This window comes from Anastrepha obliqua, chromosome 4 (assembly GCF_027943255.1).
Source record: "Anastrepha obliqua isolate idAnaObli1 chromosome 4, idAnaObli1_1.0, whole genome shotgun sequence".
Classification (NCBI taxonomy): domain Eukaryota; kingdom Metazoa; phylum Arthropoda; class Insecta; order Diptera; family Tephritidae; genus Anastrepha; species Anastrepha obliqua.
The window spans coordinates 52332450-52404538 of NC_072895.1; the positions used below are offsets into that span (position 1 = coordinate 52332450).

Sequence of the window (72089 nt, forward strand, 5' to 3'; positions counted from 1 at the left end):
ATCGGTTCTTGCTAAAAAGGGAATAGATGTGAGTATCAACACCATCGAACGTCGACCGAGTGAAGGAGGCAAATATATCTTGCCGTCCCACATCATCATAACCACTGCTCTCAGAAAAACACATTGAGAAATAACAAAACAAGAAAATGGCGTCGCGGTATTAGACTGGCCTTCCCAGTCCCCAGACGCCAACCCCATTGGCCAGTCCGTGATTTAAAGCAACTCGTGCGTCAGGTTCACAAAATCTGGTCCTCTTTGTCGACGAGCTACGTATAAAAGCTGGTTCAAAGCATGAAGAAGATGTTAGGCTATACTCGAAAACAATGAATACTACACGGCTTACTGTGTAGTTGCGACTCATAGTTTTGTACTTACTTTCATGTAAAAGAAATTTAAGTATATATATTTTATATTTCATGAATAATGCGGTTCCTTTTTTCTGACACTGGATTCTAACAAGGTTGGGATCGCAGAACGTGACTATGTAGTATAAGTAGGTATATAAATTCAAGGTGTCCGGTAGCAGAATTAGGTTTTAAATTTAAAGTTCTTCCCTAATCGCTGCGCGTATGAACGGGGAGGGGACCGTGTTAGCTTCGTTATTCGTGCGGGGTTACTTAGTCACGACGTCGCAGTGGGCGGGTGCGTTCGTAATCGAGGTATAATTTAAGGCCAATGATTCGTTCGCAACTGCTCGTTGTGGAATTTGTTCACATTACAATATTCGACGTTTACGTGATACCCCAAGTGCAGATTTGATTCGTTCATGGCTGCGAAGTTTCTGGGCAATAAGTTCGGTGGCAAACAGCCCACGGCCGAGTCCCACACGGACATCGAGAACAAATTAAAATATTGATCTTAGCGCTTCAAGTTTGCGCGATAATCCGCGTGAGTCCGTGCGCAAGAGAGTGGCTGCCCTGCGAGTTCCAAAAACTAGTGTGCGTAAAATTTTTAGGAAGGATCTTAGACTTCACTTCTTCAAAATTCAAATCGTGCAAGCGCTTAAATCTAACAAATAAAATCTGCGTAAAAATGTATCGGTACAATGAGCGAGCGATCGATTTTGTACGGCACCCACTATTTTTTGAAGTGATGAAGCCTATTTTGATTCAAACGGAAGTGTAAATAAGGAAAATTGCCACTATTCACAGTCGCAAAGTGTCCGTTTGGTAGGCATCACTAAGCAGAGGAATATTTAGACCATTTATAGTTTTTTTTTTTTGAAAATGGTCGAGGGCAAGCAATTTTTGTGAACAGTATCTCTTACCGGCGCACGCTGAACTATTATTTTCTGCCAGTAATGAACAAACATCCTTCCTTCAGGACACACATATGGTTTCAGCAAGTTGGTGTCATGCCACACCCGGCCAGAGAGACTATGGCAATACAGTGTGATTTCTTCCCTAACAAACTGATAAGCCGTCTCGGTGACATATCCTGGCCACACAGGTCGCCCAATCTCACCCCTAAGGACTTTTTCTGTTGGGATATCTCAAAAATAAAGTCTATGAAACAATCTCAGCGATCATCTGAGCAGTAAAAGAAAATATCGTTCACGATTAATAGCATGTCGATATCACTTCTCTAACGAGTTGCATGGAGGATAAATTCCGAGAGCGTATCCGACGTAACGGTCAACATTTAGAGAAATAATTTTAAAAAATGAAATCCAAGACTAGTGCGGATTTTTGATGGTTTTTGAAACAAACTTTTATCAATAGTAATTCTGCTACCAGACTCACTGTATTTATGTGTATGAACCTACTCAAGTAAAGTATGGGCAAAATAGAAGCTCACTCTAATCAGTACACTTGGTCGTGAGTGTATACATGGTCCCCCTTATGCCTGAAACGTGAATCTGAAATGAAAAATGAAAATGTTGGGAAATCAAGTTTGAAAATTTATTGCTCTGGGAAAATTAGAAGGTTTAGTTTCTGATACAAAAAGTAATTTGTGACGCCCATGTATGTATGGTATTCTGGGTTTTTAGTTTAACATAGAGCATCCAAAGGTTAATTAAGTCAACCCAGTATTTCAAAATTGTGGAATTAGCACGTTCATGCTTCTGGCATAAGGAGGACAATATTACATCAAATATTAATGCGAATATCCTGCTTTCGATCCTACTTTTTTTCAAAAGCTGTAAGTCTTTCAGAGCGCTTTTTGTAAGTTTCTCCTTTTCCGGGAAAACACCAAGAACCAAATTGTTGGGCCTAACTCTTTGAAGATGGCACGCGCACTCTATACTCTACTGTGCCGTTACAAACAAATGCCAGTATATGCTTAAATGCCTATACTGTTGTATATTGAATGCCTCAGGCTTTGCCAGCGCAAGGCACTTAAAGGTTTATGCTAGTCCATTTTATTTGCCAGTAGAGCTATGGTTTTTCTTTGTTGCATTTATTGTTCTCAGAAACCAACTTACACACATTCACAGGTTTGCATATACGTAGGTGTGTGTGTAGAAACGCACTCGCCTGGCATTAACACCGCCATGAAAGTCAATCGAATCGTCGGACATTAAGTAAAAGAAGCTTGGCTTTAAAACAGCAATCATTGCGGGTGTGATAGGCGAGAATAGTATTGTATATAAATGCATCTGTATGTTCCGGTAAGTGTGCTTAAGTGCGTGACAGGGTAATAAAAAATAACAATAATCTTTAGGAAAATAACACAAAATCGTGTGGGCATTTGGTATGCAACAAGAAGGACGAAGAAATCGTAAATTACAATAGAAACCTTCTGGGGCTAAAATTAACCAACTTAGCTTTATGTATGCTTATATATGTATACATCTGTGTATGTGTGTATGTCATTAAGCGTCTGCAATGAAAGAGAAACAACAAACGAAAACAAGAATAGAAAGATAATCACCATAATGTGGAAAAGTAATCAAATTGTGTAGAAAAAATGGAAAAACAAATCATATTGTGATAGCCTCGCGATAAGATTCATTGTCGCATGTCGCACAAATAAACAAAGGACATTTGTAATCGAACAACTACAACAATATGAAGCGATACGCGTATCATTCATACATACAACCCGTCGTAAAAAAATACGCATTAGCATTAAAAAAAATTTGTAGATCGTAAAATTTATAATGGCGTTTAACTTTTTTTGATCCTATTATCATTCTTTATTATTTTCTAATTTTTTTTTTTATTTATTAAAAGTAAGCTGAAAATCCCTTGCTAACAAACGGAAATGGGCTGATGAATTGAAAAATTTTCTAGCAAATTACAATATTTATTTAAAAAATAATGATGCTGTAAAAACCTATGGCACTGGAAGCGCGGAATTAACCACCATAAAATAATGTATTGGAAGGAACAAAAGATTGAAGGTATCCTGTCGTTGCCGTAAAAACGGATGCAAGTTATGTTTATGTAAATTTTTTTTTTTTTTTAATTTTTATGTAAATTGAGAGATTTTTTCGAAAATTCCTGTTATTCCCACTAGTGTACGAAAAACTTGTCGTATTTTATATTATAACAAATCTCGAATGAAATATTGTCGCTTCGAATATAACTCGTATAGGCAAAAGGGTACTCAAGAGTCAACCCTGGCAGACATTGAACAGAAATAACGCGTAAGTCTTTTTCTGCAATTTATATGAGTTTTTCACATCTTTGGCAGGCGAGAGATAAAATATCCTGTTACTGAATTTCTGTATCTTACTGATATTAATTTTAATTTGCATCAAAATAAAACCTATTTATAACAATAAAATGCTTTACTAAAGTGGACAAAAAGTTCTATTATAAGGTTTATATGGTTCATAATTTTAATTAATTTTTTCGGGTCAACAGCTGGCACAGCACTCATACAACATTAAGTCCATTGTACTGCACTCGGATTCCCTTTTATTTTCTTTAAATCTACTCGACTTCCGAAGAAATCTGAGTAGATCTTGTGGTGTCATACAGCCGTGGTCGCTTCTTAACACATCAGGGCCAAAGACCTCAAGCCTGATTCAAGCCTTACCCTTTGATTGGATGTAGGTTGGCGCACTGCCCCAGGCTGTCGAAGAAAGGAGCTCCCAGAGACCTTAGTCGTCTAGCTACCAAACCCGGGCATTTACAGAGAAAATGCTCTACAGTCTCCTTCTCTGAAAGGTCCCCACAGCTTCTGCAATGGGGGTTAAATGATAACCCTAGCTTTTCCGCGTGTGTGCCGATCGTCCAGTGACCGGTAAAAACACAGCTACGAGTTTGGAAATTGAATGGCGAGGAGTCCAAAGAACTTTCTGAGTGCTTCGTATATCGTATGGAGGCCAAAAGGTTTTCGAAATAGCACATGAGGAAATAGAGCTCCATCTTTTCTGCGCTTTCCTGAGAAATAATTTGTGCAGGTACCCTTTAACAACTGTCAAGGCGATGCCGATGACAAGGTAGGAGGTCTCTGAGGCCAATTCAGTCCCCTTCCTGGCAAGCTCATCAGCAATTTCATTTCCCTCTATGTTCCTATGTCCTGGAACCCAGATCAGAGAAATGTTACCTGTACACCCAAGAGAAATCTCAGATAAACATTAACAGAATTTTAATAATAGTTGTAATAGGAAACTTTTAACGTTGTTTGCCATTATGAAAAGAATTTCTTTTCTTGGAGCTGAAAATATTCAGCTGGCTTCTTTAGTTAGTGCTTTGAATGGTAATAAAATACAGCTCATTCAAAAATTTAATACTCAACACACTGATAATAGGTCAATGCAAGCAAAACTTAGCTATAAAAAACTAATATATCAATGTATCATTAGACATTTTTTTTAATTCATTTCATTTTTTAAATTAAAAAATCTGTTGTAAAATTAAAAATTAACTAACTTGAAACCAAAAATTGTGTTATCTTTTCGAACCGCAAAACTTATTATACAAGCTATGTATATTAGTATATGCCAGAAAAACGTTTCAATAGAGGTTACAAATTCACAAAAATGTCATTGTAAGCGTCGCCGCAATATTCACCTTTCCACAAATAATATTATATGGAATGTACATTTTTTTTTTATTGAAACATATATATTTAATAATTATTCATTTACATTTTATATCATTACACCTAGTCTTTAGAACTAACAAGTAATATTTTTTAACGATAAATTTAGAAATTCTACTATATGTTGTTAACCACTAAATCCTGTGGTTTTTTCCTTTTTAGAAGTCTTGTGTATAGCTCTTTATCATTTAAAATAGAAGCTTCGGAGTTGAGGTGATTTAGCAGCCGAGTGGCATGTTTCGCTGCCATGATGGTTATTGCGTCAGACACAGTTAATTAAGGTCCCTGTGTAGGTCGATATTTCTCACATACCAGGATGCATGAACAATATTTCTTAAAATTTTATTTTGTATGCCTTGAGCTACATCGATATGATTTTTGATTGCACACCCCCAAAGTTGGATGCCATATGTCCAAACCGGCTTTAACATTTGGTTATAAATAAGCAGTTTGTTGCTCGTTGAAAGTTTGGAATGTTTTCCAATAAGCCATTTAATTTTTTGGTATTTTATATTTAACTCTTTTGCTTTTATTTTTATGTGTTCTTTCCATTTCAGCTTTGTGTCAAGTGTCATTCCCAAATATTTTGCAGTGTTTGCATATGGTACTAATTTGCCGGAAATTTCTAAAGGTGTATAGTTAACGTTTTTATTTGTAAAATTTATATGTGTTGATTTGCTTTCATGGAGTTTAATTCTCCATTTGTTGGTCCACTCAACAATTGCATTTACCGACAATTGCAGATTCGCGGTTGATTCTGTTTCATCTTCACTAGTTGCTAAAATACAGGTATCATCTGCAAATGTAGCTAGTGTGCAGTTTGCTGGTATGGGTACATCCGCTGTATACAACAAGTACCTACAAAGTTGGGGTACTCCGGCACAAATTTTTTCATTGAAGAATATTCTTGACCAATTTTAACTCTGTACTAACGATTATTAATATATGACTCCATCGTCTTGGTAAATTGTGGTGGAAGCAAGGTCTTTAACTTGTAAATTAATCCTTCGTGCCAAACTTTATCAAACGCCTGTGCGACATCTAAGAATATGGCTGCGCAGACTTTCTTCTTCTCTAGCGCTTCTTCTATAACATATGCAATCGGATGAACTTGATCTGTAGTTGAGTGATTTACTCGAAAACTAAACTGATGTGAGGGGATAAGTTCCTTTAATAATATAATATGTTTTAGTCTTGTCGAAAACAATTTTTCAAAAAGCTTTCCCATTATGGGTAACAATGAAATAGGTCCGTACGAGCTTAATTCATTAGTATCTTTACCGGGCTTAGGAATCATTATTATCTCTGATACTTTCCATTGTGAAGGGAAGTACTTTAGTTTTAAGCAAGCGTTCATTACACGTAGCAATTTTCTTTTGGTGAGCGGTTTTTTAAAACTTCAGATGTGATGGGATCAAAGCCAGGCGATTTCTTAAGCCTTAATTTTTTTTATTTCATTAAGCAATTCTCCGGTTGTAATCGGTTGGATCCTGCACAGTTGAAAGATCATTAAAAGTGTTAGTACGTTCAATTGGCTGAAGAATTTTTTCTAAGTGCAAGGCAAACGCCCCTGTCTTCTCAAAATCATTTTTTCCCCCAAATACTATTACACAATCTTATAGGTGGATTGTGGCAGATAGGTTGTTTCATATGAGCTGTCATTTTCCATAGGGAGTAATCCGTTGTTTTGTCTCGCATTAATCTCATAATTTTATCATTTTATTTTGTATTCTTGAACTCTATAATATTGTTGGTAAGAAGTTTTGTAAGAAAATTGAGCTCAGTTTTGTATTCAGGAAACCGTAATATTCGCCACTTTTCCCTTATTTTTCTTTTCTCGGGTAAGATTTTTAAAATCTCAGCTGGATACGATTCGCGGCAGTATTTCTCTTGAATTACTGGTGTGCTCATCCAAGTAGCATTTTGAATTTGCGTCGAAAAGTCTTCAGGTTCATTATCAATGTCTTCAGAACTCTGTATTATGCTTTTTACGTCTATTTTTTCATCGATAATATTTTTGAAGTAATCCCAGTCAGTAAGTTTGTTTAGTAGGGAGATATTGTGTGTAATTTTTTTTAATTCCCCTCCAATGGTGACAAAAATGGGTCAATGGTCTGAGTTTAGTTCGACTCCATCTTCAATAAACATTAGGTTTCTCGGAATATGTTTTGTAAAAACGAAATCGATTAAATCGGGTGTTTTAGACGGGTCTGTTGGCCAATATGTTGGATTACCCGTAGAGATAATATCACAGCCTAGTTGTTGGGAGGCATTCAATAACTCGCGGCATTTACTAGTTGTTAAACGGGAGCCCCAGTTTACATGTTTTGTGTTCACAAATCTTCCTTTATGTTTATTTAAAAAAAAAATTGTATTGATCACATTTAATATTTTGTCTTGGTGGACTATATATGGATGTAATGGACAAACTCGTATCGTTTAGCTTAATGTTGACTGGAATTCAGCAGTACTAATCTTTTCTTCCTCATAATGTTCTAAAGATTTTTTTACCAAAATGGCACTGCCTCCTCTAGCATTATTTAGAGGAAGAGTAGAACAATATATAAAATAATTTCTGAAATTGATGAACATTTGCTTTATTAGGTGAGTTTCTGATATAAGACAAATGTCGATTTCTCTGTTTTCAAGAATAAGTTCAAGTTCCTCCTTTTTCTTCATAATTCCATTTGCATTCCAGACCATAACTTTGACGGTCGTTTTCATGTTTTTGATTTTTTGGTGTCTTGCTTTTGTTCAAGCTTTTCAATTCTTGCTCCTTTAACTTCGACAGAATTTGTTCAAGAGCATTGGATTTACTTGGTATGCTGTTGTTATTCTTTTCAGATACGACTTCTGCGAAGCTTCTATCTGGTACAACAGTAGCATTTACATTAAGAACTGTTTTTCTTGTGTTGTGTTCATTTCTATTTTCGGTGCTTTTATTACGCAGTTTTTGAAGATGTTTTGCAACTTCGCATCCTCGATAACTGGCTGGATGTTACACAGTTACAACACTTAGGCGGTATGTTCATAATTTTATACTTAAATAAATATAGTTCAACGACAATGAGACCAGTTTTGATTATTATTGTTTTTTTTTTTTTGATTTTTTAAATTTGTTGTAAAAATGTGGTGCACTCAAACACTAGTACCATATAATTCCAGAATCAAGACCGCAAGCTTCAAACAAGATTTATAAAAATTAAACAAAATATGGTGATTCCATTATATTTTCTACAAATTTTATCGCCGCTATACTAATGTTGAATTTCCTCTTATTTTCACTTCGTTATGAGTTTTCAATTCAAATTTTTTTGTGGAAAGCACAACATACATTTTTTTCTTTAAAGTACTTTAAAAAATACAGAACTATGGTCCTAACTGAATTTGCCTACAGAATATTAATAGCCTGTATATAAATTTTATATTATTTTGTCGTACAGAGTTTCAGAAATACAAAATTATGACCCAAAGGTAATTAAGCCGTTTAGAAATTTAAACTTTTTACCCAAAAGAATACTGCAATGCAGAATTTTTGGCCGTTCCCATTTTAGGGTTAGATGATCGTTTTTTTGTTCCAAAAATGCCTGTTATAATTAACAGGGGATGAAACTTTCTCTACCGGCTCTTAGTCCAATGCTTACTGCCAATAAATATGTTTCTTTCTTTACTTTGTAAAGAAATGTTTCTCAATGTAACAATAACAATGCTCTTATTTTTATTATCTTTGTATCTACGCAAAGTAAAGTATTAAATTTAAAACTTTTGTAAAACTAATTTTTCACTTTAAAACCATACCTCCGAGCATTTACATTCTCTTCTTGGACTGGCATAGCAGCTATCTCTCATTTTATTGCACGCAATTATTTGTTTTTGCTTTGTAGCTGTAGTCATAAATAAATTTACCACAGGTCCTGCAATTAAAGTTGTCGGAGTAATACCAAAGCACGTCCAAATACTTCATTCATACAAATAATAAATATACGAGTATTGTAATATCATCTTCCGTTTTGTTTCCCATTTTCTGGTTCATGCCACCACCCTTTATTTGTTGCATGAAAATAATCCCAATAAATTTTACGAAAATCTTTTTTATGGTATTTTTGTTTGTGTTTTTGCTTCCTGCCAAATTTTACTGGTTTCTACTGCTTGGTCATATTGATAAAAACGGGCAGCAATTGTGTAATTGTGTGAGTGGTACCTTTTTTGCTCAATTCTAGTGGCGCCGTTTATATTTGTCGTTCGCACTGTTATGCTGGCCTTTGTGTAGGTAAGTTGTCTTCATTTGCCGGATGTGCAGCTCCCGAATTTGATTTAACGGCAATAAAACCACCTGCGAGCAGCAATCAAAGTCTCGGTAGTGTGAGTGCAACAGACAACAATACAACACCCACTTGTTATGTTAGAGCTGGAGGCTGACTGTTGGATGTGCAGGTTCATGGCACGAAAGGTGGGCATGTCTACGTGCCAAAACAACAATGTTAATAGCCATTGCACTGCGTTGCGGACAGACGTGTGCACTTAATGTGAAAATTTATATATTTGTTTGCCACATTTTAGCTGACAGCGAAAGTGTTTTTATCAAGAGACGGGCGAAAGATTGTGGTGCGGGTGAAAGTGTTTCAAATATTTCCATATTTATATGGTGCATGTGTAATAAGCTTAAATAGTTGAACATTTTTTTTTTTGTATTTGGGTGTATGTATTCATTTCCTCTTCATTTCGTCCTACAAGCTGTAACTGCTACAACTAAATTCCACAGGTGTCTGATAACAGGCATTGAAATACGTGCATTTCGGGCTATACGAGTGTTTACTCCTGTATACACTGTGATCAGCGATAGACCATGTTGTTGTTATTGTTGTTGTTGAAGTGGTTGAGTATTTCCACTGAAATAATCCTAATTAGTGACCAGCACCGTTTTACTACCACCGTCTTCGTAGAATGATGTTTGTTTTGTTTATTTTTTGTTTTTTTGTTCTAAGTCAAATCCATTTAGTGAGGTCCAAATATAGCAGAAAATTCTTTATCTCGATGCCTGAGATTTCATTAATTTGCTGCAAGAAAGGCTTACCAAAGGAGCGGTCCTAGCTAGCCCTGGACGTTCACATAAGTAGTGGAAAAGACTTTCCTTCGCTCCTTCCGCTTGACAGCTTCTGCAGATAGGTTTGAAGGGTAGATTGAGTCTAGCTGCATGATCCCCTACTTTCCAATGGCCTGTAAGGGTTGCAGTGATGCGTGAGATGTTTCGCCGATAGCATCCTAACAGATCATTCGTCCTCTGGATTTTGTATGACGGCCACGTGTTTTTTGTTGTAATACATGTAGTTAGTTGCTTCCATCTTCTTTCGGCTAAAGCAGGATAGTGTGAAGCAATTTATTGTGTTTCGTGGGGTGGTGACTGCCACCGCCTCTGCTATGTCTAGTGTCGAAACTTTTCTTGCTAGCTCATCCGCTATCTCATTACCCCGTATGTTCCTGTGACCGGGAATCCATATCAAAGCGATTTTAAGCCAATGACTAAGCAATTCTAGCTCCTCTCTACACTTTAGGACTAGTTTGAATGAAATGGAGATGGAGTCTAAGGCCTTTATAGCTGTTTGACTGTCTGAGAAGATAGTTACTCTTGCACCAACTTCCTTGTAGAGTTTAAGTGATTTGCATGCTTCTCTGATCGCCAACAGTTCTGCCTGGAACACGCTGGCACAGTCAGGAAAACGAATTGACTGAGATAGGTTGAGCGGCTCCGAATAGAAGCCAGCTCCCACACCACAGTTCATCGTAGAACCATCGGTATAGATTTCGATATCGTATCTTCGAATCACCTTCCCTTTGCTCCATTCGGCTGTCGGTGGAAAACGTACGGTAAAGTATTTCTTGAAGTTAAGGTCGGGGACTGTGTTGTCTTATTTGCTTTTGAGCAGCGAGGGTCCTTGTAGGAGAATCTTACTGTGACCGTACGACCTTTTTGTCCAGCTTCATATGTCTCTGAGAGTGGCGATTGTTTTGATGTGTAAATCTAATGGTAGCAGATGAGTTGGTATATTGAGCGCTTCAGTAGGACTGGTGCTAATCGCTCCTGTAGTTAAGATACACCCTGTTCTTTGTATCTTGTTCAGCTTAGTTTTGTTGTACTTCTTTTCTGTTGCAGGCTACCAAACTAGTTCCGCATATGATAGTATTGGCCTTACAACGGCTGTGTGGGACCAATTGATTTGTTTTGGTTGGAGACTCCATTTTTTACCTAACATTCTCTTACCATCTAAGTGCCATCAAATTTTGTTTTCGGAATGAAATTTCGGCTGCGGAAACGTTTAGCATGTTGCAGAAGGCATTTGGTGATTCGACCATGTCGCAGAAAAATGTTTATAAGTGGTACAAAGACTTCAAAGAGGGTCGAGAACGTGTTGATGACTTGGAGCGCTCCGGACGACCATCGACGTCAACAGATGACCAACACGTCAATAAAGTGAAGGAGTTAGTGCTCAAAAATCGTCGGTTGACTGTTGAAGACCTTAGTAGTATGATCGGAATATCAGAAGGATCTATAAAAACTATTTTGAAAGACCATTTGGGTCTACGAAAAGTCAAATCTCGTTTGGTACCGAAAACTCTCATTTTCTTGGGAAAAAGTCGTCGCGTTGATGTGTGTGAAACAATGCTTTCAGACTATCAGGACAAGCTCAAATGCATCATTACGGCAGATGAGACTTGTATTTATGCTTATGACCCTAAGGCAACCGACCAATCAAGCGAATATCGTGCTAAAGGCGAGGGACGTCAAAGTCGAAAAGAGCACGTCAAAGTCGTTCAAAAATAAAGGTCATGATGACAGTTTTTTTCGATTTTCGTGGTGTGGTGCACTATGAATTCCTTCCACCTGGCCAAATTGTTAATAAGGAATATTATTTGAGCGTTATGCGTCGTTTACGTTAAGCAATTCGTCTAAAAAGACCAGAAATATGGGCCAACAACTCTTGGTTTTTGCATCACGATAATGCACCGTCTCGCACTGCACTCGTTCTTCGTGACCATTTCGCGAAAAATTCCACGCATATCGTTCCGGAACCACTGTATTCGCCTGATTTGGCTTTGTGTGATTTTTGGCTATTCCCAAAACTCAAGGCACCACTGCGGGGAACGCGTTTCGAGTCGATTGAGGAGATAAAAGCTGAATCGAAGAAGGTGCTGATGGCTATACCGGAAATGGACTATTTGGCATGTTTCGGGGATTGGAAAAATCGTTGGCATAAGTGTATTTCATCGAGAGGGGATTATTTTGAAGGGAATGAAATTGATTTACAAGAATAAATAAAGATTTTTCATTTTACAAGCAAATTAACCTTACTTTTTGCCCACAGTAGTAAATACAAATGATTTTCTTTTCAACTTGTCCGGCTATGATCGAAAAGGCCGGATCTCTATTTCCTTCTGACTCTACTCCCAGTTCCCGTCTTTGAAAAAAACAACACCTCATTACATCTTCATAACTTGGAAGTTGATGATCTGGCAAATCTTTAGGACTTTCAATCAATGGGCAATTAAACGTTTGTCTTAGGGAAAATTTAGTTAATGCCATTGTCGTCATATAAACTTTTAATAAAAGATTATTATAATAAAATGCTTTTATACGAAAAAATATCTTTCGAATAAAGCGGAAGAAAAAATAGACAAAGTAATTGTTGTAACTTGAATTCAGCTCGCAGTACAAGGACGAGCTACTAGGAGCTCCATAAACGTATTGCTTGATCAAACAAACAGAGTGGAGTGTAGTGAATTAAATTGTTTCGGTGGTCTTCTCATATAAAATTTGTATTTAACATATACCGGTATGATAACAAAAAGTATTTTCAAAAAAGTTAAAATTGTTCAGAATTTAAACTGAAATTTCAAAATTTGAGGCTTCTGCTGGCAACAGAAGATATCGGTGGATTGGACTGAAATTTGGCACACACTTTATAAGTCTAACAGTGCAACTTTTCCGCATTACTACAATTCCATTCTAAAAAAAATTTTTTTTTCGGCCCACTCTACTCTACAGGTCACCTACAAAGTACATTTTTCCATGCAAAGTGCATTATCGAATTTTTTTACATGGAAGAAAACGCCTAGCACCATCAACTAAAAACAAAAAAAAAACGGTACTTTATAGTCACTTGACGTTCGAACTTTGTTATTTTATAATTCAATGGGCTATAAAACTGTAAAAACTGTAAACACAGAAGCATTCTAGAAGTTCGGGTTATAAAGTTGAAAGTTTTGAAAAATTTTATACAAAGTTTTTGTTGTAATATGAATTCTATTTTTATTAAAAACATTAGTGGTGTATTTATAATTTTGCAACAGCTGTAGAAAAAGAAATCGTAGGAGTACGAGCTAATAGTGGTTAAGGTAAATACATCTAAGTACATATGTATAAGCCGGTGTGTGCCATTGCGGGTGTAAATACTTAAAATGCGACTTATAAGTCCAAAATGTGTTGGTTTCTTGTTGGTTTAATTTTGGGATGGTTTTTCTTCTTCTCTCTAGTATTTTTTACTATCTTAGCTCCAATAGCATTGCTTAAGTTTCCATTCCACGCAGATTTAACTTGACCTGGGTGGATCCCTCCTAGAATTTTGTACACTTGTTGGCTTAAGACCTTTGTTTCCTTTTATATAAAAAATGTCCTAATACTTCAAATATTACAAACTCAAAGAATAAAAATAGAAAAAATATCTTAACGCTTCTATTTAAAAATGTTTCTTTGTAAAAACATTCAACAATTTTTTATTGGAAAAATATAATTTATATACAATAGCTTTTTCTAATATTTTTCAGAATCTTTATCTATTTCAAGGTAACGCAGAAATATATTACTAAAGTAATACACAGCTAGAGTAGCCCAACTCTTATACCTACATACAAGTAACTTAAGTAATCCCGAATTTGGTACCCGTAAGCATTCCACTAACTTTTAAATATGTAAGCCGTATCTAGAAAATATGTAGGTTCACACCTTTCACTACATGTAAATGGCTGCCAACAAGCGAATAGATAAGCCAAAACAAAACGCCTGCTTGTTTGGTCATTCACACACCGGCACACCTGCAAAGGTAAATGTTCGCATACATTTTATTTGGTCCTTAAAAAAAAAATAGAACTCACAAAAAAGTAGCAAATAAGTTACCACCCATAAAATGGCAGCAAAGTGTCAGAAACTGAAAATCTATTTGTCGCCCCTGACCTGAAAAATGTGTGAACAATAAATTTCTGTCGCTGTGACTGAAGTTCCGAAATTGAACGAGTGTGAAACTGGCTAGCTTGCAGCAAAAGAAAAAACAAAAAAAGCTTGCTCACGTGAGGAAGTATTAGTTTCTACGGAAAATGTGTGTATGTGTGTGAGTAATGTGCATATTTTCACAAACAATTGTCGATATTTGTTTATACACTTGTGCGCATAAGCGGAAGAGGTCGAAAACAGTGGAGAGTTAGTTTATTTATTTGTTTGTTTACGTGCTGCTGACATAGCCAACTCGTTCTTTGTTATTTTTACCGAATAATTGCTATTTTGGTTTTTTGCTATTGCTTGTTTTAACCCGTTTTTACACGCTCAAACACACTAGCCGCTTTTTTAGTACCGTTGTTTTTCTTTCATTGGAGCACGCATTTCCGTTGTCGATAAATGTGCGAATTTTCCAATTTTTTTGAGGGATAAATACAATTTTCTTTAATTTTCTAGACTGAAACATAAAAAGTAGTAAGCCAAATATTCAAGGGAGTAAAAAATAAAAAATAAAACTCAAAAATACTCAATCCTTTTTTCTACAAGTTGGCCCGTATAGCCTTTGGGATTTTAGTTATGGACTTTCTGATAAATAAAAAAATAATAAACTGAATAAATAAACAAAATATAAAATTTGAAAAATAATATTATAGCAAAACTAAAAAAAAATTAATTAATGATACAAAATTAATTAATTAAGATAAAAACAAAATTCAATGAAAAACTTTATAATAATTGCGAATATAAGATTTTTTATAAAAAAGTTAAAAAAAAAAATATTATAACAAACGGATTTTTGTAATAAATAAAAAAAAAAGTTAATAGATACTAAAATAACTACAAAAAGTTACACAGTTGTTTTTTACCAACAAATAAAAAAATATAAAAAAAAACTTTATAATTGAAAACGTTTGTTTTTAATATCATAAAATATACAAACACAAACTAAGATATATTAAAATGCATAAAAATTACAAAAAAACTGTTCTTTTAAGAAAGCATAAAAAAGATAAGTAAAAAATATGAAAATTAATAATTTAAAGGTTAGGAAACAATGACCCAAAGTTTTTTTTATAATAAAAAATAAATAAATGATTGGCACATACACTTCTGTTAAGTGTTTCGCCGAGCTCCACCTCCTATTTGTGGCACGCTTCTTGATATTATTCCACAAATGGAGGGGCTTACAGTTTCAAGCTGACTCCGAAAAGCGAAAAGTTTTTTAGACGAGTTTTTCAAGGCAGAAATGCACTCGGAGGCTTGCCACTGCCTGCCGAAGGACGATCGCAAAAACGTTTTCTATTGTATATTTCGCACTCCCCAATTAAAAAATCATAAAATATTTGTTCATTTAAAACTATAAAAAATAAGAAATATAAAATTTGAAAAATAATAGCAAAAAATTACATTTTAATAATAAAATTAAACAAGAAAAATATTATGAAAAATATCATTAAAAAATATGTAAAACGGAAAAATGCTTTAGGCTTCTTGTAAAATTAAAAATAAAAATAAAAAAACAAATATGAAAATTTGAAAAACAGTTGCACAAAAGTTGTTTTTTCATAATAAAATATAAAAGATAAATAAATAAAATATTAAAACAAATGTAAAACTAGAAAAATATTACATAAAACTATTTTTTTTAACAGGTTGGACAATCTAGAGTTTAGAACTCAACTTTCTTGATAAAATAAATTATAAAATGTACGCATAAATGAATTATAAAATTTGAAAAATATTGCAAAACAACCTTTTCATAATATTAGGTATGCAACTAATTTCTCGCTGTTTTTTTTTTACGAAAATACAACTTTATTCTAAAAAAATTGTTTTAAGTGAGTCATTGAAAGTATTATCCATCGCTGGCTACTACTTTTTCCCATCTTTCTGGTAGATCTCGTATACCGTCGTGGTAAAACTGTTCATCTTTTAAAGATATCCACGGATCAAGCCATTCTTTGATGCCTTCATATGAATGGAACTGCTGGTCAACTAGACCATGTGTCATTGATCGGAACAGGTGACAATCTTACGGCGCAATATCTGGAGAATATGGCGGGTGGGGTAGGATGTCCCATTTCAGTGTTTCCACGTAGTTTTCAATGGGTTTGGCAACGTGAGGCCGACCGTTGTCATGCTGTAGAATCTCTTTTTCATGCCTCTCCGCATATTGCGGCCGCTTCTCGTGGAATGCTCTGCTCAATCGCATCAATTGAAGTCGATACCGATCCCCAGTGATGGTTTCGCTAGGTTTTAACAGTTTATAATAAATAACACCAACTTGGTCCCACCAAATGCATAGCACAACCTTCGCAGCGTAAATATTCGGCCGAGGCGACGACGTAGAAGCATGCCCGGGCAGTCCCCATGGCTTTCTTTTCTTTGGATTGCTGTAATGAATCCATTTTTCATCACCCGTCTAGACGCGATGAAGAAAACACTTCCTTTTTTGCCGTTGGAGCAGTTGTTCACAGGCGAAAAAACGACGTTTAACATCCCTTGGTTTTAACTCCCAAGTCCCCTGTTTCTGAATCACTCCCGAAGCACGCAATCGCTTGGAAATGGATTGGCGGGTAACTCCTAATACTGAAGCAAGCTCTTCTTGCGTTTGACACGGATCCTCATTGATCAATGCCTCCAATTCAGCGTCGTCGAAGGTTTTTGGCCTTCTTTCACGCGGACGGTCGTCAACATTAAAATCACCATCTTTGAAGCGACGGAACCAATCTATATTACGTGACGAGATTTTCACTTAAAGCAGCATCTCCAAAAAATCTTGTAGCTCTCGATGGCAAAAAATCAGACATTTTAACAAAACCAAAAGTATTTGATACCAAAACAAAATCACTAATGTGTCGAAGCAGTTTGTTTACCATATGTCTAAGCTTGGTTTATGATGTTTAGGTTATGTTAGAATCGACTAGCACACACTGCTGGCGGCATCTATTGACAAACAGCGGGAACATATAATATATAAGAACAACATTAATTTAAAAAAATATTAAAATAAATAAAAAAATTAAATTTAAAACAGTAAAAACAATTGCAAACAATTTTCTATTTTATAATACAATAAGATATAAAAAGATAATTTAAAAAAATATTGAAATAAATCAAAAAATTATAAAACCTGAAAAATATTTCAAACAAAAATACGGACTTCTCCATCAAGCATTTGGTATTTTAGCTATCTACTTTTTGGCTTCGGTAACTAAACTCATATCAGTGATATAGTATTTATGAAATGTATGCTATGATCCCGCAACATGTAATTCGCTCTATAAGAAATTCGCTAAGTAATTCGCGAATTACACTTTCAGTATCGAATATATCTCAAAGCCATTTTGTTGCAAAATCTGAGAAGGAGGGCTTATCAAAACTAACAAAAACTCTATCAAAAAGGTTAACTTCTTTCGAAAAAAAAAAATAAAGAATATTTTATCTTAAAATTAAAAAAAATGTTAAAACGTACCGAAGGAATTTCATTATAAAAAACTTTATAACAAAAGTGCATAATTTTCACGAGTACTAATTCGTACTTCCGAAGTCTTTAGGTTTACTTCTTATTACACTCAAATTAGAAAAATTCATGAAATGACCAAACTACTTGGAATACTTGAAATGAAATCGCTCAGAAAATATGTCGGTTTTACAACAAATAATTTCAGTATGTAGCTGACCAATCTAACTAAACTATCGGGCGTTAAAAATATTTGCAGTTTAAGATAAGCGCAATAAGCGCCTATTTTTCAGTATTTCTATTATTTTTATGGTTTTATTTTATTTAATTTTCTTTTTTTTTGTTGTTTTTTTGGTTTATATTTTTTTCTCTTTCTTGTAAAATAAATTTGAATTGCTCTTTCTGGGCTTATCGTCAGCTGCGAATTGCTAAAGTATGCGAATTGCACACAAGTGGTATGTGGCATATACGATGCAATGCTTATAGTAGTCAATATCGCACGAATAATGGAGTTTGCATATTATCGAAGCGAAAGCCTTGCATCAAGTGTTGGATGAGCAGCAACCACTCTAACTAAAGCAGCATTTTTAAGTAAAAAAAAAACACATACACCAAAAACAGTACAACACAAATACTAAGGCAGCCATACAATTTGGCAGAATAGCAGTGAGCTAACCTGCATCATCTGTGATGAAAAATATACCCTGAATCCGTCGTGGCACCTTTGCAGTTTGACGCTTGCATTTTGCTACATCCTTCTATAATATTTGTAAACAAAATGCTGTTGCTGACATTTACTGCATTCCATTGCTACTTTCGCTGCAACTGTTAGTTTATTCATTTTGTTTAAAGTGTTGTGCAGCTGCTTCAGCGCATATAAACATTAACACGATCAAGCAGGAGCGCGTGGCAAATACTTCATGCAAGTTGCATTTGTAGTTATAATGTACAGACTTCACTTTGCTCCTAAATAGTGGTTGGTTTAGGTGCACCGGTATTATTCACTTTTGTTATTGCTATTACAAATGTTTTTGTTATTGTTTTGTGCACATCACTTAGGTGGCTTTTGCATAGTACATTGTATAGGCTGCCTGAGCGTATACGTAACTATTAATATGCTTTGGTTTATGCGGAATATATTCACATTAGGGTTATGTTGATTTTTTTACATAAGTTATTATATATGTGCATAAATATATATGATACAACACCTTCTCACAAAATATTATCTTATATTTCTATGGATATGTAATAAAACACCTGCGATTTTCTGAAAATATTGTATGAATAATTTATTTTATAGGCTCTTTTTTAGGCGAGATAAAAATGCAATTGGCTACCATTCCTATGGTGCTCGAGTTGAACCAAAAGCCTTTTTGGGTTTTTATCATGAAATTAACCGTAGAATGTAACCTTAAAGTCCTTTTGGATGATAACAAAACACTCTTTACGAAAAACAAAAATTTTTTCGCGTATGTTTGTGACCGATAAACTGAAAAGTAGCCGACAGATTGAATAGAAACTCACAGGATAAGTTTTCTTTGAGCCAGCCAGAAAAAATATTAAGAGTTTTTCGATAGGTCGAGCCGTGTCGCGCTGTGGTAGAGATATCTCTAAAAACCTTTTTTGGGGTCCGATTTTGCTCAAATTCATTCGAAGAGAAGTATTTTGTTTCAAAATTGATTAAGACGCGGCAAGGCGTAGCAGGGCTTATTAGTATAAGATAAGAAAAAAAAAATAGTTAAATTAAATTTAGTCAGCTTTAAGTTGGATTTACTATAATAATAAGTGGGTTTTACAAAAACAAAAAATAATTATTTGGCGCGTACACTTAGGTGTTTGGCTGCTGAGCTTCTCCTCCTGTTTGTGGTGTGCGTCTTGATGTTATTCCACAAATGGAGGGTCCTACAGTTTGTTGAATTACAAAAGTTGACATATTTTATAACTTGCGTCAACACGCTTTGGTTCATAAGACAGCTCGTAAGTAGGAGTATGTTGAAAATAGCTCTGATTGCCTCATTTTTTAAGGGGGAACGCCATTGTGGGGGGTCAAAAAATAGTCGATTTTTCGTAATTTTTTTTTTGTAAGTAGGAATGATTATTCGAGGATTGGACATAGGCAATTTATTATAAATACATACATACATATACACACAGTATATACATACATATACACACAGTATAAACTATGTTGATGTAAATTGTTATTAAAAAATATTGAAAATTGAAATTTATGTAAATAAACGTAACGAGTTAAAAAAAAATGACGTCATCTGGTGCCAGCGATACAGCAATGAATAATCATCTGCAATCAAAAAACCAAAAATTTTATTAATCTACACAATACGGGCTATCGTTGTACGTAGCCTTTTTTTTTTTGTTTTGTTTTTTGACAAAATAGTGGTGATTTGAATTTCGATGTGTGTTTTTCATCATTTTTTTGATTTTCAACAGGCCCAAAAAAATAGTTATTTTCAAAATTTTGAAACGATAGCCAATGGGATAACAAAAATTATGAAAAAAGGAAAATTAAAATCGGTTCATTAGTCTTCGAGAAATCGTTGCCACTGAATCAAAAAAAGTCGTTTCGAGAAAAACGCGTTTGAAATAAAGCATCGTATCGTAAGCGCTCCGGGGCCGAACCGACAGGGACTCACTTAAGTGCACATAGAATCGGGAATAAAGCGAATTTCGCTTTAAAATTTTTACCACATTTTTTTGAGTAGTTATAATAACAATTTATGCAAAAAAAAAGCTCAGGGCCCCAACTGCTGCGTTGTCGAAATAAATATTTGTTTTCCTTACTGTAATTACAAAAGAATGCAGCCAATTAGCTGCTTCTTTGGTTGAAGTTACTTCCGCTTGGAACAAACTGCAACGGTTCGGTTACTTGAATTTAAGATTCATCGGGAGCTCCTGGAATATTAGGTTAGGTTAAATGGCTGCCCTTCCTAGGGGCCCACTTGGACAAAAATTTTAAATTCTTCCGTTGGGATACCATACAGGGAGAGGGGGGGAAGGAGAAGGAAAGAAAGCAGACAGGTAGTAGAAAAGTAAGATATTTAAACCCGCAATATCCGTAGGTGTAGTGAGAGCCCAGATGTAACTCTTTCCTCCAGCTGCAAGATACCCTTAAAGCGTTTTACCAGACCCTCTTTCCAACTGTTGCATCCCGCTCACTCTTCTCTTGATGGAAAGTGAGTGAAGAATGTTTCGTTGAGACGAGTCAAAGGTGTGCATTGATCAACAACCAAGGAAATGAACTCAAAGCACGCTTAAAAAGGAGCCATGATAAACCAGCATATTGCTCTGAATTTCTCAATTTTTCTTGGCCTCTTTTTCTAAATTTAGTCCGAGTGAAAGTACGGAGAAATTAGTAGAAGATAAATAAACTATGAAAGTAAACATATTGTTGAGTTCAATTTAATATTAGATAAAATACTTTATTGTTTTTCAACTTTTGTTAAATTGTTATAATTTTCTGTGAGTTAAGTAGGTTTTGTTTGTAAAGAAATGTGTATAAATACGGAACATTTTTGTAAAATATATTGAGAAAAAATTGTAACTTTGTCAATTGAAGCAGCAAGTTTCATTATTTTGGGCAATTGTTGGATACAGGACTCTCCCCGCAGCATTGTTATTGCTATTACAAATGTTTTTGTTATTGTTTTGTGCACATCACTTAGGTGGCTTTTGCATAGTACATTGTATAGGCTGCCTGAGCGTATACGTAACTATTAATATGCTTTGGTTTATGCGGAATATATTCACATTAGGGTTATGTTGATTTTTTTACATAAGTTATTATATATGTGCATAAATATATATGATACAACACCTTCTCACAAAATATTATCTTATATTTCTATGGATATGTAATAAAACACCTGCGATTTTCTGAAAATATTGTATGAATAATTTATTTTATAGGCTCTTTTTTAGGCGAGATAAAAATGCAATTGGCTACCATTCCTATGGTGCTCGAGTTGAACCAAAAGCCTTTTTGGGTTTTTATCATGAAATTAACCGTAGAATGTAACCTTAAAGTCCTTTTGGATGATAACAAAACACTCTTTACGAAAAACAAAAATTTTTTCGCGTATGTTTGTGACCGATAAACTGAAAAGTAGCCGACAGATTGAATAGAAACTCACAGGATAAGTTTTCTTTGAGCCAGCCAGAAAAAATATTAAGAGTTTTTCGATAGGTCGAGCCGTGTCGCGCTGTGGTAGAGATATCTCTAAAAACCTTTTTTGGGGTCCGATTTTGCTCAAATTCATTCGAAGAGAAGTATTTTGTTTCAAAATTGATTAAGACGCGGCAAGGCGTAGCAGGGCTTATTAGTATAAGATAAGAAAAAAAAAATAGTTAAATTAAATTTAGTCAGCTTTAAGTTGGATTTACTATAATAATAAGTGGGTTTTACAAAAACAAAAAATAATTATTTGGCGCGTACACTTAGGTGTTTGGCTGCTGAGCTTCTCCTCCTGTTTGTGGTGTGCGTCTTGATGTTATTCCACAAATGGAGGGTCCTACAGTTTGTTGAATTACAAAAGTTGACATATTTTATAACTTGCGTCAACACGCTTTGGTTCATAAGACAGCTCGTAAGTAGGAGTATGTTGAAAATAGCTCTGATTGCCTCATTTTTTAAGGGGGAACGCCATTGTGGGGGGTCAAAAAATAGTCGATTTTTCGTAATTTTTTTTTTGTAAGTAGGAATGATTATTCGAGGATTGGACATAGGCAATTTATTATAAATACATACATACATATACACACAGTATATACATACATATACACACAGTATAAACTATGTTGATGTAAATTGTTATTAAAAAATATTGAAAATTGAAATTTATGTAAATAAACGTAACGAGTTAAAAAAAAATGACGTCATCTGGTGCCAGCGATACAGCAATGAATAATCATCTGCAATCAAAAAACCAAAAATTTTATTAATCTACACAATACGGGCTATCGTTGTACGTAGCCTTTTTTTTTTTGTTTTGTTTTTTGACAAAATAGTGGTGATTTGAATTTCGATGTGTGTTTTTCATCATTTTTTTGATTTTCAACAGGCCCAAAAAAATAGTTATTTTCAAAATTTTGAAACGATAGCCAATGGGATAACAAAAATTATGAAAAAAGGAAAATTAAAATCGGTTCATTAGTCTTCGAGAAATCGTTGCCACTGAATCAAAAAAAGTCGTTTCGAGAAAAACGCGTTTGAAATAAAGCATCGTATCGTAAGCGCTCCGGGGCCGAACCGACAGGGACTCACTTAAGTGCACATAGAATCGGGAATAAAGCGAATTTCGCTTTAAAATTTTTACCACATTTTTTTGAGTAGTTATAATAACAATTTATGCAAAAAAAAAGCTCAGGGCCCCAACTGCTGCGTTGTCGAAATAAATATTTGTTTTCCTTACTGTAATTACAAAAGAATGCAGCCAATTAGCTGCTTCTTTGGTTGAAGTTACTTCCGCTTGGAACAAACTGCAACGGTTCGGTTACTTGAATTTAAGATTCATCGGGAGCTCCTGGAATATTAGGTTAGGTTAAATGGCTGCCCTTCCTAGGGGCCCACTTGGACAAAAATTTTAAATTCTTCCGTTGGGATACCATACAGGGAGAGGGGGGGAAGGAGAAGGAAAGAAAGCAGACAGGTAGTAGAAAAGTAAGATATTTAAACCCGCAATATCCGTAGGTGTAGTGAGAGCCCAGATGTAACTCTTTCCTCCAGCTGCAAGATACCCTTAAAGCGTTTTACCAGACCCTCTTTCCAACTGTTGCATCCCGCTCACTCTTCTCTTGATGGAAAGTGAGTGAAGAATGTTTCGTTGAGACGAGTCAAAGGTGTGCATTGATCAACAACCAAGGAAATGAACTCAAAGCACGCTTAAAAAGGAGCCATGATAAACCAGCATATTGCTCTGAATTTCTCAATTTTTCTTGGCCTCTTTTTCTAAATTTAGTCCGAGTGAAAGTACGGAGAAATTAGTAGAAGATAAATAAACTATGAAAGTAAACATATTGTTGAGTTCAATTTAATATTAGATAAAATACTTTATTGTTTTTCAACTTTTGTTAAATTGTTATAATTTTCTGTGAGTTAAGTAGGTTTTGTTTGTAAAGAAATGTGTATAAATACGGAACATTTTTGTAAAATATATTGAGAAAAAATTGTAACTTTGTCAATTGAAGCAGCAAGTTTCATTATTTTGGGCAATTGTTGGATACAGGACTCTCCCCGCAGCATTAAGGATAGAGGACTCTCCCCGCAATGGATTTATAGCCGCATACAAGATTCTTCCCGAATTATTTTTCTTCCTGCAACGTTATTGGTCCTTCCCGCATCGATTTCTTCCTGCAACGTTACTGGTCCTTCCCGCATCAATTTCTTCCTGCAACATTATTGGTTCTTCCCGCAACAGATTTGTAGCCGCACACAGGATTCTCCCCGCAACATTTTTGAACAGGATTCTCCCCGCAACATTTTTGGTCCTTCGAGCCGGATATAGTCACTCCGCTTGCCTTTTGCATGTACGCATTCGCTTGTGTACATACATACGCGTAGCAAAAGGTGCAACGAATATTAAGAAAATTATTTTTGTGCATTAAATCGTGTGTACGTTTGTGCAGCCATTCCTGCATTTAACATCGCGAAAATTCTAAAAACCCGTCGTTTGCTTTTCTGTCTTATTAAAAATGTCGAATTCCACTAAAACGCGCGATTCCGCTCTCAATGCCATTAAACGGTATATGGCAAAAAGTATTGATGAGGCATTCACTATGGATGCAGAAAATATTGCAAGCTACCTTCAGTTATTGAGTGAACAGTGGGTTCGTTTTAACGTTGCTCAAGACGCTGTAGAAATTACGTGTGGTGCCGATGTTATTGAAATTGAAGAAAATGTGCGTATCCAAGCCGAAACTTGGTACTCTACAGCTTCAGCTAACTTTAGCCGCGTGAAAAATTGTCGTACTAATTCGCAAGATAGTTCCACAAAGGCATCTGTGTCCACGGTTATACGTTTACCGAAAATGGAGTTGCCCACATTCTCCGGTGACTCTACAGAATGGATTGGTTTTTTCGACGCGTTTTCTTCGTTAGTTGATAATAACTCTGCTTTATCAGATGGACAAAAGTTGCACTATCTCCGAAGCTGCTTGAAAGGTGACGCGTTGAAAATTATCAGTGGTTTTAAAATATGTGACGCAAATTACGTTGAAGCTTGGGGTCTATTAACATCGCGGTATAAGGTTATTCGTGTAATTGTGGAATCTCATCTTCGCGCGTTGGCTGAAATTAAAAGAGCTACGCATGACAATGCTGACGCAATCAAAGGTGTAATTGATGCGTTCCAACAGCATATTCGCGAGCTTAAAGCGTTGGGTCGTCCGATTGAGTTTTGGGATGATTGGTTGGTACATGAGGTCGTCAGTAAGTTGGCATTCGAAACGCGTAAGCAGTGGGAGTTATCGCTCGTTAGTGATGATCCTCCATCTTTTGAGCAACTAATAACATTTTTAGAGATAAGATGCCGATCGTTATCGATGTTTTCGTCGTCAACAACATCAGTACCAATTAAGGTTAAAACTGCATCATCAAGCAAGTCGACAAATGTGTTCCACACGGTATCAAAACAAAGTAACGTGTGTGCATATTGTAGTGGACCTCATAAAATTTACAGTTGTGAAAAATTTCGTGAATTGGACTTGTCTACAAAATCACAGTTCGTGAAGCAAGGTCGCATATGCTTCAACTGCTTAAGTTTAGGTCACTATAAAGACCGTTGTAATAGTGCTTCCACTTGCCGCATGTGTAAACAACGTCATCACACTCTGTTGCACGGTGCTTTGCAGTCAATGACCGTTACCGCAGTGAACAATTACATCGGCAACGCGACGCATTCGTTATGCGCTGCTGACGCCACATCAAAGGTAAGCGCAAAACCTTTTGAACTTCCAGCAAGCGTCGATGTTCCACGCGTTTCTTCATGCTTGAACTCGAGCTCCAATCCACCCATAGCTGTAGAAAGAGTTGTGCTGTTATCCACCGCATTGGTGAAGGTACGCGACTGCTCTGGTAATTGGCAGCCCGCACGTGCACTTTTCGATTCTGGATCACATGCTTCCTTTGTAACTGAAGCGTGTGTGCAACGCTTAGGCCTGCCGCGATCAACATCTGAAGTTAACATTACTGGAATTGGGTCAGCGCAAGGAGGACGAGCTAGAGGTGAAGTATCACTTTCTCTTTCTTCTTTCTCTACAAATCAATGCTTTACTGTCAAAACGTTAATTATGTCTAAAATTACAAGCGACTTGCCAACACAGACTATAGCTACTTCATCGTGGCCACATATCCGAGGTTTGTTTTTAGCCGATCCCCATTTTATGAAGCCTGGACGGGTCGATATATTGATTGGAATGGACGTTATGGATCAACTGATCTGTACAGAACTTCGTAAGGGTCCATCTGGAGCTCCTATGGCTCAACTGACGGTCTTTGGGTGGACTCTGTTTGGAAGCGTGAATGGATCTGAGCCTGACATGCCACGCTTACAGTCGTTACATTGCGATGTTCATTTGGATCGAGCATTGAACAAGTTATGGGAGTTAGAGGAAGCTCCGCAAAAAACGTATCTTACGCATGAGGAGCGTTACTGTGAAGACCATTTTGAAACAACGCATCGAAGGGAACCTAATGGACGGTTTGTCGTCGAATTGCCGCTGAAGCCCGATGTAGCTCTGGGAGAGTCGCGAAACTTTGCTATCCGGAATTTGTTACGACTTGAAAGAAGACTCGCTTGTGATTCCGATCTTCGTTTACGCTACAATGAATTCATGAATGAACTCATTGATATGAAACATATGCAGGTCACGTCAGAGACTATGAATCCAACGTATTATATGCCTCATCATCCTGTTTTAAAGGAAAGTAGTACCACGACCAAATTGAGGGTTGTATTTAACGCGTCCGCAAAATCAACTTCCGGAAATTCGCTGAATGACGCATTATTTATAGGACCCCAATTGCAGGAAGATTTATACTCCATCTTACTTCGCTTTAGAACACACCGCTATGCTGTAACAGCAGATGTCGCCAAAATGTATCGTCAAATCTGCGTATCCTTAAAACACGCCGATTTGCAACGCATCGTATGGCGTAGCCACCCATCCCTGCCTATCCAAGATTTTCGCATGGTTCGCGTAACGTACGGAGTGGCAGCTGCATCTCATCTAGCTGTCCGATCACTTCAACAGACGGCAAGAGATTCGTCGAATGATTGTGCTAGGGCTGTTAGTGTTATTCTCAAGGATTTTTACATGGATGATCTACTTACTGGTGCATCTAGTAAAGAAGAACTTCGATTGTTGCAGCAAAATATTTCCGAAATATTGAGGGAAGGGGGGTTTGAACTTCGTAAGTGGGCATCGAACTGCGCTGAGCTAATCGCAAGCATTTCTAATGCATCTACGAACATATCACATTATATTGTCGACGATAAGGATGTTCACGCTTTAGGTCTTATCTGGAACACAGAAGGAGACTATCTCACGTTTGCTATTAACTTGAGGGAACCGCCAGTTAAGTTGACCAAGCGCATGTTTCTATCAGATGCAAGTACGCTCTTCGATCCTCTGGGCCTGCTTGCTCCCGCTACTATAAATTCAAAAATTTGGTTTCAAGACATATGGCGCACTAAGGTAGGTTGGGATGATATCATTCCTGAGTCTATCGCAACGAAGTGGTTGGAGCATCGCATAGAACTCAAGAAACTGGCACATTTGAAGGTGAAACGTTGGTTTGGTACTGAAGTAGCTGGGACATTTACGCAATTGCACGTATTCGCAGACGCGTCCGAGCGGGCTTACGCCGCCGTTTTGTATGCACGAACAACACAAAGCGACGGTAGCATTATTGTGTCATTAATTTCGTCGAAAACCAAGGTAGCTCCGCTTAAGCCGACAACGTTGCCACGTCTTGAATTATGCGCCGCTCATCTTGCTGCTAAACTAGTGCGAAGCGTGCTGCACTGCTGGTCTGATCTCCGTTATCCGCTTTTCGCTTGGACTGACTCTACTATAACATTGGCATGGTTACAAGCTCACCCCAGCAGATGGGTGACATTTATAGCCAACCGCGTCGCTGATATTCAAGAAGTTTTGCCTCCCGAATGTTGGAACCACGTTCGTTCTGAACAGAATCCTGCAGATTGTGCTTCAAGAGGTATAACTCCCTCCGAATTATTACGTCATCAATTGTGGTGGGCTGGTCCTATTTTCCTGAAAAGCACTGAACAATTGTGGAAGCAGAAAAAATCTAAAGAGCACACTACAGAGCTGGGCATACGAAAGAGTATTCGTGCCCATGTGATTAATTCTACAGATCATTGGTCCGTGATGACAAAATACTCATCGTATTCTAAGCTGCGTCGAGTTATTTCCTATGTTTTACGTTTTTTGACTAACATTCGGGCTAACAGACGGCTTAATGTTATAAAGCGTTTTGGTACACCGAGTTGCCAAGAGTTATTTGAAGCTGAACTTCGCCTAATAAGGTATACGCAACAGTTTTATTTTTCTAATGAAATTTCTCTTTGCAGCGCTAAAAGACCAATCCCACTTCGCAGTAGTCTTTTGCGTCTGCAGCCCTTTCTGGATGGGACTTGTGTTCTACGTGTTGGAGGAAGAATAAAAAACGATGAAATCGCTCCAGATGTTAGGCATCCCATTATCTTGCCTAAGAATTGTCCGCTTGCTAAGTTAATAATCTGCGAAATACACAAGGTCACTTTGCACGCTGGGCCCCGCATTATGCAAACTGTCTTACAACGTCGTTATTGGGTTATCGGCGCTCGTAGCTTGATCCGTAATATATACCATAAGTGCGTGAAATGCACTTATTTGAACCGCAATCTTACCACACAAGTCATGGGTGATCTACCTGTCATTCGTACAACCTACGCCCGTTGTTTTACTCACACTGCTGTTGACTTCGCTGGACCTTACCTCTACAAATTCACCCAAGGAAGAGGAGCTAAGGCTACCAAAGGCTACATTTGTTCGTTCATTTGTATGTGCACTGGTGCGATGCATCTCGAATTTGTTGGTGACCTGTCAACACCAGCTTTCCTAAATGCGTTTAAAAGGTTCACCAATCGTCGAGGATTTTGTAAGGTCATGGCATCAGATAACGGTACAAATTTCGTTGGAGCCGAGAAGGAGTTGCGCATTGCATTTCAACAGTGCATGGCTGATATTAAACTTCGCTCTTTCTTTGCGGACTCGAATATCGAATGGCGATTTAATCCACCGGCTGCACCCCATATGGGAGGTTACTGGGAGACCGGAGTCAAACGTGTTAAGTATCATTTAAAACGCGTATTAGGAGAAGTTCCACTATCATACGAAGAGTTCAACACACTTTTGACTGAAATAGAAGCTTGCGTAAACTCTCGTCCACTCTGTGACAACTCTGAAGCTGCTGGTGACTTAGAAGTTTTAACTCCCGGACATTTCATAGTCGGTGAACCGCTGAAGTCAATACCGGAACCTGAGGGTCAAGGGTTTCGTGGAAATCTTCGACAGCGATGGCAAGCAATTTCTGCCATGAGACAACATTTCTGGCGTCGTTGGAGAGACGAGTACCTCGTGAGCTTACAACGTCGCACTAAATGGTTTCGTTCTTCACGCAACATTGAAGAAGGGGATGTGGTTGCTGTATTCAACGAGCCTAATCCTCCGACGAAGTGGACGATTGCACGAGTGATCAAATGCCATCATGGCACCGATGGACGCGTAAGAGTAGTTACGTTGAAAACACCGCATGGCGAATTGGTTCGCCCTATAGTCAAACTTTGCCTTTTGCCAACGAGAGGAGATTTATTTCATGAAGAAACTAATAACTTATCGTAAATGTTTTTCAAGGCTTTTCATTTTCTTTTTAATATTTTGTTTTGAACTTATTCAGATAGTTCAAGGGCGGCGGTATGTTGAGTTCAATTTAATATTAGATAAAATACTTTATTGTTTTTCAACTTTTGTTAAATTGTTATAATTTTCTGTGAGTTAAGTAGGTTTTGTTTGTAAAGAAATGTGTATAAATACGGAACATTTTTGTAAAATATATTGAGAAAAAATTGTAACTTTGTCAATTGAAGCAGCAAGTTTCATTATTTTGGGCAATTGTTGGATACAGGACTCTCCCCGCAGCATTAAGGATAGAGGACTCTCCCCGCAATGGATTTATAGCCGCATACAAGATTCTTCCCGAATTATTTTTCTTCCTGCAACGTTATTGGTCCTTCCCGCATCGATTTCTTCCTGCAACGTTACTGGTCCTTCCCGCATCAATTTCTTCCTGCAACATTATTGGTTCTTCCCGCAACAGATTTGTAGCCGCACACAGGATTCTCCCCGCAACATTTTTGAACAGGATTCTCCCCGCAACACATATATTTATATAAAATATTAAATCATTGAAACCTATCAAATGACTCAATGAACTGGACTTAATACCCAGATTTCGATATACTCAAGCAGGCCCTCTGAATCGTATTGGAATTGGCGGCTCTAGATGTGGAATGTGTGTTTTCTGGTAACTTTGAATTTTGAAGGCGTTGAATATGCCCTAACTTATAGATAGAAATATATAATATACATAAATTTATACATATAATTTCAAATTTAAGCACCACAACCGAAGACAACCTTAATGCTCATCGTGCATTCGTCTTGCCACAGGTGCCTGTTATTCACATTACGCTGCTTTTTTCAAGCGACTGTCTGAGTTTATGCATTAAGAACCACTTGTGTTTTCTGGAAAGTATCTTGCATTTTAAAAATTTATTTTGCGTACTCTCACTTTTGGCGTCACTCTATTTTGGTTATTTTCGGTCACGTGCATACACTTAAATTATTCCCATTCTCTGCAGTTACTACATTTCGCATAAATTGCGTCATTTTAGTTTACTCTTTTTTATGATTCGTTTCACCTTTTTGTTTTTATTTTTTTCTTCTTTTATTATTTTTCCTCCCATATTCCATTCCTTAGCCACAACTTTGTGAAGTGTGTGAAATTCGTTTTTTTTTTTTTGTTTTGCACTTTCACGCTATTTCCGCGCTTGCACCAAATGATGAATTACACGAATTCCACGAACTCCACGAAAATCACTTGCGAACTCAAGCACTCATACACACACACGCACACATCAACTTCATATTTCATTTTTAATTCCATTGCCTGCTTGTTCGTGAAACCCGTAAATTGATGCTTGCGCTACCAGTTCAAAGACAACATTCAAATTGAGGTGACAGGCTGAGTGTTGTGTTGTCGTGGTCGTGGATTTGGTGTCAACGTTCGCGGCGCATCAATCAATTGTCATGCCCGGAATTTCCATTACAGCTCCGATTAAGTTTGGGATTCGGTTCAATTTGCATCTTTGAATTGAATTTACCGGTAAAATGTAATTGAAATAGCTCAGGACGATTTTGCGGGAAACGTTCATTTCTAATGAAACGGAAAATTGGAGGAGGCTGTCTGTGAAAAATCGCCTGTTGGTGTTGCATGCAGCATAAGCAGCAATTTATGGAAACTGGATTTCATAAATTGAAGTGTACATAGCGCTGCCGGTCTGAACAAGTTTTAGTTGAATTGAAATTGTTGCAATAAAAAAATTTAAAAATTATTTCCAGTTTTGCTTGAATTAATTGGCATTCGCGCTTGGCTTTTTAGTCAATTTGGTTATGAAGGGGCGTCAGTGATAATCAAAATATGGAAAATCACTGTTGCACTTTCGATAACACAATTAGAGTATTTAAAATACAAGTAACTACATACATTTTTTTCTGGTAATCAGCTATCAATAATGAAAAAGTCGGCTAGTAACATTTTCGGCAGTTTATAGCACTGGATGGCTGTGATCCAGTGGTCAATGTTGGACAAATTTTATTTGTAAGAACAACTAAAACTTTGCAATTGATTAATTGCTATTGACAATTGACAGTTGATAAATTATGACTGTGGAAAATTACAATTAGCAATTAACCAATTGTTATTTTTAGTGCTGAAAGTTAACACTTAATCAATTGTCATTTTTGATATGCTGCAATTAACTATTAGTTAATTTTTAGTTATTTAATGAATTTAATTGAAAACTAACAACTAAAAATAAGTACCGTAGAAGAAAAAATCTTCTAATCATTTAAAAAAATTTCTGTATACAATTTTTTATTTTATTTATTTTATTTTATTTTTTATTTAATTTTTCTAATTTTCGTTCTTTTGATAGATGACAACCATTGAAAAATTTGTTTATCCAAGGGGATGCCAATACTAGCGGAAAATGTTGGGATGTAAATTCTAGGAAGTTGTATATCACTATAATACTGCAACTTTGAGATTTCGGGATATTTTTAAACGAATCCCGAAATTTCCGTTACCTTAAAGATATCGGTATCCCGTGACGCAAAATTTCGGGAACTTAACTTTTTAAATAAGTGGCAATTCTATTCAAAAATATTTCTAAGTCAACCTATATTTTGACCAATCATCATCATCATCATTTAGCGTTACACCTCGAGGTTGGTTTTAGTCTTCTCTGCGATATTCCTCTAGGTCTCGCTGTCTCTTGTTAGATATTTCCAGTTAGTATGACTGATTTCCTTATGTACAAAAATAAAAATGAAATAAAAAATTTGAGAAAACTGCGCGGTTTTGAGTTTGACACTCTAAAAATCAGGTTCTTTTCAGTTTGTAATTAAAAAAAAAAAATTAAATAATAATATGATTCTAGTACGGGCGATAGCCATTGAAGTTCTGAACAACATATTAAAATTTCTGACGATTCGGTTGAATAGTGTTTTTTTTTTGACAACACCAGGCCAAAAAAAGTCGTTTCGAGATAAATGAGTTTAAAGTTTGAGGTACAGGAGCGCACGGACCGCTCTCTACCCAGTGAATGGGCAGTAGAAGCTATAATATTGGGAATTCCCGCATGAAAATTTTACAATATATTCTTAGGCTAGGCACCTTAATTTTAGGTATTTTTAGAACTAAGATAAAAAAAAATGAAAAACCTTTTTACCATCCATTTTTTTATGTTTTTTTATTAATATTGGAATCGTGGAATTACAGGCCGGCGGAGTGGGAACTACATAAAAAACGGTGCTCCATGGTTGACATGATTCCAAGCCTTGTAGTGATCTAAAACAAACAAATTAAAAAAAATTCTTCTTTGGATGTCGCTATCGGATTACGTCAAATCAAAGAAAAAAAATCCACAAAATGGCGTCAACTTGAAAAGAAATATATTTTTACCCTCCTTTTTACCTTTTCAAATTTTTTAAATAAAGAGGATGACTTCTTTTTCTGGAACATATAGTATAATTTTGTATACAGCAGCTCGTCACGCGGTTAAGGTTGCTATCAAAGATAGCAAACGTTCAACGAATCTTAAACTGTGTAACGAGCTGGAGAACAAGACATGGGACACAACATACAAGATTGTACAGAAAACTCAATGTCGTTAAAGAGGCCATCCCAAAATATCCTGTTATTCTAAGAACCGTAATAGATTCACTATTTCTGAGGCAAAGAAAACTAATCCCATCAATTTCGTGGAAACGGCATAGCTCATTCAAGAAAGTAACCTCTGATAAACTCCTGGAAGCTGCCGAAAATTTCGAGTTCCAAATCTAGTTTTGAAACTGACCATCAATAATTGGGCGCCATCGTTTGGGAATATATTTAACAAATGCTTACCTGAGGCAACTATTCCATCAATTGGGAAGAACGCATGTTTTGCTGTCAAAACCCAGTAGAACTCCCTCAAAACCTTCTAGCTACAGGCTAATGTGCTTTCCCGACTAAGTAGAGAAAGTTTTAGAGCGAGACTTATGCAACCGCATAAGAGATCCAAGCTAAAGGAGATATAGGGTTTTTCAATAGGTGCGCTTCAACTTTTTTCCGATAGGGAGGGCGAACGACGCAATATTTTTTATTTTTCGCTTGTCATTTGTAAACTTCATTAGTATACATTTCATCATGGAACGCTACACACTTGAGCAACGATTGCAAATCGTGCAAATTTTTTATGAAAATAATCGTTCTGTTGCTGCTACTTTAAGTGCATTACGGCCATTTTACGGTCCATTTAACAAGCCGTCCCGTTTTGGGGTTATGTGAAATCATTGGTCTACAGTAACAAGCCGGCGACGATTTGTGAGCTCAGAGTCAATATTGAACGCGAAATTGCTGGAATTTCGGCCGATTTATGCAAAAGAGTGGTCGAAAATTGGGTTCAACGATTGGACTTCGTAAAACATGCACGCGGTGGTCATGCAAAAGAAATCGAATTTCATACTTAAATGTATATGTTCAAACTCGATAATAATAAAAAAATTAGTTAAAAAAGTCAAACCGTTTGTGTTTTATTCAAAAAAGTTCAAAAGTTGAAGCGCTCTTACTGAAAAACCCTATATAACCAATAACCAGTTCGACTTTAGGAAAGAAAGATCCATAATTCACACCATAAACACAGCTGCTCAGCTGGCACTAAACGCAATAAGCGGTGTTCGTTGGCTCGAAGGATTTAAGAAATACAGCTTAATAGTAACCCTGAATATCAAAAATGCATTCAACGCGACTAATTGGACAAATATTGTCAACACATTGAATCGTATCGGAGAATCCTTCTGTCTAAGAAGACTCATACGAAGCTACTTCCAAGTCCGTTTGTTAGCATATAAAATCTCAGCAGGCATGAAAAAGCATATTATCACAGGCGGTGTTCCTCGAGGCTCCTTACAGTTATCAATTAAAGAGAATGCACACTCGCATTTCAGAACACACGATCTCGTTGGTAATTAAATTTTTTTTAATTTTGATTTTAGGTAGTCCAGGGCCGGCCAAATTAAAATATGTCAGTCTTGAAATCCAACAGAGAGCAAATAGCGTTATTCCGATACGAGCAATTACGAGTAAATACTCAATACTTTGTTAAGGTACTGACTACTTATTGTACTTTTTTCTTTGAAAAATGTTTGTTGTAAATACACGAAGCTAGAAAAGCGATTCGGTCAAGCAGAATACCACAGTACCATTGTTATAGCTAAAGCATTGGTCCAAAGATTCAAACGTTTTCCTTTCAGGAACCTCGCAGTCCAAAAGGTTAGATCGTCTACTGAGGCTAGGAAAGTATGAGTACGGAATGCTTCAAGTAGTGGTGAGTCGAAAGAGGATATTTCGATGACTTATTATTTTTGAGAACACAACCGAGGTCTCGTTTTTTGGGCAAAAAAACAAAAAAATGTACGCTGACACCAATTATGGGCTATTTGGCCGACCTCCTTCTACAATTTTTGGTGTGCGTTTTAATGTTGTTCCACAAATGAAGGGATCTACATTTTTATCCCGCCTCCGAACGGCAAATGTTTTTTTTATAAGGAACTGTTTTCAGGGCAGAAATACACTGAGAGGTTTATCGTTGCCTACCGAGGGGCAATCGCTTTTAGAAAAAATATTTTCATTTTGGTATTTTGTGTCCATAGCGAGTTTCGAATGCGGGCACTACCGAATGGTAGTCACGCATCAACTCATTCGTCTACGGCAACATAAACAGCGGCACCAATTTCAGAATAACATTAAAAACAAGTGAGATCTTAATCATGCCCTTATTAATGTATGACACAGAAGCAAGGGTGATGGCTATATGAAATGAGTCGGCCTTTGAAGTTTTCGATAGAAAAAATTAAGCGGAAAATTTGTTCACACAGAATGGATACAAATACTCCAGCACTAAGCGTAATCAATGCGATACTGCTGGTGGGGCCCGAGGAAGACGAAGGCTACCTTATGTGGGCAAGAAATTGACTTCACTTAGTATTTGTAATTGCTATCTATTAGCTCGCAGAAGAAACGACTGCCGCACTTTGCTAAGTTTCGTCAAAATCGAGTAGGCGGGCAACTATTCTAATGCCAAGTTTTTGCCTTCTAGCTTCTTGTGTGTAGAGAGCACTTCGTGAAAACTTATTATTTGGATTATTTGAAAGGGGGACGTGCTAAACGCTTAGGGCTTGGCACCAGTTCATAAGCTGCTTATACCCAATACACATTAGGATGACACAGGCATGCTTTTGAGTTATTTTGCGTAGAGGTCTATGCAATTTTTTTCTTCAAATTTTGGACTAATAAGGGATGTTAAAACTAAATGACGCGATTATACTTATATCAACTTTCTAATACCGAATACCGCTTTCTAATATAATGATAAATAAGCATTGCTGTAGCAAATAATACAGTTTCCAGCCAAACAAACATACGCAATACGTGTATAGTCATACAAAAGCAAACCGTAATATGGATTGACAGCAACATAAAACCACTACTAAGCGCGGTATTAAAAATTCAGTTAGCAGCTTTCAGCATGTCAGCCAGCTGACATCATTCCACTATCACTTCAATGCAATAGACAAAGCCACCCTTTTTGTGAGTGTTTGCAAACACATATACATGCATATAATAACTTCATGCTGCAGCTATGCTACAGAACGTGCAAGTTGCAGCTGAATGATGGAAGCTGAAAGCATACTGATTGAGGTTAGAATGTCAGTAGAGATTTGCTTTTTTTTTCTTTTCGCGGTACCCTATTATGTCCAATTGAGAATTGAGAGGGAGAAAGAAGTGCGCTTTGTAAATGAAAGAGATATTAGGAGAAGAAGCCAATGCTGAGAAATCAGTGAATGAAGCAACTGTAAATACATTAAATATAAGTATACACGTACTTAGGGACGTGCACGTTTCAGGTGTTAGCCAATGGTCACTTTGTTTGCTGTGTATGCGTAGCATTCGAAGGTGGCTTACAAATGGAATACATATATAAGTACATATAAATAGATTCGCGTGTGATGAAAGTACTCGTAAATATTTGAAATTGGAAAAAAGAAACAAAAAGAAATAAGAGCCAAGGCTATACACTTTTTCTGCTTAAATATATAATTTTACGCTATATGCGCTATACTCCATTTTTTATGCTCTATGCGATCACGTGCGCATGCCAACAAAGCACTCACATGCTCCATTGTGCTGCATTCAAGTTGCATTCTGTGCCAGTTACGTGCTTGTGGCACACAGATGTCCGGTTTCATGAGCTGTCCACCAACAAACAGAATCGCAAATGTGTTTATGGTGTATGTGTATTGTTGCAAGTGGCATGTGGCATGCTGCATGCGACATGCAAACGTGCATTCGACACTTTGGCGCTTTTTCTTTTGAATTAAAGTGCATTTGCACTCAATACGTGGCTGGTGGACATTAGCTCCAATCATTTGTATATGCATTTGAACAATCCAATCTTTTATACTCGTATATCAAGTATATTTTCAAACTTTTGTGGTCAAAATTTAAAGTTTTAATTAATAGTCGTCTAGATAGAGGGAGTTGCTTTCTTTTTAAAGAAATTACATTATATTTTTGTCTTTATTGCTGCAAAAAATATCCAGAAATGCCGCTTTGTATGATTTACGGCAGAAAATTCAACAATATTTACATAACCTCATTTGCGAAAGAAAATTAACCTATTGCGAAAGAAAATGAAGTCATAAAATCTAAATAAATGAAGCTGCAAAAAAATTAAGGGAAGGAAATAGGTGAAAAATCAATTTAAAGGTCATGAAAGTTAAGCGAAAAAAAGAGCTACTAAATTTCGTAATTTCATATTGTTTTTCTGATGCAACCCTGTGGTAAGCCTTTGCTGTAGTGAATTTAGTAGCTTGGCTAGTTAAGATTCCTTCTTTCCATATAAACCTATGGTATGTAAGAGATGTGCTCGCCGTATCCGGATGGGTTGGTGCGTGACTACCATTCTCAAGTTCGTAGGTTCGAATCTCCGTGCATGAAACATCAAATGATAGAAAACGTGTTTGCTAATAGCGGTCGCCCCTTTTCAGGCAATGGCAAACCTCCGAGTGTATTGCTGCCACGAAAAAACTCCACGTAAAAAATATCTGCCTTTTTTAGGAAGTGGTCTTGCGCATTTTCTCTATTCGACACAATTTTCTTATATGGAAAAAACATCCTATACCGTCAGCAGAAAAAGTTGTCAAAAATCAGTATAATTTTAAATGTAGCTAAAACTTGCACTTTATTATACCAAAATTCAATAATCTACAAAACTGCGTACCTGAAATTTTTCTATAAATACCTAGTAAAAATTGTTAAATTTTGCTGAGCATTTGCAGAGTTTTTATAAATTTTGTGTTAAGCTCGAAACCTTAGTTTATATAGGTTTTATTTTAGTACGAACCATATTTTTATAAACAAATAATTGAAATTATAAAATAAGTAAACGAATAGTCAAATCATAACAATATGTGGTGTACACTTTATTTTGACGCTGACTGTATGTGTACGAGGTGTGTTCAAAAAGTAAAGAGACTTTTTAAATTTTACGGGGACTGTGCTATCAATTTTCATGAATTTTTGAACACAATTTTACAGGTTTAAGCGTATGGCGTATTTATTTTGTTTTTGACAAAAATACAATAGTTAGGCATGCTCTCTGCTATCGAAAAAAATATTTGAAATAACCTGAATTTTTTAGCCAAAAGTGGCACCATAATCATGTCTCAACACACCAAACTAACCGGCTTTGACCACTTGCAATGTTTTCTTGTTCCTAAAACAGAAAATCCCTATGAACAGATTGAGTTTGCCACAATTGTAAAGATCAAGCCCTCTTAGTTCAGAGATGTTTTGAGTATTGGCAAAAGCGTTGGCACAAGAGCATTCATTATATCTGATCGAAATTACTTTAAAAAAAACAAATTAGATATTGATTAATACATTTTTCACGTCGCAAATTGACGATTACATTGTGCGTCGATTACGCCAGAGGAATTGGTATCACTTCCCAAAATATACTGCTTCCGCCATGGTTGATGAAAGAATCTAATTTTATATTAAACTTAGCGAAGTATGGTAAAAGTCACACCAATGCTACTGTTTACCAACGTCTTTTTGCACAAGTCACAACTCCTCTACTTCCAGAATGGAGCTTAATTTTCACTGATGGGTCAAAACCTGATATAAACACCTCGTTTGCAGTTGTCAAATCGAAAGGAAAAACAATCACGGCCGGCCTCCTCCCTAGCTATGCCTCCGTTTATACAGCCGAAGCTGCAGCGATCCTTCATGGTGTTACCTTCGCTGAAAACTCTTTACTGAAAGCAGTAATTTGCACGGATAGCAAATCAGTCATAATGAACACAATGAACAAGACGCACATCATCTCCTGTATCCGGAGCAAATTATTAAAAAATAGCGACCGCTATCGGACGAACGGGCTAAACTCTCTGGGAAAGAACCACTTACAACTTTCGACTATATTTCGAAAAAAGACGTATATAAATTTATATATCACATGCACTATAATACACAAATGGTCACTTGGGGATCCTCTTCCCACCATTATATCGTAAATAATCCAAACAGGATAAAACCAAACTACCCATTAAATTGCCGTTGCAACGATTTCAAATCATTTGCCTGCCCGCCTTCGACTAGGGCACACAATCGCCACACATTCATACGTTTTCAATGGTTCCAGCCCTCCATGCTGCCAACGCTGTCATCTCATCAACTTTAACAAATTAAGAAAAGTATCTTCCGAAACTAAATACCTTCTACACTGTTAAGAACTACTTCCTCAGAAAATATATCAAATATATCAGAATTTCTAGTTAAATCAGGATTGTAAAAATTGATTTGATGTTTGCTCCTCTAGCATAGATACTATATTTTTACCATAGTCTTAATTAATTAAGTTTTCTAGTCTCACTTTTACATGTAAGACCTCTAAGCTAACTATGTAAAGTAATATACATCAGCGGGCCGAAGGTCCTGGCAGTCAGTGCTCCTTTTTTACATGTACGAATAATTGTATTCTTATTTCATGTCTGTAAATAAATAAATAAATAAAAAATTCACCATACTTTTTGAACACACCTCGTATATATTATTTTACACGGCGGTTATTAAGAAAGTGCCCATTTTTCCTTCGTTACATCCGCTTTAATATATTTCGAACTAGTCCAAAAAGATGTACTTGGTAACTAGGACGCTTTGATTATCCATTTCAAAAATTCGGAACTATTACTAAATACGGCCGACGTTCTGGGTCTCTAACAATAGTTCTGCATTAGTATTAAATGCGATAAATTAAATATACCTATGAGTAGCGAAACTGTTACTTAGCTCGCGCTACTGTTGCCACCACATAACCGAAGTGGCAGGGCATTGGCACATCACTTAGGAAATCCTTAGTAGAGATGTAATTGTTTTCACGTGCATTTTTGTAAATACATAATTTATAATTTATATATATTGTTTTTTTCAGCATTTGTCACTAACAAGCTTAGAAGACAGATGTCGGTACTAGCGGTTTGAGTGACAAATTGGTTTACTAATGGCAAAATCGCGATAGTTTTGAAACAGAAAATGTTTGACTAATTGAGTTTTCTACTGCGAAAAATGTCTCGTAACTCAAATGCATTATTGTTGCTAGCCTTTTTTTACGCAAGCTTCCCTTAATACTCTCTTCGCCTGTAGGTAAGAGAAATTAGGGGTTTTTTATCATTTCATTCGGCTGGTAAATCTCTGAAACTCCATAATGATTTATGAAGTGAAAGATTGCACACAGCATATGGGTCCCAGGTCTCAATGCATTGAATAAAATTAATTGGACCCATCACATTGGTGACGCAAAAAATATCAGCCTATTAGAAGACGCTAAGATTCTTTCATTTGGTGGTAAATATAATTATTTTTCTGTCCATTGTTTTCCCAATGTAGACGTAAATGCTACGGGAATGTGAAAAAAAAAACTTTTCAGTATTTTTGCAGAATAATTCCTAATGCCGTCAACGTGATTTTCAAAGCAGGCATATGAACCGTGAAGCACCTCCTCCTAAAAAAAATCGATATATGATGGCAATATTTGAAGCAACCTGAAATTATAAATCTATTAGCTGGCTCCGAACAACTCGGTTACTTGATAAGAGCCAAGCAGTGTGGAATAGTATCGAGAAGGCGCAATAGACATTTCTCCACTGTCTCTTCAAAGAATTGCGATCAAAGTTTTGAAGGTATTTCCGTACAAAATTCTGATTGATTCAATAGCCAGCCGACCGCCAAAAACGTTTCTACAGCTGTGGTAGTTTTTATTAAGAATATTTAATTGATCTGTACTTTTTTAAAGAAACCCGCTAGCCTTGACAGGCGAAGGGTACCGGACCATATTGAATGAGTTCCTAATACTGACGCTAGATGAGTTTGAGTGGGAAGATATGTGGTACCAGCCAGACAGTGCGATCACCGCCACAGCGAAGCACCACGGAAATTTTAAAGAACACCTTACCACGCCGTTTAGCTTCTCGATTAGGGGATTCTGTGTGGCCAGCCAGATCACACGTTTTGACGACCATAGAATAGTTTCACTTTTCATGAGGTTCCTTAAAGTAACTGGTTTATGTAAACATGTCGAAGATACTTTCCAAACTCAAGAATAGCATTTGTCAAGAAAACAAACAATCAACGGAAATCTTAACGAAGGTGATGCAAATTTCTCAAATTTCAAAGAGTGCAATTTTAAACGATTCAACAATTGTTATTTTTGTCCACATACGACGCAAAGACAAGTAACAAAACGGCATGCCAAGTCAAGCTGTTAAATTAAACTTTTGGTGTTTTTCAATTATATTAGCATAAATTGAGTAAAATAAAATAATTGTTTATTTAAAATTAATGTTTACTGAATACTTTTGGCATATCTGTTGCTTTAGGATATCATCGACAGCTCCTAAAAGAAGCCGTGCCACAGCGGAGCAGCTCAATCAAAAATTTCTTTTAGACCTTGCCGCTCCGCTTGGATCATAAGAAGCCTCACCTTTGCGAAAACGTGGAACAGTAGATTGCATCTATTAACTGACGTATGCTATGGCAAATGGACGACTGTCTCATTGATATTCCCCATTGACTGTCAAGCCATGAAATTAGGTCCTCATCCAAGTTTGGAGTTAACTGCAATAGTTTTGGAATTCCCCTGCAGCGAAATGAAAAAAATTGTCATCATCTCAGAGTCAACGTCGATTTACTGTTCAAGGGCTCACTGCCCCCTCTCCACGCGATAAATTATAAGCCAAATAATTAATAACCTTTTGATAATGTAATTTTACGATTTTGATTAAAATCACTAATTCTTGTTTCGTCGTTTGATTTAAAATTGTTGTGGGTAGTTTGCGATAGTGGACTTTGGTTAACAAGTAGATTTTGTCTTATCAATTTTTGTTTTGGAACAGGTTACCGAATACGAAAATCGTTAAAATTGTGGTTAAAGATAACAATGCGAAATTCGTTAAAATAAGTTGGTGGATTCCATTTTGGGTAGCAGTGTGAAATAAGCGATGGATTGAATTTTATAAACTTCAAAAAATTTAGTTTATTACTTGAAACGGTACAAGGTTATAATACCTTTAAAAGTTTTTTGTAAATACCGCAAACGAAACTTGTTGCCCCATCTTACATTAAAATATAATGGACATCAAATACAATCTTACTTTTGGATTAAAGCTTTCTTAAATGCATTAAACAAAAATACGTCTGTACAAAAATCATTCTGCCATTTATTTATTTTTTTATTGCTTTCACAAACATTGCAAATCATAGAACCGAATAGCAATCGCAATAAAAAATAATCCACTTTTTAACTCCTACGTCAATTTACCGTGATATAGTCAAACATCGTTGTTATATTAGTACATACATATTTATGTATGTACATTAGGGTGCATCACTGGTCATACGAAAAAAAATCGGTAAAATATTTTCAACGTGATATAAAATTTATTACATTATTACGAAGTAGTTAAGTTTTCTCCAATAAAACGTTTCACAATAATTCCTCTAAGTTCGTTCACTGTATTGCTGCATAAAAGTCACAAAATAATGGCGACACAAATTGCGTTATTCAATTTTTTACGCTTAATCGCTTTACGTTACGTTTATACGCTCACACGCTAAACTTACGACTGATTGATCGCTTTACTTTACGTTTATACGCTTACACGCTTAACTTATGACTGATTGTATTATGCGCATGCTCCTTAGCTTATATACTTATAGATGTTGTTAACATTTATCGTAATTTCTAGATGTGGCAACTCGTATCTTCTAGACTACCTCTGTCTCGCCTTGCTCTATATTGTCATCTCATGTCGGGGCGAATTCGTGTTTTTGTTTTATTATCTCATTCGCTCAGTTTTTGTTGCCAATCGATTCGGGAGCTTTCGTGTTTTGCCGCCCTGACCTCTGCTTAAGTCTGATCGCCCCGATTAGACACCAAATTCTTCGATCTAGATGGAGCCAAACTCTCCATTTCAACTACTTTGACTTTCCCCTGCCCAGTTTTGCATTGCTGTATACGATACACCACATCATTCAGCCTTTCAATCAGCTTGTATAGACCTTCAGAGAGTGCTTGCAGTTTTGGAGAAGCCCTTTTCTTGCTTTGTAGATTATAAAGAAGCTGCAAATTACCTTTGCTGAATCCTTCTGAGTTCACAGCCTGGTCAAATCGATTCTTCATTTTGTTACTCATTAGCTGTGTATGTTGCCTCACATGATGATGTAATTCATCCATGTCACCCTGCATTATTTCCCAATGACTACCTTGCTCCATTGCAGGAATGGTACCTCTTCTGAACGCAAAATCACCCTGAAGCCTTGAATCGCTTCCGAAATGATTCCTTGTAGGCGATTGGCCAGTAGTTTCATGTAAAGTTGAGGGATAAGCTAATAGGAATATTTGAATATGTTTGTCCCAATTTATTTGGCGCTTACCAGTTACATTTCGCAAATGGTCCTCCAGAGTGCAGTTAAATTTTTGACCATTGCATCCGATTGCGAGTGCCAGGGTGTTATGGTTTCTTAATAGCTCCACATCTGTACTAAGTACTACTGACTCGAAATTTCATCCTTGGTCTGAATTCAACTCAATAGGTACTCCAAACCTAGTCACACAGTCCACACTGGGCGTATGGAGGGAACACTTCTGCAATTTACTTGCTGGCGATGACGCACACAATTCCGCCCCAGTAGAAGATGACCCGATATCACCAATCGACGATAATTTGGACGTTCCACCACCTAGTCATGACGAAGTCAGAGTTGCCATTCAGCGGCTCAAGAATAACAAAGCGGCTGGCGCTAACGGCTTGCCCGCTGAAATGTTCAAGACTGGCGGCGATTTGCTGATAGGGAGCATGCATCAGCTCATCTGCAAAATATGGCTAGCAGAAAGCATGCCCGACGATGGGAATCTCAGTGTTCTTTGTCCTGTACTGAAGAAGGGTGACTCGACAATCTGCACCAACTACCGGGGCATCAGTCTTCTAACCATTGCTTATAAGGTCCTGTCTAGCGTCCTATGTGGAAGACTTAAGCCGTTTGCCAACACACTGATCGGGTCTTATCAGTGCGGCTTCAGACGTGGTAAGTCCACCATCGACCAGATCTTCACATTACGCCAAATCCTGGAAGAGACCCATGAAAAGCAAATCGACACCCATCATCTCTTTGTCGACTATAAAGCTGCGTTCGATACCCCGATAAGGGATTGCCTGCGCGCCACCATGTCTGAGTTCGGTATGCCAGCGAAGCTCATACGTCTTTGCAGAATGACGTTGAGCAACACAACCAGTTCCGTACGCAGATGACATTGACATTATCGGCCGCTGTAAGCGATATGTCCCCGCTGCGTTTTCTGCTATCGAAAAGGAATCATCACGAGTGGATCTGGTGGTGAACGAGGGTAAAACGAAGTATGTATATGCTGTCTACAACGCAGAACACACGGCGTGTAGGAACGCACGTCATTGCGGATAACTATACCTTCGAAGTTGTGCCAGAATTTATTTATCATGGCACCGCCGTTAACAGCAACAACGATATCAGCCTGGAGATCAAACGGAGAATCACTCTTGCTAATAGGTGTTACTATGAGCTAAGTAAACAGTCGAGCCTCTCTCGCATAACCAAACTGACACTTTACAAGACGCTCATCATACCCGTGTTGCTTTATGGCGCAGAGGCATGGGTAGTGTCACAAAGTGATGCAGCCGCTCTTGGGGTGTTCGAGAGAAAAGTTCTTCGTAAGATCTCCGGTCCTGTGCGCGTTGGCGAAGACTATCGTTGAAGAATGAGCCACGAGCTGTATGAGCTCTACGCCGACCCGACATTGACTTAGTTCAGCTCATCGCCATCCAACGCCTGGACGGCTAGGGCATGTCGTGCGTATGGATGAAGAAGCTCCAACAAAGAAGGTGTTCGAGGGTGAAGTCCAAGGGAGCCGACGCAGAGGAAGCCCATTTCTCCGGTGGAAATACCAGGGGGAGGAGGTGCTCGCTTGGTGTACAGAATTGGAGAAGGCGCGCGCAGAGCAGAGGCGCCTGGAGAGAGCTAGTGAGGTCGGCCGTAACTCGGTAACGGGTTGTTATGGCCACCTAAGTAAGTAATTTTATTTATGACAAAGGAGGTAATTTGGAATCACTCGAAATATTTTGGTGAAAATCTCAAAATATAATATAGACTTTATAGTTCCTGTGGAAAAACCACAACTTTTTTGCTGAAGCACCCTAATGTGCAAACATTTATATGTTATACCATAGACAATACAGAGGAAAATATATTTATATTTTTAGCCGAAAATTGTTGTTTCAGCCGCCACATGTGTCACATAACAAAATTTTTATCACCACACGACGCGGCACGGCAAATGCGAAAATCCCCTGTGGCTCACTACAGTCATTCATCCTGCAGGCTGTAAGCCAAACAAGGCAATCAGTTTATACTACGTAGACATGCCTGCGCGACTTCATACATGTATCTGAAGCCACAAGTGAATGAGTTGCCAGTGGATTGTTTACACAATTCATTAAGGCTTGAAAAAATACAAGCAGGAGGGTTGTAACTTGAAATCTGTTGTACCTGTGATTAAGCACAATACTATAAGACGTCGAGCACGCTACCAAGAGGGTGGAGCTAGATTTAAACATAAAGGTGTACTCTACGGCTTTTAAGAATTTTCGCGATAAGCCTCGAGTCTTGAAGATAATTCTATTAAATTCCTAATTAGAAAAAATTGCATACTTTTTGTATTGATGACTTAAAAAGAGATTTTGAGGAAGTTTCGATGGATTTTAATCTTTGGTATACAATAATTTGTAATATGAAGTCCAAAGAAATACCAAAGGCCATTGATGCATTGCCGAATGTGGATATCATCGCAACTTGCGAGAATGAAAATCGTTTTCACTAATTCGTCAACTTAAAACATATTTAAGAGGTACGAGGTCACAGGATTCGTTGAAAGGAGCAGCACATTTTTACATTTACATATTCGAGGTTTGCCTATTATGTCTTCGCCCAATAATGAAAATACAATAAAATAATAAACAAGATATAAGTTTACAAAAATACTCGCCTGTCGGCCGCCGTAGCCGAATGGGTTGGTGAGTGACTACCCTTCGGAATTCAGAGAAAACGTAGTTTCGAATCTCGGTGAAAGACCAAAATGAAGAAAACGTTTTTTCTAATAGCGGTCGCCGCTCGGCAAGCAATGGCGAACCTCCGAATGTATTTCGCCCTGAAAAAGCTCCTCATAAAAAATATCTGCCGTGCGGAGTCGGCTTGAAACTGTAGGTCCCTCCAATTGTGGAACAACATAAGAACGCACACCACAAATAGGAGGAGGAGCTCGACCAAACACCCAGAAAGGGTGTACGCGCCAAATATATATATATATATATATTATATATATATATATATGTATATATAATAATGGCTTCGTTGTTTTTCAAAGTCGGTACTCGTCTGCATTCACTCGAACTAATTTTCAAGGCACTTTTGCCAGTTAGTGGTGTTAAAAAGCTTTAACAGCTTCTTCAGGCGTTGAAAAAAGTTGATCTCGCATTTCATTTCTGATGTTGGAGGACAAAAAAATATAATTAGATTTGACGCACAGCATTGATTGTTTCTGCCACAACAAACGTTTTTGGGTGACCATCACGCAAGGGGTCATAGGCGAGCATATAGCACGGAAATTGTTTGCAAAGTTCAAAAATGGCGGCTTGACGTCAATGATATGTCCTGCGGCCGAAGGGTTCTGAATTCGATAAAGAATAAAGAACACTTTTGAAGGAGAAGATCAGCAAACCAGCAATAAATTGGCGGAGAAAATGAGCTGCGACCATAAAACGGTTCTCAATCATCTTCATTTAACGGGATTTACCGAAGTATTGGGAGCCTGGATGCCTCACGAGCTCAACGAAAAAACAAAGCAAGTCGCCTTCATTGTTACTTCTCGCCCGCCATCGAGCAACACGCAGTCATAAACTTTTTGTACCGAATCGTCACGGGAGATGAGAAATGGTGAATATACATCAATTAGAAGCAAGGAAGGGAGTGGGTGGCTCCAAAAGAAACGCCAAAGCCGAGAGTCAAGTCGGCTCTTCATCCAAAGAAGATCATGATATCTGAATGAGGCTATTCGACTTAAAAGACCTGATCGACATGGTCAAACCGTACTCCTTCACGACTACGCCAGGCCCCATATTACACAAGTCGTCAAAGTCACACTCCCAGAGCTCGAATGGGTGGTCTTTCAGCATCCGCCGTATTCTCCAGACCTTGCGCCGACCAATTATTATCTTTTCCGCTCCCTGTCAAGCTATATGAAGGGCGTTACCGTCGATAATAAAGAGGTCCTTAAAAACTGGCTCAACAACTTCTTTGACACCAGACCAGGCGGTTTTTGGCGAAACCGCATCAACGAATTGACCGAGAAGTGGGAAGAGGTTGTTAACAGCAACGGCGAATATATAATTGATTTGGTTATTGATTATTGATATAGGTAAGTATTGTTTTTTGTTTAAATAAAAGTCTTTGATAAAAACTAGGAACTTATTCCCCAACCCAGTGTCATGTATGTATATATTACAAGATAAGCTTCATTAGGAATTATTGCAGGTATTATGCTTTGTTTAGAATTTTTTCTGAGACTATTGCAAGAACGAATATTTCGTTTTAAAAAACGCTTACCAAAAAGACTTGGGCGTGCATACATGGCTTTAATTATTTAAGCTTCCTGAATTTACTTTCTAATAAACGTTGAAAATGCTTTATCCAAAGTCGAAATAAATTGTGTTTATGTAGGAGAAGAGCGAAGCAGAGCCTGCAATTGAAGTTGCGAGCGCGTAGTAGTGTTATTTACTCGCTTAAGTTTCAAGTAAACAAAGAAGGGAGAAGGAGGCGAAGCATATTCAGCTCATAAAATAGCGAAGCAATAGATAATATTTTGTTATAATTTGTGCTTCAACTTAAAAGAAATCTCCAAATATGCGAGTACTTGAGTTATATATACGGTCAGTATTTTCTTTTAATATTTTCGCTTTTAGCTTGACAAAGCTTGAAAATCACTTGATATTCGACAGCTGCGGGTAAATTGCAAAAAAAATTTACTTGGGCCGCATTTAATACCAACAGAGACACATGTACACGCACGCTCACGCGCACATAACTACCTAAAATAATAATATTCTCAATATGGCTCAAGGCACTTATTCCTTCAATTATTTACCACACATACATATATTTATGGTACAAGCGTATATTTTAAACATATACATAAATATATTCTATATGTATGTATGTCATTTAACCTAGTAACTCGATTGTCAATTCCATTGAGTTTGCTTACAATTATCGGGTGTTTTTAGCAGCATGAGAACTATAGATATAAATAACTATGAGCTCATAATGACAAACTGTGTTCATATTTCTGTTCAGTAAGGTTTGGCAAGTCATCATGAATCGCTTAACGCCAGAACACCGCTTCGAAATTGTGGATCCCATGCTTCATTGATGCCATGCCATTATATTCGTCTCATGCTTATAAGTCTCTAGCCGTTATAAATTCATAGGTCTATATTGTGTCTGTCCTTTACTCATAACTTTATCACTGGAGTCATATATTGTCCCTACTTGTTGGAAAGGATTCGATTTAAATTTCCCCAGCAATCTCTTAGGAACCTCTACTTTTTTATAATAAAAATAATTAATTCCAGCAATATTTCGTTTGTGTGTATTACTATTTTAAGTTCCAAGCTCTTCAAAAACACCCGATATAAGCATGATGTAGTTATTAAAGGTGATGTACGTTGCCAGCTTTCTCGCTCTAGCTTTACCAAAATATCAAGCGGAAAAGATCGTGGAGCAGGCCAGGTGAACCAACTAAAACAACATCAAAAGCTGATATTCATCAAAAGAAGGTTTTGTTATCAGTTTGGTGGGATTATAAAGAAATTGTCTACTTTTAACTCTTACCACATAACCAAACGATCAATTCTAACGTCTACGTCGAACAACTAACGAGCGGCTCGAATTGACAAATCGAGGCAAGGCCACACACATCTTTGGCCACTCGGCAAAAATTATTGGAGTTTGGTTGAGATGTTTTGCCCCATCCGCCATATATGTATGTAGTCCTGACCGTCTGATTACTTTTTGTTCCGATCTTTACAAAACTCCTTGAATGGTAAAAATATCAATAGTGATAATCGTATCTGATTAATTTTGTTGCCAATTAAAAACCAGCAGTTTTATGACCGTAGGATTATGATGCTGCCTGAAAGATGGCAAAAGGTCATTGATCAAAACGGGCAAACATTAAAGTTATTTAGTTTTCAAAGAAACTTTTGTTAAATATGTAAATATTTAAAAAAAATATATTATTAAAAAAAAATAAAGCCTAATCGTTATTTTTACTTTTATTTTACGTTAAGGGGTTATATACACTTTTAAGGCTGAAAAATCACAAAGAACGATTTTATTATACAAATAAAATTTTTAATTATTCAAATAGTGTCTACTTTAAAGTTAACTATAGCATGTAAAGTTAGTGAAAATATTGAAGTGCAAGACTCCTGCATATGAACTCCCAAGCGTCCTCCAAAAAAAGCGTTCGGCGATGGAGAAAATATCTCCGGTTTGGATTATCTGAAATCGAAAAACCAATTAGCTTATTTTTGCGGATTAATAAAGCTAGGTATTAATCGAAGGAATAGTCAAAATTTTAATTTTTGATAAAATGGCGGCTATAGGAAAAAAATCGAATTTTCTACAAGAATTTTCGCGAAAAATTGCCTAAAAAATAGAAAAAATAATCAGAATTCTTATTTCTTCAATTATTACTTGGGGAATATATCTGAAAAGGTTGTGTTAAAATTTCAAGACGATCGGTTTAGCCGTTTTTGAGAAATCCTGTCCACCGACTTCGAAAACACTAGAGAAAAACGCGTTTAAAGATTGAAAAGCACTTTACGTAGGTTAAAAATTCTCTGAAACGCTTTTTCAAATTTGCGTGTAACTTCGAAAATATTCACCGGAACGGTATTAAATTTTCTGTGTGTATTCTTGAATTGGCGGCCGCCGTAGCCGAATGGGTTGGTGCGTGACTACCATTCGGAATTTACAGACAGAACGTAGGTTCGAATCTCAGTGAAACACCAAAATTAAGAAAAACATTTTGCTAATAGTGATCGCCCCTCGGCAAGCAATGGCAAACCTTCTGCCATGAAAAAGATCCTCATAAAAATATCTGCCGTTCGGAGTCGGCTAAAAATTGTAGGTCGCTCCCACACCTCAATAGGAGGAGGAGCTCGGCCAAACACCCAAAAAGGGTATACGCGCCAATTGTATATGTATATATATTCTTAAATATATGTACATTAAGAAAATAAAATAAAAACAAAATTGATTTTTTGAAAATTCTAACTGTATATAACCCCTTAATTGATGCTATTCTTTGGTTTACAAATTTGATTTTTCTTTCGCCGGGTACATACATTCGGATTCCAGCACATAATGAAATTACACACTATTATCGTATGTTTCTAGCTTCAAATGAATGTCTGTTCCATGCAGTTAGTCCTTTTCTATTCTTTCCGTGAGAAAAAAGTGTCACTTTATATTGCTTTCGCTTAATCTTCCTCTTCACAAGCAAGTAATTTCCCTTCTTTTTGTTTGTATATTTGTTTACATTGACGTCACAGCGAATGCGGGAAGCACAATTTTATATTCTATCGCTCATTCATGGTACCTGTTGACGTGGCAACCAAAGTAACAATTTTTTTTCGGATGGCCAAAGCTGATAGTCTATCATCCTTGTGTAGGAGAACTACAGCGCAAAAAAAAGAGGATTAGGTGTAGCACAATCAGAGTAGAGTAAACTAATTCCTACAAGACCTGTTCACTCAACTAAGATTGTTCATAGAACTCCAAACAGGAATTTAAAAATAATTTTAGTTAATGCATTCATTAAAAAAATACATTTCCTTTAAAATACAGTATCGTATTTAATTCAAACATTTTTTTAATTTTTTTCCAAAAACAGTATTTGCTCCTTTTTCCTCTAAGACACTTCCTTGCAGCTTCATCTCCAAAAGTATAATAAAAGAATTCGTATTTTCGTCGGCTCAGTCCATGGCCTTGTCAAAGGCTGTAAAGGATCTGACGCTATTATAACATATTTTCGTTCAATTCTTAATTTTTTTTTCACTCTATTCAGTAGAAATGGTGGTATTCCCTCGATCGACGAGCTCAGATAAGCCGGGGTTCATTCAGCGCTGATTATGGCGCGATTAAATAGCTGATTTTTAACAAAAATGAAATACAAATTTTCGTTTGTCAAGTCTTTAAAATAAATTGCTTTAAAAAGCGCAAGCAAAAGCTCTTGCTTTGCTCTTGAAAATTTAATTGCTTTGAATGTTGCCGCCAAGCAACACTTCTTTTGTGCACATTTTATTTGATTTCATTCCAAAATTTCCGTCTATGAATTCAATTTCTGTACATTTATACATGCATACATATGTACGTATACACAGCAACATAGCGCAACACAGATTTGCAGCGCCTCACCAACCAAACATAACCAAACGAGCGCTGCGCACGTTAACAATTTTAATTTTACGCCCACTCGCACGTTCTAGCGAACGTTAAAGGTCAACAGGAAAAGTAGAAATTTGTCTGTTACATAGTATTTGTGTTTGCACATACGTTTACATATGTATATACACATAGCGCATAAAGTCTGCGTACACCCTTCAAATATTTTTAAAATTATTAAAAACACAAAATAAATTTGTAGTTAAAAACATATTTTATTTATTTATTCTTTCATTATATTTAAAAGTTACAAAGCAAAATAAAATAAAATAAGAAGATTTCTCACTTTATTGTTTAAATAACGGTAAGCAATTGCAATAACATATAAATATAGCAACCAGCGAACAGTTTGTTTCTTTTAATAATACCGCTACTTTATTAGGCATTTTTTCGTTTTTGCGCACTTTTGATTATTTGTTATTATAATTTGCGCATTAGCGAACTCAGTTGTACATTTTATTTAAAAGTAGTAATAATATGAAAACATGGAAACCAAAGAAAAATAAATTATAAATTAAATAAATTAGAAATTAGGTTAGGTTAGGTTAACCTGGCTGGCTGAAAGCCATCGCATGTACCTATTGATCCTTACTGTTACCAGATGGAGCTAGACCCTTAAGTTTCTTTGTAGTAGACATCTTGTAATACGTCTGCGTCTTTTGCGAATCTATCCCGAGAGGTATTCTAACTTCTCATATTGTAAAGCTCCTAAGCATTTTAATCTGGTTCTAGGTAATGCAGGGTAAGAACATAGAAGGTGTTCTAGCGTTTCTCTCTCTTCTAATTCATTGCAAAATCTGCAGCTATCGTTGTTTGTAATTCCTATCTTATATGCGTGCGCCGCTAACAAATTGTGGCCTGTTAGCATACCTACGATAGTTTTGCTTTCTTTGCAACTTTCTTTGTACCCTTATGTCCGGGTACCCAATAGATATGCAACCGTCTGTCTGCGGCTAATCTCTCTATGGCTTCCCTGCTTTTTAGAACATTTTTAGATGAAGATTATTGCTTTTATCGCAGCTTGGCTGTCAACGTATATATTTATTTTAGAGTTGCTTGATGTCTTTGCGAATGCTATTTCCGCTGCCTTACCTACAGCAAAGACTTCTGCTTGAAAGATACTACAGTGATCAGGAAGCTTAAATGGCTGCCTGATACCTAGCTCTGCGCAATAGATCCCTGCCCCTACTCCGTCTAACATTTTCGAGGCATCGGTAAATATATTAAGAGTATTTGAGTTATGTTTAATTCCTTTTTTCCATCTCTCTTCTTCTATTGTTGTTCGGAATTTCTTCACCCAATTGCATTTCGGAGTCATATAGTCCGTTTGGACCCTATAACTAATGCCTATTGAGCTATGACCGAATATTTTACAGGTAAATTCGCCTGCCGCGCTGAGTCTTACGGCGGATTTAGCTATTAGACATTCCGCCGCAATATCAATCGGTGACAAGTTGAGTATTCTTTCAAGCGCTGCCGTTGGAGTAGTTCTCAATGCACCTGTTGTGCAAAGTGCACAAAGACATTGAATACTTTCCATAGGCTTTTTATATGTCGGTTTTCTTAGCGCAGTCCACCACACCGGAGCACCATATACATAGTAATATTGCCTTTACTATAGCTGAGTAGCACCAATACATTATAGCAGGAGATAAACCCCATGTAACTCCCAGCATCTTTTTACATGCGCATAGTGCGTTGTTAGCCTTTTTTTCCTCTCTAATATATTGGACTTCCATGATAGTTTACTATCCAAAATTACTCCAAGGTACTTTGTGTGGTTTTTAAGAGTTAGTTCCAAGTCGTTTAGTTGCGGGGGCTGCCAATAGGGGTTCTTGTACCTTCTAGTAAAAAGTATCATATCCGTTTTATCTGCATTTATCCATAGGCCTGCCTGTGTTTTCCATTGGTGCACTGCTGCGAGCGTATTATTCATTATGTTACTCACGGTGTTTAAGTATTTGCCTGTCACTAATTATGGCTATGTCATCTGCATATGACCCTAATTTCGATGCCGTACCTTCAAATTTCTTTAGTAACTCATTAACTGCGAGTAGCCAGAGAAGTGGCGATAGAACACCACCCTGTGGCGTACCCTCGCATGCTACTTTAGTGAGTTCAGCTTCGTTCCATTCCGCCCTTATTAATCTACAACCTAACAGGTTTTTTACCCATGAATAAACAGCGGGTTCTGTATTCGTTGTATTTAAGCCCCTTAAAATGACTTCTCTCGACACTTTCTTGAATGCACCACTAATGTCTAGAAATACTCTTACCGCATATATCTTGTACTCTAGAGCTTTCTCTATAACTAACACTAGTGAGTGTAACGCAGTCTTTGTGGATCTGCCTTTAGTATATGCGTGTTGTGCTTAGACATAAAGTCTGACATCCTATTTTCTCTGATGTGTGGGTCAAGGATTTTCTCAAGCGTTTTCAGAAGAAATGAGGTCAAACTACTGGGCCTAATATTCCTTTGAGAGTATCGGGTTGTTCTTACCCGCTTTCGGTATAAATACAACCCTTGCTTCTCTCCAGATAACAGGTATATAGTTAAGTTTCCAACATCCTGTGTATATCGCTTTTATCCATGGCCCCAAAAGATCGCTCATCTTTTGGAGCATGGCTGGAAAAATTCCGTCTATGGCGGCGATTCAAATGGGTCAAAAGTGTTTAATGCCCATTATATTTTTTGGATTGTAGTAAACTCTTCCGTGATGTTTGCTACGTTATCTCTCAAGGGATCATGATCTAAGTAGTCTATGCATCCTGGAAAATGCGTAGTGACTAGATCTTGTAGTGATTCTTCACAACTATCAGTCCAGTCTCCGTTAGTTTTGCGAATTAAATTCGGCGTGGTGGAATGTTTCATGAGCCTAGCCGCTTCGTTAGTACTTTCTATACTGCCACAGAAGTCTTTCCATGATTTTGTTTTGGCCCTACACACCTCTTTCTTATATGTTCGTCGTAGATCGTTATATTCCTCCTAGCAGGATCCATTGTCGGCTGCCCGTGCCAACTTATAGAATTTTAATACACTTCACCTTTTTGATCCCAGCTCCTTGTTCCACCAAGGTGGCTTTAATCTGCGTTTTAGAAAGGAAAATAATTATAAAATAATTTATGAAAATATGAAAATATATAAATGACTTTCGAAATATTGGCAAAGTTATTGGGAGAATGTATTCCTCCCTTCTATGCGTATTCAACGATTTCAAGCAAATAGGGATTTTCACATCTAAGGCCAGGTATGGGCATCCAAGAACACTATCGGCCGCAGCATAATCAATATGGTAAAGATTAACCCTCGAATAATTATAAAATATTTGTACTGAAACTGTTAGAAAAATTTTACAAAAAGCTAGATACCATGGTACGAGGGCGGTTCAATAAGTACCCGTATTTGATGACAGAGGGCGTTTCTGAGAGAAGTTGGTGTTATCATCCTGTGCTGGCATCTATCAATCGACGGCAAAACAAATTTAAGACTGATTGATAGGTTAGTTTGGATTTGGCAGCTATTCGAGTAAGAAGTGTTTCGTGATTCAAGATGGAAAGAGAGCAGTATCGTTCTACCGAACGCCTTTTTTGGAATGGGAAAAAATGCGCGGAAATAAAAGCAAAGTTGGATGCAGTCTAAGGGAACGCTTGGCCATCTATGACCACAGTTAGATATTGGTTCAACGAGTTTAAACGTGGGCGAACATCCGTTTTTGATGGGGAACGACCAGGACATCCGGCAGACGTGGTTACCGAGGAAATCATTCAAAAAGTCCACGACATGATTTCCGCTGAACGTCGAACGAAAGTACGCGAAGTAACAGAGGCCATAGGTGTGTCGACCGGAACAGCAATTAATATTTTACATGATAAGTTCGCGATGAAAAAATTGTCTGCCCGATGGATACCGCAATTGCTCACGGTGGACAACAAACGGATGCGGCTGTTAACTTCGAAACAGTGTTTAGACCAAATTAAGCGGGATAGGAAGGAATTTTTGCGTCGAGTTGTCACCGTTGATGAAGCTTGGATACATCATTACACACTTGAAAGCAACAACCATCCTCAAGGATTTCTTAGAAAATGAAAGAACGATCACTGTACAATACTTCATTGAGTTTTCGCTTTCAGAAAAAATTGAAGGAGATATGGCCGCATTTAGCGAAAAAGAAGGTGCTGTTTCCCCACGATAACGCCCCAGCACATTCATCAAGAGTTGTTGCCGCCAAACTGCGTGAATTGCGTTATGAATTGCTGCCGCAATCACAGTATTCATCAGATCTGGCTCCCTGCGACTTTTTCTTGTTCCTCTACATTGAAAAAATGGCTCGCGGGAAAAAAATTTCGATCAAACGAGTAAGTCATCGCCGAGACAGAGGTGTCTGAGAGAGTTCGAGAAATCCTATTTTTCGGAGGGGTTAAAAAATGGCCGAAGCGTTGGGAGAAGTGTATCTTTCTAAAGGAGACGAGAAAAATAAAATTTTTTTATTTAAATGGTGTCTTCATTTCTAACACGGGAACGTATTGAACCTCCCTCGTATAGTCGATCGAAGAAAGCCATTTATTGCACTTGTTGAACGGACGAGGGCGCATTGAATTTTCTAATAATAATATACAAAATTAAGCCTCCAAAGTTTTGGAAGCATGTAATTTTTTCAGGCGAAAGTAAATTTTGTATATTTGGGATAAAAGGTCGTCAAATTGTTTGGCACAAATCAGGAATTGCTCTAGAGATACAACATCTTGTTGATACAGTCAAACGGCCATGGTGAAGTAAGTTATGGTGGGGGTCAGTTGGAATTTATCGAATTTATTGATCGGATAAATGGGATATTTAAACATTACAAAAAAAAAAAACAATTTGAAACAGAGTGCCGAATATTTTAGCTTATCAAGAATGTTTTGGTCCCAACAAGATAACAACCCCAAACACAACACCGATTTCGTTAAGCTTTGGCTCTCGTACAACGCTCCAAAACAGGTGAAAACACCCACACAGTCACGGAATCTCAATCCTATTGGGTATCTGTGTGATTTATTAGAAAAAAGAATTAAACAGTATGAAATAACAAGTAAGGAGGCTTTGCGAAGTGTTATTGGGGCAGAATGGGCGAAGATTACAACTGAGGAAACAGAGAAGTTACATTACATTACCGTTTTGTAAACAATGACAACCGCAGTAGCCGAATGGGCTGGTGCGTGACTTCCATTCGGGAGTGCGTAGGTTCGAATAGAAAAAGTTGTTTCTAATAGCAGTCACCCCTCGGAAGGCAATGGCAAACCTCCGAGTGTATTTCTGCCATGAAAAAGCTCCTCATAAAAAATATTCGCCGTTCGGAGTCGGCTGAAAATTGTAGTTCCCTCCATTTGTGGAACAACATAAAAACGGATACCACAAATAGGAGAAGGAGCTCGGCCAAACACCTAACTGAAGTACACGCACCAATTATATACCTACTTTTATTTTTTTTATGTACACAATGAGGTGAAGAATATTTTTGTTTTCTTTTGCTTTTGTAACTTAAGAATATAATTAAAGAATAATTAAATAAAATATGTGTTGAACTATAAATTAATTTTGTGTGTTTTAATCAATTTAAAAATATTTGTGAGTTGTACGCAGACTTTATGGACTATGTGTATATATACATATTTGCATATATGCGTGTGTTTTATCATGGGTTTCCCAACTCGTTGCGATCAACTAATTTCAGCTTTGGCGTAAAACTTTTGCTTTCTTCTCGTAGCAGTTGGCGCGACTCCAACGAAACTACGCGACGTGCATTCCCTTTTGTTATGCATACACGCTGGTTGGCATGCTTTTTAAATTTTTTCTCTTATTCTTTGACTATACCTGTCTTCTTGAGCACCAAAGTTACGCCTTAACGTGCTTGAGCAGCCTCGAAAGCGCAATGAGATAAGAGATTATTTCGCACGTAGGCACGTTCAACTTTCGTTATCCTGACTGGCATGCCTTGTATTGCCACCGACGCAACGACACTTCCGCACATTTGGTTATTCGCAAGTATTTGCGTGCCTGGTAAACTGTTGTTTGTTGAAGGGGCACAGTGTTTTACTTTATGAAGGCTGCTGAAGGGCAACGTGGTCAACCTATTTTCGAAGCGAAACAGCTACTGAAAGGCGTTATGGCCGAATCGCTGTGAGCGGCTTAAATGATCGGCAAGCTTTGATTACCTGCCAAATGCTTACTGTGTGTTTAAAGATATTGGAATAAAATAATAAACAAATTATAAGCAAGTTCGGTTAGGCCAAACAATCAGGTCGACGCTCTACGGCGCTCCAAATTGAAGCAGGCGATTGACCCGAAGCGTCAAAAATTAGGCAATAAAAAGTTGATTGTTTGGGTATGGACAGTTCTATGGCATCTGCTGCACTATACAGACCTGCCACTAAGCGCTTATGAGCAATTGAAGCATTTGTAAAATTTTTGGTGTCTTTCGAAAATGAGCTGGTAGAATTTGTTACCAATAGGTGTTCAGTGGATTGTTTTTCAACAATATACGGATCTAATGCTGGTAGGCAAATTTTATGGGGCGTTCAAGAGAATCGATTTTACAATTTTCAGCACTCACTCGGGGGTAAGTGGGAATATTGCGTTGATTTTTACACTCCTATAATGCAGAACGATTACCGAAAACTTGTTGAAAGTATGCTTTCAGATCTTCAAGACGAAGTTTGAACATTTATCATAATTTGTCTATTTAATTATTTATTTATTTTTTTATTCAATTTTTTTTATAAAGTATAGTCCATCTGTAAAGGGACAGATACCTGTAAAATTACGAAAAAAAAATTTTATTTTTTTACATAAAATGTATTAACAATCCTTTAAGAATATGTCAAAAAAATTTTAGAACGTAAATTTAAGTATTTCTTATATTATAGATCGTCAACCGTGACGGCTCTATTCTTGGCGTTCGAGCGCTGGGAGAGGTATAGTTACGTATTCAAACTTTAGACGCGTTTTTCTCAAACCTATATTTTTCGAATTGGCGCAAAAGTTATTGACCGATCTCCCTGAAATTTTGCACACATCTTTATTATAATATTACTTTCTATGTGAATTCAGAAGTTTCCAAGTGAGCAGAGCGCTAGCATACTAAACAGAGAAGCCGCTACTCGAAGGCGCCTAAGTTTCATATAACACATGGACTGAAAAGTCCCGAGCCTAACAAAGTAAGCATTTTTTGTTCAAAATTATCTTTATTCATCAACGAGATTTCCATCAAGAAGAACGCAATCATTCGCTACTCTAACATTTCAATACCACTTTTGTAGAACGATTTATCTTTTTCCTCATAATAGGCCTCAGACTCAGCGCGCATTTTTTAGGTCTTCGAATAGCCCTTAGTCGGTGGGATCCAAATCTGGTGAATATGGTGGAAGTGGGAGCAAATCTAAGTTCAATTCATGTAGTTTTGCCATTGTTCAGAATCATCAGCCAGTTCTTGTTTTTGGCCAACAGTGAGCAAACGCGGCACCCACTTGCAACAGAGTTTTCTCATAGTCCAATGCTCATGCAATATAAAGCCAACACTTTCTTTTGATATCTTTACGATGTCAGCTAACTCACGCAACTTCATTTTTGGATCATTCAAAACGATTTTGTGGATTTTTTCGATGTTTTCTTTTGTTATCGCCTCATTTGGACGTCCACTGCGTTATGCATCATCAGGGTCTCTATGACCACGTTTGAAGTCTGCAAATCATCGTTTTATTATTGATTTTGATGGAGCAGAGTACCCATAATACTTTTCAAGCCATTATTTCGCTTTAACGGTATTTCCCATTAAGAAGCAGTGTGAAATTAAAGTACGAAATTCCTTTTGATCCATTGTTTTGAAAATAACAAAAGTAGCGTCACTTTTAGCACAATAACCCACGAACTAATGAATCGAATATCATGAAATTTTAATAGCTGTATTTTTAAGGTGATTACTAACCGGAAAAGGAGTGAGTGCAATAAAACTAGTGTCTTGTGTGTGTTAAACCCGGGACTTTTTACTCCATTGGTTATAAAATTCAACAAATTTTCATCAAAATTTTAAACTACAATAATTAATTATAATACTTTTTAAAAAATCTTAAGAACCCTATGATCAAAAAGTACCGGGAATGTTTAATTTAAATGAACCGCCCACGTAGGAACCGGTTCATATTTTTTTCTTCTGTTGGTAGGACTGTAAGACACACATCTGTCACTTTTTAGTGCCATCGGATCGTTTGAGAGATGATGTACGTCGCAAACGGCTAGAAATGTGGGCCGATGATAACGCGCCATCGCACCGAGTCCCAATTGTGCTGGATTATTTGACCAAACCCCAAGTAAATAACTTCGTGCAAGTACCTTATTCACCTGTTATGGTCCCGTACGACTTCTTTTTGTTTCCCAAGTTGAAGTTACCACTTCGTGGAAGGAGATTTCAGTCGATAAAGGAGATCAAAGAGAATGCGACGAAGGAGCTCAAGGAGCTGAAGGCCATCCCTTCGTCGGCCTACCAGGGGTGCGTGGAGGACTGGGTTAAGCGTTGGCACATGTGTGTTGCTTCAGACGGGTCATATTTTGAAAGAGATAAAATAAATTTGCCTGAAATTGAACTCTATTTTGTTTTATTTAATCATTCCCGGTACTTTCCGATCATAGGGTATGCAATTTTATACCCACACTTTTACGTCAGTCAAATGCGCTGCCGCAACCGACGCATTGTGAGATACCTGTTATTCTATTCTTAGGGTCATACATATTATTCAACGCACTATAGCACACGAACAATTACGTTAGTCGGGTTGTATATATTGTCAGAAACCAAAATTTTATTGTATTGCAGATACATTTATGTTTGGGTTTTACGCTAATCCTAATGCCTAGGAATACTTGAAAATGAATCTATGAAATGTTTCCAGGAAAAAGTGATCGAGCAGTTACTACCATTTGGGTTGTATATAAAATGTATATAAAAATAAAAAAATAATAATAATACTTATTATATTTCAAGTCTTTGAATTTATCTTTTGTACAGTCAATAAAATATGAAATAAGTATCAGTTTTGAAACAGAGTTTTCTCATCAACCCTTTAAAAGAAGTGACCTAAATTTGCATCCAACGAATTCATTACCAAAATATATATACATATTAATTGTCATCAAATTATATAAACTAGTAATACAACACGAAACCATGCTTAAAATGGGTCCTAATCAAATGAAAGTAAGTTGTACGAATTTTTTGTGAAATAATATATTTTTAAATGTGGATTTATTTTCAGCAGATTGCCGAATCGAAGTGTGAGTTGAAGCAGCCTAGCATTGCTGATGTACTTTTTGATGGAGAGGAATTGCAGATCGCTACAGGTGAAAATGTGTTCTACCAAAGGATAGCCAAGCCTCTAACAGCTTCCGAACTATCTTCACTTTTGGAAAATAAGTCAAGCGTTGAAATCCCAAAAACTCCAACTATGTACCTCTAAAACATGCGCTCTAAAGCGCAGAGCTAATGATGGTGATGATTCTGTGGCAGCTAATGAAGGCGCTACTGTATCAACCACATTAAAGGAGAATAGAGAGCCACCCAAGAAAAAATGGTTAAGAATGAGCAATTATAGTAGTTAATATCTATTTTGAACAAATCGACTAACAACACAATAATGAGTAGTCGTGCTGGAGGGCCCGTTTTCAATTATGTCAAACAAATTTAGATGTTTAAGAAGCGAGCGGTACGCTTTGATTGTACGGTAACCTCCAAATTGGCTTAACTCGATGCAGCTGCGAAATTTTAAAAACAAATGGAACGTTTTGGAGCAGCAGAGGCAGAAAATGTGAAAGCACTATAGCCTAGACGAACGGCGGCGTTAATTGGGATTAGCGGTGCAGTTAATTTTGAATAAAATTGTATGTGACAGACGGTTTTTACGCGGATTAGTGAACAATGGATTCGCTTGTTGGGTAGTTTTGTCAATAAGAGATGGACCGCAAACAACAAATACGGTCTAAGAAATAATTATTTGCTTAAAAGAAAATCTTAAATTGCATTTACTCAAACTGCGCCGATATATTAAAACAATTAATGTAATATCGAACGTGTTAGAGTAAATTAGCATTGCATCCAGTCTTTCTTGTTCTTCTCTTTAAAAATGTCATTATTTTTCATTCATAATAAATATTAACTGTCACTTGTTAGCACCTAATTCCTGAGATAATTCCGAACTAAATCGTTAATCCTGACTAAATCCACCGTCTGTCTAAGCTTCTAAAACGGCTAAAACCCCTAATAAGTCCGACAATTGGCGGTAAGTTTGAAAAAAATTTGTTGAATTTTTATAAATATTGTACTTATTATCCTTATATATAAAATATATATACATATTAAAAAGGTTCATTCTATATTTGTGTGAAAACCAATTGGAATTAATAAATAAATAGATAAAACTTTTAAACACGCGGTGCTTTATAATTCTGCAATGTGAATAAATGAGCGGGCAAAATTTTCCTGCGGAGTACTCTTTGACGTGGTAACCGAAGCTACTCTCACTATTTTGCTTCGGATGAGCAAACCTTATTACATATTTTATATAATACATTATACAATATTTACGAGAGAGCAAGACGAGAGAGAGAGAGAGTTCTGGAATGTGCTGTTACAGATCCATCGCTTGCTCTACTCAAGGTAAAAGAGTGACTTTCATTAGATTTTAAGGCATATGTTCCCAGCTAGACCATACTAAGGGATTTACAAAAAAATAAGCAAAAAGTGGTGAATTCACGCATACAAATGCAATAACATTGCTGATTGCTTATGAATGTGAAAGCGAGATGACTTCTAATGTTACTTAATATGTGTACAAGTGAATGTGTCAATTATTTGTCAAATATTGGTGGCACCAAAGATATAGAAAACAAGTTGAAAAACAAGGAATACCTCGCATAATTTGTTGTTTTCACATTTTTAGAGAAAACGTACTTGTATTATTTGAAAGGCGGTAACGGAACCATCGACGAGGTTTCAATTCAAAAAATTTAATTGTATACTGTTTCACATGCTTTTAGAACACTGTACCTCAGCAACTTACTAAATTCGAAGCCGCACGCTTAACACGCTCCCAATTACTTTGTGTACTTCTGCAGCCTTGAATGTCAAGTGAAACGACCGCCCGAACAGTGATTTCGAGATTTTTTTTTGTTTAACCTATTACCTGCACATAGCGGCATATCGAGCTACATACATACATACATACATTTTTACACCCGAACAGGTATAACTTAAGGATTTAAATACAATAAATATGAATGTATATGCCCTTTTTTGCATACATAGACGTATATTAGGGCGAGTCAAGTTTTTCGTTGACATCATTCCTAGCAGATTTGGATGAAAAGTCTATTAGAGCGTAACTCTAAAGGCAATTTCGAGCCCCCTTCACGAAGCTATTTTTAATTAAAATGAAGTCAACATAAAGATTAATAAAGGGCATTGCAAAAGTAATGCCTAGATGTCTGTAGCGAATAATTCCTGGACTATACCCTTTTCTACAAGAATGTCATCTTTGAAATTTATCAAGTAGACTGATGTACAATTCTATATAGAGAAGAACGCGTTAAAACTATTGAAGCTTATTATGAAAGTAGTTGAACACAGAACAACACATGGAAAAATTCATGATTTTTTTGGTGGAAACATCGTCCGAATAAGTCGACAATTCAAGAGTTGGTGAAAAACTTTGAAGAAAATGGTTCTATCAAGCATAGAAAAACAACTAGCAGACCAAGAACTGGACGTTCTATTGAGAATCTTGCGGCCGTAGCGCAAAGTGTTGCTGAACAACCAACATCTCTCAACATATCTCAACATCGATATCTCGACGTCCTCAACAGCGAGTCATTCATGAAGCGACGGCGACTGTTTGGTGGATTTTACATCTAGACGAGCTCGTGGTGGAAATTTAAATCATGTCATTTTTCACATAATATGAATCAAAGTATTGAAGCCTGAAATAATCTAATTTTTTAAATGTTTTATTTGAAAACAACATCTACTCGCTTCTTTTGGAAGACCCTTTATACTTATACTAAATTAGTATAAACACCTTTTTTTGTTTGTCTTTAAACTTGAGAATTTTTGAGACGATGAATTTATTTTTGATACCAATTTTTTATTTAAAGAATTCCAAAATGGAGCTACAAAGTAAATTATTGTAATTGTCAAATAATATATTTTAATAGGAAAATTGAATGCATGTAGTTTTTTTTATATGTAAATCGAACTAAAACCTGTAGGAAACCAAAAACAATTTTTGTTTTCTATAATTCGACATTTTATTTAGAATTTCGTTTTTTCAACTAACAACGTATTTGAAATTACTTTGATTTTAGCTGCTTTCTACTTTTAACATGAAATTTGTCTGCCTTTTATTTTCTTGCCCTCTCTATTTTCTTATTAAGTAAATTGCCTTCAGAGCTATGCTCATAGTGAAACGATTTTTAGAAGAATGCTATTTAGCAAACCGTTATTCGGCTCTGAGCGAATTTGGCAGAATAAGCTGATTGGCTCACTTCACTTGGAATGTGTTTAACAAAATTTAGCTTGTGTTAGTGGCATACGAAAAAAGTCAACCAATGACATTTCGTTGCCGTCTGAACGACGACTGATTGGACGAGTGTGTAAATTCATGTGAAATGATCGTGCAGAATTCGGCTGCCGAATCTCCTAAGTGGCATGGCAGCTAAAGTTCCTCTCACAATTTTCTTTTTCACCATAGTTAAATAGCAAACCTGGTAATCTATCATCCTTGAGCTATGCTCTAATTAACTTTATTTTCTTACAATGTAATGTACGAAAAAGTCGTTCCATGCAAATTGACTCGCCCTAATGTACATACACATGAATGAATATCCGTGTATATATGTTGGTATAGCAAATAAAAGCGCAACAGCATGAAAGCGCAAACTTCATGGCCACAACCTTAACTTTTGCTTCTGCTTTCTATCTCCGCCCCGTTCATTGGCCTTACATAATATTTGTTCTTGAGGAAAGGATTGGTAGTTGTTTGCAGATTTACAAATCAAATTTTGCATATGACTTTTACGAATTCGTCCTTGAAATTTCAACGTTTTTCGACTGCTGTTGCCTTTTCGCTAAGATATGTATGTGTATGTACATATGTACGGGTATGAGCTTGACGGAGCTCTGTTTGACTGACTACACATACAAATAAGTATGTAACCAAATATTGTACATACACACGGATTTATTTTGAATAGATTTTTATTTATTTCATTTTATCAATTTTAGCTGTAAAAACTTAAGATGCAAGGGGCACCTAACTACAAAAACAGCAACAACAAATTGAACGAATAGAAGCCCGTAGGCGTCGTACTATTTAAGTATAATAGTCATACTCGTATTAAAATAATTGAAGACAGGAATCTATTGATTTTTATTTATGTATAAGCCTCATATTACCTTAAAGAGTAGGGTTACAGAAAAAATTAAAAAAAAAATCGATTTTTTTATTTAAAATATGCCTTAATACCGTAAAAATTATTTACTCGAAAGAGTAATGAAGAGGAATGAATTTTTTTCTTGGCATTTTTGTTTTCTGATTCAAGCAAAGCTTTTTGAAGTGAAACTTTTTAGCCGTCGATGGACGAGCGAGAATGGAGAGTAAAATTTCAAGGCCATGGTTTGGACATTTTCGTTCCGCGAGTGAGAAAAAAGATATAACGTAGAGGAAAAAGAGAGTAGCTTTCTCTATATAAATACATATATTATATATACATATATATCTTAGATACACTTTAGGCTATTTTTCCTGAGTTTTTCCTTGTGGTTGCTAATTTCTAGTAAGGAATAACACTGCCTACTTTTTGGCGCTTGTTTGTTGGTGCAATCTTGTAGGAAGTATATTTTTCGTGCCTACTTTGGCGTTATATTTCCTTGGTGCCTACTGTTTTGGGCGTTTTTTGGTCCCAATTTTTTTGGCGTTTTTTTTTTGTGCCTACTTTTTGGCGCTTATTTCCGTTTCCTGGCTGGCGCAGACTAACTTCCTAAACTCAATTTATCACTGCGATGCTAGAATCACTACAGGTACCGTGCAGTTTTATAATACCACTGCGGTGCATTTTAAATTCTGTGATGAACGTCTTGCTTATGTGACGCGTATCAACAAACTAATGCAAAGCTTAAGCAATTTATTATTTATATTTAACATTACTAAGAAAGGGAAATTATTTTATTTAAAAAGTGAGTGGCAACGCCATTCAAAAAATTCTGTGTAATTAAAATATTCTCAATCATAATCCGAGTGATACCCACATCCTTAATTCATCTGTGTTATTATATAACATTTTCGGCTTAAGTGGTGTATGACAACGCCAAGCACAAATAATTTTAATTAAAGCTGTGTTCATTCTTCTGAACAAATTTTGTTTGATATTCCATATCCTAGCTTCTAATTGGATATTTTTTCTAATTTAAATGTTTCTTTAAATTACATCGCAACACCTTTATTACTGGATGCAAGCTACTTTCACCTTTACCTCCATATATTTGTATATATTTTTTACAATTAAAATATTTTTGTAATCAATTCTTTAATTCCCAAAACAAAAATAAGTAGGTGGAAACACCAGCTAAAAATATATATTTTATTTATTAAACCGGCTTAAATGCATTTTATTACTTATATCTTAATATGATAGTTAAGAGGTCCCGGTGGTCTAGAATTATCAAAAAATCATTTTTTTTTTGATATTTCGAAAGTATAGGCTTTAAAAATATACCGTCACATTTTTGGAAGGATATATAGGTAGAGTCAGATTCGTCACGCGGCCACTCTCATAACTTTAAACTCAATTTTCTCAAACCTATTTTTTCGGCATATTGTTGTCAAAACAAAAAAAAACAAAAAACATTCAACCGAATCGTCTGAAATTTTAGTAGCTATCGTTCGTTCTAGAATCATATTATTTAAATTTTTTCGTATTTTTTATTAAAAAATTGAAGAAAAAACCGATTTTTAGAGTGTCAAATTCAAAACTGTGCCATTTTGTCAATTCTTTTATTCTAATTCGCGGCATAACTACAGTCATACTGATTAACAATTTTTTTGGTTTTTGTGTTTCAGATAAACAGAAGAGCTAAAATGGACAACACCGTGCAGGTCCAATTTTTCGCGAGGGACAAGTTCAGCGCCATTTTTAAAATTTTTTAAATAAAAAAAAAAATTTTCATTTCTGTATATAAAATAATTAAATAAGAAGCCTATAAAAATTAAATATCGTTATTCATTATTATTGTAAAAAAATTCATGAAAATACCCTAAATTTAACATCATCACTTAACACCGGGACCCCTGAAGTGAAATGTGTGACAAATTGATATTTTGGCAATAAAATTCATATGATAATGCCATCAACCAACTTGGTTTTTTTAATAATATTGTACCATGTCGTAATACTTCAGTCTATTTTTTAATAAACTACTTTTTTTCTTAAACACAAACAGGTGTCACCACACAGCTGAAATTAATATCACACGAGCCATCTATAACCCATAGGTTTCAAAACTTTAAAATCGGGGCAGTAGTTTTTGAGTGATGTCCTTCGGATAAATGTTCTACGCTTTTATATAAAACAAATACTCGTACAGTAAACTGGTACAAATAAACTGGTTTGTTCTAACTTCAAATACTTTGTAACTTGAAAACGGTTCAATGAATTTCCAAAAGGCAAAAACCAATGGAAAGTATTCAATTCAATATTTTATTATAAGAAACGAAAATAATAAAATATTTAAATTATTTGGAAGTTTTCCAGTAAACAAAACAATAACTTAATTTTACAACTTAAATATAAAGTGGGATAGTAAGGAAAATATGGAAATAAAGGAAAATTTATGAATATTTTGTGTAGTATCCCTTTGCACTAATTACTGCTTGAAGACGTCGTTGCATTGAGTTTACTAGAGTTTTAGTGACATCCCTTAGAATATTTTCCCATATCTTTCCAATGGCTGGTTTTAATGAATTTTTACCACTAATCTGCCGTTTGCGCAGTTCTCTTTCAATGTGAGCCCACAAGTGCTCAATGGAATTGAGACCCGAGATCTTAGGAGGATGGAGGAATACTTTTTTATATTGTAAAGCAACCATTCCCTTACAAACAGCGCACTTTGCTTTGGATCGTTCTCATACACTAGTCCACTAAAGGTAAACGTTGTTGGTAACTGTAATTTTTCTACTGTTTTGGAAATAGGTACCTTCCATATTTCTAAATAATTAATTTTAGTCATAGCGCTTTCAATAAAACAAAACGAACCACCACCACCATGTTTCACAGTACCGACCACATTAAACGAATTGAGCGCGGTACCTTCCTTTCTCTAAACAAAACTACGGCCATCCGATCCAAATAAGTTGAATTTTGACTCGTCGGTGCAAATAACGTTACTCCAAAATTCATTCAGCTTGCTAAAGTATTATTTTGTATAGTTCAAGAAGAAGCTTTTTTCTAGGAGTGTATGCTCTGTATAGGTTACTATGCAGAACATTTCTAATAGTTTGTGGGTGTATTTACAAAATTGACGAATTTTTGAGTGATTTGGCAATGTTAACTGCAGAAATTTTCGAATAATCTTTCTCCTGATTTCGTTTGAGTTAATTGTGGAAGTGGTATTGGCCATTTTTTCACTTGAATGCTGTCGGCTATGGTTTTTTCAAAATTTCCGCGATTTGTCCCACATTTTTCTCTTCAGAGTGGTATTTCACCAACAGTTTTAAATCACTTGATGTTTGCTTATTCATATTCACTCTTAACAACTTCTAATGTCAATGGCAAAACGTGAGAAATAAAACAAACTTTTGCAGTTCCGTTATGAAAATTTTTGAAATTTTTTAGATTTTTTTGAATTTGGTAAAAAAGTTTTTGTTATGCAATGAACCATATTTGTATAAAAAGAAATAACGAAAAATATTGGGTATAGGTTTCCGCCCTCGTAAAAGAGATGTCGCTGCTTATACTATTTTTGTGTTCGCTCTAGTAATATACTGGTGATTTGAAGGTGTATGTATATGTGAGGTCTCGATCGCAGTAGTTGATATTCGTTTGAAGCGTAAATATCCTTTTTTATCTGACGTCAAAAATGTCTATGTTCATCCAAAAAAAAAGCAGCATTTGTGGGAAGTGATGCTTCATTATCACCTTTTAAAGAAAAGTGCAGATGAAACGTGTCGTATATTGATCAATATTTACGTTAATCACGCTCCATCAAATACAACTTGTAAATGTGTATGAAGAATGGTTTCGACGCTTCCAAAGTGGCAATTTCGACGTGAGTGATAAAGATCGCAAAGCGGCGACGAAAAAATTCGAAGATTCTCAACTACAACAATTATTGGATAAAGACGCATATTGAACCCTGGATGATATGTCTAAAGATTTTGATCAACCGTCGGTAAACTTTTGCTCTCGATAGGAATGGTTTAGAAATCAGGTGCCACATCAATTGAAGGAGTGGGATATCGAGAAACGTTTGCTGACAGAACGGCAGAAAAGAAAAGGTTTTCTGCATCGCATCGTCATTGGCGATGAAAAATGGATATTTTATGATAGCCCTAAGCGTCGAAAATGTTGGAGCCTGCCAGGTAAACCAGGTTCATCGACAGCGAAAAAAAATTTATGCTTAAAAGGTTATGTTGTGCATCTGGTTGGATCAGAAGGGTGTCATCTACTATGAACTCCTTAAATCATCTGAAATCCTCACTGACGATCATTACCGACTGCAGCTAATGCGTTTAAATCGAGCTCTCAAAATAAAATAAACGGGCGGAATGGGCCAGTAGGCATGACAAACTGATTTTGCTGCATGACAATACCAGGACTCACGTTGTTAAATCGCTCCAGAAATATTTAAAGGGACTAATTGGGAAATGTTGCTCCACCAACCTTATGCCCCAGACATTGCACCTTCGGATTACCATCTGTTCCGATCAATATAGTCAGCCTTTATTCGAGAGTGGTTCACTTCTGACGTGAGCAACGAAAATAGGCTCAATGAATGGATCAAGTCAAAAGAACTAGAATTTTTCATCAGAGGAATCCGTATGGTGCCTGAAAGATGGAGTAAAATTGTAGCTTCCTATGGCATGTATCACGTATTATTTAATTGTTTAAATAATTCGTAACTTTGGCTAAGAAAGGACTGAAATTTATTTCCTTGAAAAATATTTCGAATATTGTAAAAAGATTAAGTGGCTCAATCATGTGTGCTCAAGTGTATATAATATGCATCATAATACGAATATATTACTGATGTATCAGCTGATAATTGAGTACCTGTGGTTAAATTGGAAAAAAAAGAAAAGAACCAATGATAATATTTTAAGTATATACAATTGTACTTTATTCAGTACTATTAATTTTTAGAAATACAAAAATACAATTTGCCGATTTTAAGTACAATTTCAACATCAACAAGTTTTCTTAATAAGATTTGATTTGAGTTGGATAAGTACTCGTATTTATTTCTCAACAAATTTTGGATATATAGGTGTAAAATACAATAACAACATAACATTTCCATAAATCAAAAGAAAATGTTGAAAAGGCTCGGAATAAAAGCATGTACCTCTTTTTGCAAGCCAAAGCTACGAACACCCTAACCAATTATTCCGCTTTTAATACTCGTTTAATTCTCATGGATCTTAGTAATATACTTATAATTTACCTTATAACGATCCTGATGAAATGAGCTGATTGACCAAATCGGATTATGTATTTGTGTCGAATGAAATTTTTATTAACGAAATGTATATATTCTCAGTGGTATCATTATTACTTATTTTTATTAATGATTAGTTTTAATTTAATTATTAATTAACTATTTCTATTCATTGATGAATTCACCGTTTGTGTTGCGTATAGGCAAAGGCAAAACTTTGTCATCTACCTCTTATTTTACTTTCATTAATATTTGAACGTCCATGTAAGTACATACATATGCAATCTTATGCTCGAAGCTCTCTGAAATATCCTGCAGGTTATCATTACTGTTGTAGTGAAAATTTCGCTTAGCTAGCGCATGAATTCAATTTATGGCTTTTGGTAAACACATCTGCAAGGAATTCTTCGTTATAATTTTTTTACGCATTTATTTTTTCATAAAGTAGAAACGCTAACCTCTCCCAGAGTGCAACATCCCTGGATGGTATCCATGTGGATAGTAGTAATAATAAAAGCTTTCAGCAACAAAAGAAATATATAAAAAAGGCATCAATGTACTACGAGACAAAAAATAAGAATTAGACTATAGATAGAAAGTAGTTGCAAGACTAGAAGCAAAGAGACTATTGCGAATTGCGAATACGACGTTGATTACAATTAAAAATGTCGAAATGTTAGGTGATAATGTCAGGTTATATAAATTGCACTGATGCACTGTATTATCGATAATTTTATTACAAATGTAAGGAAAAACATCAAATTAAAAACTAAATGAAATGGATGCCGGCAAAGAACACAGAAACATAATTCTAATAAAATTTTTGTTAAATACTATTAATTATAGATTCATTTTACAGAAAAACGCGTGTGTCCATAAACGTTTAAAATGTAATATAGAATATCCCATGCGCATTGCTGCCATAATTTTGTGCTACCTCAGTAAACGTCGCATACGGACTTCCTCCAACTGTTTATTATTAGCAGCCAATTGCGCAATTAAATTACCTATTCCTTCTCCTTGTATTTTCTTCATATCATTAATAATAATTAAAGAAACCAAAAACACCGAAATATTTCACCAAAATAATTTATATGAAGCAACCCCTCTCAAAGTAGTATTAACAGCTGATTGTAGATTTTGCAGGTAATCTGCCGTACGTGAACGAGTAGATTAATTTGGTGGATTTACCATATAGGTGATTAATGCCTAGGTGAACGTATTATAAGACTACTAACATGCCGGTCAACTTCGATTATTTTTGTGGTTTTATCGACATTATCGATATTTTCTTTAACATCAAAAATGCCAAAATTGCACGTAATTACATGTCCGGCACTCGAAGTGTAACCAATTAAAAAGGTCATAAAGTTAGTTTGAAAAATTACTTTCATTCCATTCAAAGTAAAAAATGTGTGAAAATAATACAAAATTAAGAATCAATTTACTTTTGCTTGATATGACCACCTTTTTTTGCCTTGACTAAGGCCTTGGGACGATTCTGAAACGAATAGCAAGCTGGCCAGACAATGGCTTTTTCAGCGCCTCGAGACTGGTGAATAATTT

The 72089-nt window shown here is 36.3% G+C and overlaps 1 protein-coding gene across 1 annotated transcript; it reads left to right on the plus strand.

Moving 5' to 3' along the window:
• Positions 1-24437: 24437 nt before the first annotated feature.
• Positions 24438-29651, plus strand: LOC129244143 (uncharacterized). The gene is made up of 2 exons (XM_054881759.1): positions 24438-28294; positions 28340-29651. Exons 1-2 carry the CDS (start codon positions 24438-24440, stop codon positions 29649-29651), a joined length of 5169 nt encoding a protein of 1722 aa, XP_054737734.1.
• Positions 29652-72089: the final 42438 nt, after the last annotated feature.

Excerpts from the sequence above, each read along its gene's own strand:
- LOC129244143 (XM_054881759.1), top strand. The coding sequence starts at position 24,438 with ATGTCGAATTCCACTAAAACGCGCGATTCCGCTCTCAATGCCATTAAA. Across the intron at positions 28,295-28,339 it reads GCTGAACTTCGCCTAATAAG|CGCTAAAAGACCAATCCCAC; the intron begins GTATACGCAACA and ends TTCTCTTTGCAG.